General features: G+C 41.8%; 2 protein-coding genes and 1 non-coding gene across 4 annotated transcripts; 2 read left to right on the forward strand and 1 right to left on the reverse strand.

The window, feature by feature from the left end:
• Positions 1-418: 418 nt before the first annotated feature.
• On the reverse strand, positions 419-21095 carry LOC134388442 (zinc finger protein 709-like). 2 transcript variants are annotated; one of them, XM_063111486.1, is made up of 4 exons: positions 21026-21095; positions 2475-2601; positions 2211-2271; positions 419-1821 (listed from the first exon to the last, which is right to left on the reverse strand). In XM_063111486.1, the coding sequence occupies exons 1-4, from the start codon at positions 21026-21028 to the stop codon at positions 486-488; spliced, it is 1527 nt and encodes a 508-aa protein (XP_062967556.1). In that variant the 5' UTR covers positions 21029-21095; the 3' UTR covers positions 419-485. The 2 variants fall into 2 exon arrangements, with proteins under 2 accessions (XP_062967556.1, XP_062967557.1); XM_063111487.1 differs by lacking the exons at positions 2211-2271; positions 21026-21095 and having other exon boundaries at positions 2475-2554.
• A 1678-nt stretch (positions 21096-22773) lies between these two features.
• LOC134388186 (zinc finger protein 709-like) lies at positions 22774-39286 on the forward strand. Its single transcript, XM_063111036.1, has 4 exons — positions 22774-22845; positions 36280-36406; positions 36609-36669; positions 37241-39286. The coding sequence occupies exons 1-4, from the start codon at positions 22843-22845 to the stop codon at positions 38562-38564; spliced, it is 1515 nt and encodes a 504-aa protein (XP_062967106.1). The 5' UTR covers positions 22774-22842; the 3' UTR covers positions 38565-39286.
• A 12370-nt stretch (positions 39287-51656) lies between these two features.
• LOC134389793 (U6 spliceosomal RNA) lies at positions 51657-51762 on the forward strand. Its single transcript, XR_010024767.1, has one exon. It is a non-coding gene; the product is annotated as a U6 spliceosomal RNA (small nuclear RNA).
• The last annotated feature ends 3573 nt before the right edge of the window (positions 51763-55335 follow it).

Genomic DNA, 55335 nt, shown 5'->3' on the forward strand with positions numbered 1-55335 from the left:
TTTTACATTCATAAGATTTTTCTCCCGTCAGAGTCTTTCCATGTTTTCAAATGTCACTGATAAAATTGAATGCTAACCCGCATTCCTTACATTAAAAGGGTTTCACTCCAGTATATATTATTTCATGTTTTCCAAAGGAGCTGGAGCAACTGAAGGCTTTCCCACATTGTTTACATCCATAGGGTTTTTCTCCAGTGTGAGTGCTTTCATGTCTTCAAAAGGACCTACAATCACTGATTTTCCACATTGTTTACATTCATAGAGTTTCCAGTGTGAGTTCTTTCATGTGTTTAAAATGAATGGAGAGAAACAAGGGCTTTCCTACAAACCTCATTTATAAGGTCCATCACCAGTGTACATTATCATGTTTCCTAACATACTGAAGAGAAATAAAAAATTTCCCACATTCCTTACATTCATACGGTTTCTCTCCACTGAACGTTCTTTCACACATTCCAACAGAAATGGATTGACTGAAGGCTTTATCACTGTTTACATTTATAGGGTTTCTCTCTAGTGTGAGTTCTTTCATGTTTTCTAAGGAAACTGGAACGACTAAAGACTTTACCACAGTGTTTACATTCATAGGGTTTCTCTCCAGTGTGAATTCTTTCATGCATTCTCACAGAACTGGATTGACTGAAGACTTTACCACATTGTTTACATTTATAGGGTTTCTCTCCAGTGTGAGTTCTTTCATGTTTTTGACAACTACTGGAATAACTGAAGGCTTTCTCGCATTGTTTACATACAAAGGGTTTCTCTCCAGTGAGACTTCTTTCATGTTTTCGACAAGAACTGGAATAACTGAAGGCTTTTCCACATTCCTTACATTCATATGGTTTCTCTCCAGTGTGACATCTTTCATGCACTCTAACTGAAATGGATTGAGTGAAGAATGTATTACATTGTTTACATTTACAGGGTTTCTCTTTAGTGTGAGTTATTTCATGTATTCTAATGAAACTGGAACAACTAAAGACTTTTCCACAGTGTTTACATTCATAGGGTTTCTCTCCAGTGTGAATTCTTTCATGCATTCTCACAGAACTGGGTTGACTGAAGGCTTTACCACATTGTTTACATTTATAGGGTTTCTCTCCAGTGTGAGCTCTTTCATGTTTTCGACAACTATTGGAATGACTGAAGGCTTTACCACATTGTTTACATACATACGGTTTCTCTCCAGTGTGAATCCTTTCATGTTTTCGACAGTCACTGGAATTATTGAAGGCTTTCCCACATAGCTTACATTGATAGGGTTTCTCTCCAGTATGAATTCTTTCATGTATTTGAATATAATTAGAACTACTGAAGGCTTTCCCACATTGCTTACATTCATTGAGTTTCTCTCTAGTATAAGGTTGATCATGTATACAAAATAAACTAGGATAATCAAACGCTCTCCCATAGACCTTACATTTTTCAGGTCCACCTCCACTGTGTGTTATCATGTGTCTCTGAACACTTGTGAGAGAAATGTAGGTTTTCCCACACTCCTTGCACTCATAGGGTTTCTCTCCAGTTTGAGTCCTTTCATGTATTCGAAAGGAATGGTGACAACTGAAGGCTTTCCCACATTGCTTTCGTTTATTTGTCTTCTCTCCATATTCCTGATACTCACATGGTTTCTGCCCAATATAAGCCCTGATGTGTCTGTTAAGGGATGAATGACAAGTGAGGACTTCTCCATACACACTGCTTTCATGTGGTTTTAATCCAACAGCAGTCTTCTTTAGAATGTAATCTGAAATCTGGCTGAAGGTTTCTCCACATTGACTACCTTCTTCAATTTCACAATCTCTCTCTACCATATGACTTCTGTAAAAAGTAAAAAGCACATTACTAAGGGTTTGTTTATAAATGATTTTCTATTTATTAATAAATATTAGACTTAAATTTTTAACCTTATCAAGGAAATAGGCTTTATGCCCTGTGTGTACTGTTTAAACATGACTGAACTAAATGGTCTGCATGTTGGCTTGACCATAGCTGTTATCAAAATGCTGATATTTACATCAGATTTCTTAATAGTGTTTCCTAGTGAACTATTTTGCAACATGTCACATTTAAGTAGATATTTCTGAAGAAAATTTTCTAGTAATAAATAAATTTGAAGCTGAGCTCATTTGTTTTGTTTGCTTTTAAAATTTCCTGACATTCTAAGATTCTCTTGAGGGACATATCTTTTTCTTCTAAATGCAAATTACCTTAGATTTCTTTTGGCATTTTTATACTGATCTTCAATATTCTGGTCTTCCCATTTTTTTCCTAAAAGGTACACCCAGAAAAATCATCATAAGTTATTATAAAATTATATAAAAATTATTAGATTCTATGTTCATGGTACACTACAGCCATTCCTGATTTATTTGTAAAAGTATTCTCTTTCCAAATTCTAAGTCACTGAACTGCACTGCTGAGCAAGAAATACTTGTTCTCTAAGTAATTAAGTGGAAGAATGTTGTCCTTACCTACACATGCCAGGTTCTGCAGTGTTTCCAACATCATATCTCTGTAGAGATTCTTCTGGGAAGGATCTAGCAAAGTCCACTCCTCCACAGTGAAGTTCACAGCCACATCCTCAAAGGCAACTGAGTCCTGAAACACCCCACATGTGTCAGAAAGAATGGGTGAGACTGACAGCACTGGTGGTTTATACTTACTTCAAAAGGAGAGCACATCATTCTGTGGACTGCAAACATTTATTATGAGATTTGGTAACCAGACCCTTATTCTGTCTAGACTCAATTCCTCACACACAGGAGCTCTGATGCCAGAATAGAACTATTTGGTAAAGCAACAGCAGCAGAGGAACATGCCTCTCTTTGGTAGGTCCAGACAGTAAGATGTGCTGCCTGAATCACCCGAAAGTCTCTTTGTACAGGGGATCTATAGCACCTGTCACAACAAAGTCCTACTAACTAGTGTGCAGACCAGGGGGTGATGAGTCAGGGAAACCTAAGGTTTTAATGCTTGGAGCTCAACATGCCCTCCTGTCCTCTCCTCACAGTATGAAAATGCTCCCTTCTTCAAAATCTTCATTTTCACCAGCAGGAAACTCTCACATGGATCCAGTGCTCTGCATCTTCTCAGTATCCACAGTCCTTCTGTAGTTGTTCTGAGTGGCTGGAGGCCACCTACAGGGCAGGGCACGCTGCCCAGGAAGCAGCAAGGCAAGTTTCATTTCCTCCCTTTGTAGGCTCAAGATTGGATTCATCTTGGGTTCACTGGCCTCATCCTGAATCAGGAATAGTCAATACCAGTACAAACAGAGGAGTTCACTGTACAAATTAGACTGTATGCAAATTCAATATACAGACAAATTCAATCCGGGGGAGTCAGACTATCAAAGAATATTCCTAACCATGACAGTCTGAATTGTTTGCCTGGTATACATATTACGGCTTGCAGGAAAATCCAAACTGCAGATGCATCTGTGATGTGGGGCTTCTGCAGACATACACTTGTGGGAACCTACACCAACTCTGAGAAAGTGGAAGCCAATTCATTGTTGGTGGTTTTGAAACTACTCTTAAATGGCAAACCAAACAATCAGGAAAATGGCATGGAAGCAGATGTCCACACAGCCTGTATGTATCTGGCTGTCTCCCTGAATGGTGCCTCCAAAACACAACTAATGCCTACTTCACTTCTACCTTCCAAATCTCACAGCAGGAATTGTACAACAGTAGCAGAAATCATGAGCACTTCAATATATGAGGCAGGGACAAAGTGATATCATTGAGAAATGCACCATATACCCACTATTCCATGGACAATAATCAATTTACTTACATTTGAATGTGAAAGATAAAACTAGAAAACTTTGAGAAGTCACAGGCACATGTCTTTTTGGTGCCAAAAATAGGGAATTTTCTCATATGAGAAAATGATTAAGCAATAAAGAAATGGATTGGCAAACTTAAATATATTAAAATCAAGGAAGGTAAAAGACAACAAGTAGAAGAAAAATATCTGCAATATATGCAATGTAAAAAGATTAATGTGCAGAGTAAAAATGAATAAACACATGAGTAAAAACTGGAAAATGACCAAAATAGTTAACAGAAGGTAAAGGATGACATATGAAGAAAGGTCCACCTTCATGGTAATCAGAAAATAGTCAAATAAAATGTCAGGCAGATCCCACTTCACACTGATTACAAAGACAAAAATTAGCCAATTAGACAATGCCAAGTACTGATTACCATAGCAGATAAATACAATGCATGAATGGAAGATAGTCAACTGATAAACTCCATTCCTATTTCCCGAAATTTAACTACCATCTACAGCCCAGCAATTTTTCACTAATGTGTGGAGAATTTATTGTGCATTTGCACTTACACACAGATAAAAAATGAGAAGCATTTTTCACAAGACTAAAAAGTAACCTTAAAAAAAGCTTGAACACCATGACCATGGAAATGGGTGAAGGAAATTGGGTGGTGAGAAGCCTCAGACATTAGTATGTGGGGAAACATACTAAGCCAAGGAATCCACCAACAAATGATAAATATTTTTATTTTTTATTTTTTTACTTTTAAAAAGATGACCGGTAAGGGTATCTTAACCCTTGACTTGGTGTTATCAGCACCACACTCTCCCAAGTGAGCCACGGGCTGGCCCATAAATATATATATATTTTTATTTTAACAAATACTTATCAGAAGTTTAAAGGAAGCAAAATGAAAAGATCATGTGTACAGAAAAATAACAGATGGTGAAGATTTAAATAATAACCAAAGAATCAGGACAGTAGTCATCTATGGAGCAAGACAGAGATGACTCAGGTAGGGGACCATCAGGAGACTCTAACAATTGCCCAAATCCCAGTTATGAATCTTGATGAGGATCCCAAGGATATTTATATTACTACTAAATCTTATAACAATCTTTTAATTAATTCCTTTATGAATATATTTCATGATAAAAATTTAAAGAAAGAATGAAGATTGGTCCCTGTACTGGCCAGCCACCAAAAAAAAAAAAAGGATTAAGTATGGAAAAGAACATAATTTGTATATGTTTGTCTGCCCTGTAATGTGGCAATGTGAGATTTAATTCACAAAACTGGCAGAAAAAACTAACAGAGGGTAGCACGGCTTGCAAAAGATAGGAGGGTGACCTGAGGACACATTGCTTTATAATGTTTCTAACACAGAACAGCACAGCTCACAGCACCAGCTCCCCAGCAAGCAGCAGCTCAAAGTGCCTGCACTGGCCATCAGGCAGCAGAGCAGGTCAGTCAGCACGTTGGAGCAGAAGGACAGACACAGGGGGAGGTGGTCAATGTCTAGCCATCCGGTCTATGGCACCAACTGCTATGGTCACCTTCAGAGGTGTGCTTCTGAGGCTGACGCTGATGGCTATGTGGCACACACACGCTGAAAGAGTATGAAAAGGCTTATTACTCACATGATTGAGGTCTCTGGGGACAGCAGGACAGGCCTCTCAACCAGGTGGGAAATGCCTTCAGGGAGCAAGGAAAGGAGCCTGGCCTGGGTATTTATTGGGATTAGGTAGGAAGCTAGGTTGAGAATTCACTCCCCTGGGCAGGGGATTATATGGTTTGAGTCTCCTGCCAGCACCAATGGAGGGAGCCCCCAGGCTTTGTCATCACTTTATCCAGATGTGGGGCAGAAAGGGAAGGAGGAGGGTTGCTGCTTAAACCTGTCAGCAAGCATCAAAAAGTGGAGTCACTTTCTAGTCTGGCATGGAAGGACATAGAAGGCTGCATTCCCTTTCACACATGAAAAAAGTAAAGAAGCTTAAAAGCGACAACTCTTCTTAGATGTTTCAGAGAACTGAGGTTATAGGGCAATTCACTGTCCCCAAATTGGAGAGACAAAGAGGTAGGTCCACAGAATGATAACTTGCTAGAATAGAAATTCATAAGCAGAAATCTCTGTGCAAAGCGGAACAGGAATAGGAAAACTTTAATTGTAACTGATGAATTCCTAAGGCTGAGCCTGGACAAATTTGAGGTAAAAACTTACACCTTAATTAAAGAGTCTCTAGGGATATACCAACAAACTGAATAACATTGATAAGTAGATAATTTTGAGAAACACAGAATCTACCAAGACTCAGTCCTGAAGAAATAGAAAATGAGCTCACATACAAGTAATAAAAAGTTTGAACCTATAATGAAAACCCTCAACAAATAAAAGCTCAGGATCAAATAATATCACTGGTGAAATCTACCAAACATTTCAGTAAATATACCAACTCTCCTCAAACACTTCCAAAAACTTGAAGTGAAGGGAACAACTGAAATTCATTCTATGAGGCCAAATTTATGTTAACACCAAAGACAGACAAAGACACAAAAAGAAAACTAAAGACAAATATCCCATAGGAATACTGATACAAAAATCCTCAAATATCTACTTAAGGATATAGTGATCAAAACAGGGTGGTACTGACAGATACACAGAGATATAGACCAACGGAGCAGAATGGAGAGCCCAGAAACATATCTTTACTTATATGGTAAAATAATTGTTGACTAGAGTGTCAAGATGATTCAGTACAAAAAGGACAGTGTATTAGTCCGTTTGTGTTGCTATAACAGGAATACCTGAGACGGGGTAATTTATAAAGAACAGAGGTTTATTTGGCTTACAATTCTGGGACAGCTACATCTGGCATGGGCCTCAGGCTGCTTCTACTCATGGTGGAAAGCAGCAGGCAGCCAGCAGGTATAAGCAGATCACATGGCAAGAGGAAGCAAGAGAGAAGAGGTGCCAGGGTCTTTTAAGCAACCAGCTCTCATGGGAACTAACAAAGTGAGAACTCACTTGCTACCCCTCGTCCCCTAGGGAGAGCATTAATCCATTCATGAGGGATCTGCCCCCATGACTCAAACAGCTTCCAGCACTGCCACACTGGGGATCAGATTTCCACGTGAGTTTTGGCAGTAACTCTATCCAAACTCTATCATTCTGCCCCTGGCCCCCAAAACTCTTTATGTCCCTCTCACATAAAAAATACAATCAATCCATTCCAACAGTCCCAAAAGTCTTAGCTTCTTTCAACTCAAAAGTCCAAAGTTCAAAGTCCCATCTGTGAAATGAAAAACAAGTTATCTACTCCCCAGACACAACGGTGGGACAAACATAAGGAGAAATAGGCCCCCCTATTTCCAAATAGACCTAAAGAAAGGTGTAACAGGTCCCAAGCAAGTCCGAAACCCAGCAGGGCAGGTATTGAATCTCAAAGCTGGTGAATCTTGTAACTTGACTCCATGTTCCACTTCCTCTGCATGCTGGTGTGGGGGTTGGGTCCCCAAGTCCTCTGGCAGCTCTGGCTTTCCTGGTCTCAGGTGATGCTTTAGCTCTCGCAGGCTAGCGCTGCACGCTGGTAGCTCCACAGATCTGGGGTCTCCATGGTGGTCCCACTCTCACAGCTCCACTAGGCATGGCACTGATGGGGTTTCTCTGCTGCAACTCCTACCCCACATTTCTGCTTGGCATTGCTCTACCGAAGGTTTTCTGCAGTGACTCCAACACCTGCAACAGATCTCTTCCTGGGCCTCTGGACTTTTCCACACATCCTCTGAAATCAGGGTGGAGGCTCTCAAGCCTCCACAGCTCTGGCATTCTGCAAGTCTGCAAACCTAACACCACGTGGATGCCACCAAGGCTTCCAGCTTGTGTTTTCCAAAACTGCACGTCCAGCCACACCTGGGGCCAATTTACCCACAGCTGGAGCAGCCAAAGCAGCTGGGGTGCTGGTGATAGAAGCAGCTTCTCGAAGTGGCGCTGGGCAGCAAACCTGTGGAGGGTGCCTTGGGCCTATTCCCCAAGACCATTCTGTCTCCCTAGGCCTCTGGGCTTGTAATGGAAGGATTGGTCCTGGAGCCTTCTTCAGTCCCTTCAGGGCCTTTTCCCCCTTCTCCTGATAATCCTTTTCCTTTGTACTAATCTTATTATGGTCGCTGAGCTTCACCATTGCATGCTCTCTACTTCTCTACCACATGGCCAGGCTGCAAATTTTCTAAACCTTTATGCTCTGCTTCCATTTTAAATTCTGGCTTTATGTTGTGCCTTTGCTGCTATAACTCAGTGTAGGCTGTCACAAGTAGCCATGCAGCTTCCTTAATGCTTTGCTACTTAGAAATTTCTTCTGCCAAATCATCAAGTCGAAGGTATACCTGTTTCCCAATGTTTATCGCAGCACTCTTTACAATAGCCAAGAGTTGGAACCAGCCCAAATGCCCATCATCAGATGAGTGGATACGGAAAATGTGGTACATCTACACAATGGAATACTACTCAGCTATAAAAACGAATGAAATACTGCCATTTGCAACAACATGGATGGACCTTGAGAGAATTATATTAAGTGAAACAAGTCAGGCACAGAAAGAGAAATACCACATGTTCTCACTTATTGGTGGGAGCTAAAAATTAATATATAAATTCACACACACACACACACACACACACACACACACACACACACAAACCGGGGGGGGGGGAAGAAGATATAACAACCACAATTATTTGAAGTTGATACGACAAGCAAACAGAAAGGACATTGTTGGGGGGGAGGGGGGAGGGGAAGGGAGGGAGGTTTTGGTGATGGGGAGCAATAATCAGCCACAATGTATATCGACAAAATAAAATTTAAAAAAAGAAAAAAAAAAAAAAGAAATTTCTTCTGCCAAACACTCTAGTTCACAACTCCTAAGTTCCAACTTCCACAAAGTCCTAGGGCATGGACACAAAGCAGCCAAATTCCTTGCCAGTTCACAGCAAGGGTGATCTTTGCCCCAGTTTCTGATAAACTCTTTCTTATTTCTATCTGAGACCTCCTTAGGAGGGTCTTTACAGTCCATATTTCTATCAGCATTCTGCTCAACACCACAGAACCAGTCACTAAGACATTCCAAACTTTCCCTGTCTTTTTGTCTCCTTCTGAATCCTCCAAACTCCTCCAACCTTTGCCTAATACCCAATTCTGAAGCTGCTTCCACATTTTCAAATATGGAAGCAACACCCCACTTCTCTGGTACCAATTTTCTGTATTAGTCCATTTTGTGTTGCTATAACAGAGTACATGAGATTGGGTAATTTATAAAGAAAAAAGGTTTTGGCTTACAATTCGAGACAGCTGAATCTGGCATGGACCTCAGGCTGCTTCTACCCATGGTGGAAAGCAGTAGGCAGCCAGTGGGTACAAGCAGATCACATGGCAAGAGGAAGCAAGAGAGAGGAGGTGCCAGCATCTTTTAAGCAACCAGCTCTCATGGGAACTAACAAAGTGAGAACTCAATCGCTACCCCTCTTTCCCCAGAGAGAGCATTAATTCGTTCATGAGGGATCTGCCCCCATGACTCAAACAGCTTCCAGCACTGCCACATTGGGGATCAGATTTCCACATGAGTTTTGGCAGCACATCCAAACTCTATCAGAGAGTCTTTTCACAAAAATAGTGCTGGGAAAATTGGATGTCTACATGTAAAAGGATGAAGTTGAAGCCTTGTCTTACACCATATTACAAAACTGAAATCAAATGAATCAAATATCTGAAGATAAGAGCTAAAAGTAAGCAACTTTTTGAAGAAATTATAGGGCAAAAGTTTCATGACACTGGACTTGGCAATGATTTCTTGTGTTATGACACCACAACCACAATCAACAAAAGAAAAAATAGACAAATTTGACCTCATCAAAATTTAAAAATTTGTGCATCATAGGACACTATCTATAGAGATAAAGGGCAACCCACCGAATTGTAGAAAATATTGATGACATGATCCTATATATTGAACAGCCTAAAGCCTCTACAAAAAAACTCTTGGAGTTGATAAATGATTTCAGCACAGTAGCAGGATACAAAATCAACACACAAAAATCAGTAGCATTTCTATTCTCCAATAGTGAACATGCAGAAAGGGAAATTAAGAAAGCTTGCCCATTTACAATAGCCACCAAAAAAATAAAATACTTAGGAATTGAGTTAACCAAGGATGTGAAAAATCTCTATAATGAGAACTACAAACCACTGCTGAGAGAAATTAGAAAGGATATAAGAAGATGGAAAGATATCCCATGCTCTTGGATTGGAAGAATCAACATAGTGAAAATGTCCATACTACCCAAAGTGATATACAAATTCAATGCAAGCCCCATCAAAATTCCAATGACATTTTTCTCAGAAATGGAAAGAACTATCCAGACATTTATATGGAATAACAAAAGACCATGCATAGCCAAAGCAATGCTGAGCAAAAAAAATAAAGCTGGAGGCATAACACTACCTGACTTTAAACTATACTACAAAGCTATAATAACCAAAACAGTATGGTACTGGCATAAAAACAGACACACTGATCAATGGAATAGAACAGAGAATCCAGAAATGAACCCACACACCTACAGCCATCTGGTCTTTGACAAAGGCACCAAGCCTACACACTGGGGAAGAGACTGCCTCTTTAGCAAATGGTGCTGGGAGAACTGGATATCAATATGCAGGAGAATGAAACTAGACTCATACGTTTCACCATACACTAAAGTCAACTCAAAATGGATTAAAGAATTAAATATGCACCCTGAAACAATAAAACTTCTTAAAGAAAACATAGGAGAAACACTTCAGGAAGTAGGACTGGACACAGACTTCATGAATATGACCCCAAAAGCACGGGCAACCAAAGGAAAAATAAATAAATGGGATTATATCAAACTAAAGAGCTTCTGCACAGCAAAAGAAACAATTAACAGAGTGAAAAGACAACCAACAGAGTGGGAGAAAATATTTGCAAAATATACATCTGACAAAGGATTAATATCCAGAATATACAAGGAACTTAAACAACTTTACAAGAAAAAAACAAGCAACCCAATTAAAAAATGGGCAAAAGAGCTAAGTAGGCATTTCTCTAAGGAAGATATACAAATGGCCAACAGACATATGAAAAAACGCTCAACATCACTCAGCATCCGGGAAATGCAAATCAAAACTACACTGAGATACCATCTAACCCCAGTTAGGATGGCTAAAATCCAAAAGACTCTGAACGATAAATGCTGGCGAGGTTGTGGAGAAAAAGGAACTCTCGTACATTGTTGGTGGGACTGCAAAATGGTGCAGCCTCTATGGAAAATGGTATGGAGGTTCCTCAAACAATTGCAGATAGATCTGCCATATGACCCAGCTATCCCACTGCTGGGAATATACCCAGAGGAATGGAAATCATCAAGTCGAAGGTATACCTGTTCCCCAATGTTCATCGCAGCACTCTTTACAATAGCCAAGAGTTGGAACCAGCCCAAATGTCCATCATCAGATGAGTGAATATGGAAAATGTGGTATATCTACACAATGGAATACTACTCAGCTATAAAAACGAATGAAATACTGCCATTTGCAACAACATGGATGGACCTTGAGAGAATTATATTAAGTGAAACAAGTCAGGCACAGAAAGAGAAATACAACATGTTCTCACTTATTGGTGGGAGATAAAAATAAATAAATAAATTCACACACACACACACACACACACACACACACACACACACAAAAAAAAAACCTAGGGGGGGGAAGAAGACATAACAATTACAGTTCCTTGAAGTTGACATGACAAGCATACAGAAAGGGCATTGTTGGGTGGGAGGGGGGAGAGGGAGGAGGGAGGGAGGTTTTGATAATGGGCCACAATAATCAACCATATTGTATATTGACAAAATAAAATTTAAAAAAATAATAATAATAAATAATAAAAATAAATAAATAAATAAATAAATAAAGTCATTTGGGAAAAAAAAGAAAATATCTGCAAATCATATATGTGGAAAGGTGTTAATATCAAAAGACACAATAATAAACAATAAAAACAGCTCAACAGTAAAAATATTAAACAGCCCATATGAACAGTGATGGTGAGGATGTCAGAAAATTGGAACCTTTGTGCACTGTTGGAGAGAATGTAAAATTGTACAGCCCCTACAGAAAACAGTAGGGCTGTTACTCAAACAAATACAAATAGAATTGCCATATATCCCAGCAATTCCACTTCTGGGTATATGTATTTTCACTTCGAAAGAACTGAAAACAAGATCTTGAAGAGATATTTTCACACCCATCTACATTGTGGAGCAACCCAAATGTCCATCAACAAATGAATGGATAAACACAATGTAGTATACATATACATACAAATGAGATATTATTTATACTTACAAAAGGACATTCCAAGTCCTGGCACATACTACAATGAAGAACCTTCAGAACATTATGCTAAGTGAAATAAGTCAGTCACAAAAAGAAAAACAGTGTATGATTTTTCTCAGGTGAATTATGTAAAGTTATCAAACTCATAGAAACAGAAAGTGAAATGGTAGCTGCCAACAGCAGCAGGGCAGGGGGAATTGGGCATTTGATGTATGACTATAAAGTTTCAGTTTTGCAAGATAAAAGATTCTGGAGATCTGTTGCACAACAAGGTGTTAGAGGGTGAGCAGAACTAATGCCATCTTTTGTCCTACCCACCACGTTGAGTCCTGTTTAACCTTATCCCTTTGTTTCACTGAACAGTTACAAATTAACATAAGGGCAAGCACAACAGGAACCTAGGGTGCAGGAAACAGGTGACCTTTTGCAACTCCTGGTGTCACCTAGTCTGCACACAGGCATCACAAGCTCCCTGCTTTTTGATCACAGGAAACTTACTTTTCTTTTTTTTTTTTTTTTTGACCGGTAAGGGGATCGCAACCCTCAGCTTGGTGTCGTCCCATCTGCACCACACTCAGCCAGTGAGCCAACCGGCCATCCCTATATAGGATCCAAACCCACGGCCTCAGCTCTACCAGCGCCGCACTCTCCCGAGTGAGCCACAGGGCCGGTCCATAAACTTACTTTTCTTAAACTATTTCTTTGAAGTTATGCTATATAACTCCTACCTAAAAGACAGAGAGGGAGAACTCTCACGTACTGTAGGTGTCTGATTATTCGCTGAGTGTGAACTTCCCTGTATGTAAGTTACCCTTTTATAAAAATCCTTGTAAACTGTATGAATTTGTCTGCCTTGTTCTTCAGTCTGAATTTTCTTCCCAGTTCAGAGGTCATTATACTCTAACCTCTTCTCACACACAAGGTTAGTATAGTTAATGCTACTGTACTGTACACTTAGTGGTTAAGATGGTAAATTTCTGGTTATGTGTTTCTTACCACAATTAAAAATAATAATTTTTAAAAATAAAGAAATCGATTTTAAAAATGGCAAAAGACTTGAATAGATATTCCTCAAGATATAAACAAATTTCCATTAAGCATATAAGATGCTCAACATCACTAATCATCAGGCACAAGGATTTTCTATTATGTAGTTTTAGGTGGTTATTCACAGCTTTCCTGTCATGTAAAATATTCACAAACAAAAAAGTCTTTAAAAAAAGAGCCTTTTATTGTCTGTAGAAAAATAATCATTGAAATGCTGTGGCTGTTTCAATTGTAGCATGGGGGACAAGTAGTAAATAATGATGTGAACTGGAGAGGGGAAGATCATATTTGAGAATGTAGATAGACAGGAACCAGAAATTGAGGGGTTTATTCCTAGCCCTAGAAGGAGGTAAGCTGAGGGACACAAGGACTCCCTCCTTAATGAAAACGTTACTTGGCTCCTCAAAGCCCTCTTCTTGACTATGCCTAGGCCTTGGCCTGCAGAACCTGGTGTTAACAAGAATCCTTCTACGTCAGTTTTGAGAGAATCCCTGCCATTCTTCATATCCAGTTAAGTTCCTCTTCCCCCACCTTGGTAATTAACCAAGTTCCATCCTTTCTCTCACCTTGCCTTTGGACTATAAATCCAAAACTTTCCTTATTGTATTCAGAGTTCACTTAAATTTCTCTACCCTACTAATGTAGTGCTGACTCTGTTATAATACTCCAATGCTGTATGTGAATATATTCTTTGAAAGCTGATTCAGGGGCTGGCTGGTTAGGTCAGTTGGTTAGAAAATGGTCCTGATAACAAGGTTCTGGGTTCGATCCCTGTATCAGCCAGGCGCCAAAGAAATAAGCAAATAAAGAAAACAGATTCAATAAGCCTCAGCAGCATACTAGCAAACTGAATCTAGCAATAGATAAAAGATCCCCATAATGAAGTGAGATTAGACCCAGGAAAACGTTTCTTGCAATAATAAAGTGCCTGTCTTTCCACCACTGCAATCCCAGTGTCAGTGTATCGGCTTTACCATGCACAAGTGAGCAAATTCTGGCTTGGTTGGCTCGATAACAACAGCAGATAAGCAACTAAACCCACTAATTAATTTTTTCTCCACGATGCAAAACTCAGTGTCTTTTTTTCAGTCTGACTTTCACAGATGTTCTCATTTTGGAGAAATTACACTATGACTGATCCAACTGCGGATGCAAAACCAAACTGCAGACATTGCTGAATTTTACCCAAGCTCTGTAACCCTGATAAATAACAATGATTAACGAAACACCCACCAGCACATCCTTGGTGTTCTGGAAAAGCAGGCTACTGCAAGAAAAACCCTTCCCATCATGACGCAGACGAAGTCCCCTTTTATGTGTAACAAACCCAGACACTGAATCTCCAAATTATCATTCTTTGCCTCATAAACGATTAGCTCAACAGTTTTGTCTGCACTGATCAGTCGGAACAAAATATTTGTTAACCAAACTTTAAGGTTCTCTCCTTCCTCCGAACCTGTGAACTCAGTCCCACCGTCAGCAGCCTGAGCCAAGAGCATCAACCCCCTCATTTATTGTCCCACTGAGAAGTCCCTGGCCTCCGGGAAAAACTCCCTGATCTAGGATCTGACTTTGCAGCTCTTCACCACGCCATCCCTCCCATGTTCTTTCTAATCGTGTTTACCCCTCCCTAGGAAAGAAAAGCCTTTTCTGCCTGACCTTCTAGATGCCTGCAGATCTTACACTTGGTGCTTTCGCCCTGGTGCTACACTCCTTCAGAAAGAAGTCACTCCTTATCTAAACCCAGTGTTTAAAGAATCCAGCCAGTCGGGGGATGGGACGGCTGCAGAGCGCGGTGTGGGGTCCCGCGAAGGCGCACGCGCAGGTGGTTGACAGGAGCAGATGGAGAGAGCAGGTGGCCCACGGGAAACAGGCTGACCCGTTGCGGACCCCCCCAGTGCTAGCCTCAAGCTGGGTCGGCGCACGGAGCTGCAGGAGCCTGACTACGAGTCCGACTGCGAGATCTACGAGGCAGGGCCAGGGACAGGGTGGTGAGAGCAGCAGGCCTGCTGCCAGAGCCCACCGAGTTGGATTTCGGAGCCTGTGAGGGACACCACCTGTAGCACATCAGCCACCCGAGACGCCAGAAGATTTAGCTTTGGGATCAAACCCTTCTCACCATCCAAGGACAAGCACAACTTTCCTGAGCAAATAAACGGATGTACAAGAAAAGGAAGAGCAATCATTTAAACCAGTGTCACCTTGGCAACATATTACCACATAAAGAGCGGATGCAAATAGATCCCCGGGTATAAATGAAGAGAGACCACATCCACTGTCATGAGAAAAGGTGCCAGAGGTACACTTGAAGCATGACCCTGAATATGAAACTTATTTACAGATGTGTTCCTACTCTTTTTAGTGCCACACAGTACTAAAAAGTTCATTTATAAGTAGTGCTTGCGTAGAATATGAATGACAAGTGTTATCCAGCAGCTTTTTGGTTTAAAATGATTGCTAGTAATGACTGGCAGCTTCAGTGATACAGTAGGAAGAACCCCTCAGTACCTAACAACGCTACTGTCTGCTCATAAGTGGGTTTATGATTTGAGTCCCATGTTTTAAGGGTAATATCTCATGTTTAAGATATATACAGCAATTGGGCGGGGGGATGGCAAGAAAAAAAGTAAAACATTAAAGTTATATGGTTAGTGTTTTTAAAGTCTGAGAATTTAAACTATTAATTAAAAAACCTCACAAAGTTCACAGCCATCAGGCTACGAAGTAAGCAAATATGAGTGTGGGTTGGGGGCTCTGGAGTGGTTTTTGTAATTCTTGTTCACATTAAAAAAGAAGAGTGTGTTGTTTCGTGGACAAGGTCCCATTCTTTCTTACGGAATGTAATCCTCATTGTGCACGAGACTCTTGAATTGCAGGTCTTTCCTTTTGGTGAAAATACTAACATTGCTAAGTTTTGAGCAGGAGAGGTGACATTTCTCCAGTCTTTGTAGATGAGGTGTTCATGACATTATAACTCATTTCTCTCTTTAAGACAGGATGGTATTAGAGCGCTAATACCAATAAAGTTATCAGCTGAAAGACCTTCTCATTGCAGCTCTACACACAATCTGGAAATGGTCTCCAGATTCTGTGTTCTTCCTTTGCTAAGAGGAGCAATAGAAAATTCAGGTGATTGTCATCTGTTAAGGAGTGAAGGACAAGGAAGCATTTGGCATAAGCACTGGCAGAAACATTAATATTAAACTGAAGTAGCTCCAAAATATGACTTTCCATCTTATTCATGTCCTCAACTGTAATGTCCTTGAGGATCTGACAGTCGCCCATCTTCCACACAGCTTGATTGTCCCAAACCTTGAAGGCAAGAAGAATGGGGTCAAAAAACAATTTTTTTCCAGTTAGTGGGACAGATGTTGACTTCAGCGTAAGTTAAATGCCTTTCTAAGTGAATGAAAGTTACTTAGAAAGGCCTTTAACCTTATCATTATTGGCAATCATTTTAAACCAAAAAGCTGCTGGATAACACTTGTCATTCATATTCTGTGCAAGCACTGCTTATCATCATTTTAGCATGTTTGGGGCCATAAACAGAGAAAGTATCAGTTATTGATTATCTACCTCTATTGAGTCCACACTGCATTTCTTATAAACTATAATGGTGCTTCTCATTTTCTCATAATTTTCCTCTTGTTAAATAAATGTATTAAAAGATCTTTTCATAATGCCAACGAACATGGTGGCCCAAGGATAATGAACAGATAGTAAAATGCAGGGTGTCCTGAAAGTTTCTGTACTTGGGCCCTCCACGGCACTGCAGGAGAAATATAAATGGTGCGCTTTTTCAGGGCTTTGTTTCAAAATTTAATTTTATTTCTTCTACTTTCTTGGTTCTGTAAATTTTGAATATTGAGCTTTTGATTTTAATTTTTTGTTTGAATCCTCCTCAAAGATTGCAGACTTCGACTGAAATAAAAAATTGGGATTGGAGTGCCGGCCCGTGGCTCACTTGGGAGCATGTGGTGCTGCTAAGACCAAGGCTGTGGGTTCAGATCCTATATAGGGATGGCCAGTTTGCTCACTGTCTGAGCGTGATGCTGACAACACCAAGCCAAGGGTTAAGATCCCCTTACGGGTCATCTTTAAAAAAAAAAAAAAAAAAATTGGGATTGGAAGCTTAATATTCAAAATTTGCAAACTTTGAAGAAAATGTAACTAAACTTTCAAGTGATGTTTTATAGTTTTGTAGCATTTATACTTCTACAAGTATCAAGGCTGAAAACTGCACTAGGACTTTGGGGATACTTTGCATTTGCATAGAAGTGATCTTCTCCTTTTTAAGTAGCTGTTGCAGGACTGTGCTCTATCTGCTTTGATCACCTAAGTTTCTCTTCTCTAGATTTGATAAAGGAACATTATGAAGAACAGTGTTAATTCATATGTAATCAATTAAAAGGAACTGAACCCTAATACTAGTAGGGGATATGAACCACATTTTTTATCCTATGTGTTAATCTGGCTGTAGGTGTCCCATTTCAAGCCCCATTATTTAAGAGGCAACTTACTCAAACCTTAGGAACCCTTACTTCAAGTGTTAAAGGGCAGGGAGTAAATAATTTCAGGAGACTGATAACAATATCACATAAATTTGGAATGTTTTTTAAAAAGATTACTGTTCTCAAGTATATGAAATCTATTTCTCCTACTTTCTCAAATGTAATTCTAGGAACCTTATAAAAATCAAAGCATTTCTGGGCTAGGAATATCTTGTCGAAATGTAGCAGTGCTTTGCATTATAGAGAGTGCTTTAGGTTCCATCATTTTAAAGGAACAAAGAGATAAATGCTAAATAATGGTATATAAAATATAATCTACCACCTCAAAAAACACTGTTTATGGAGTTCAGAGCTTGGAGATTCAAGTACTGATTGCAATTTTATTTTGAAAAGACTACTACTATTTATGTAGTTTTCCATTCTCATGTGTATATTAAAAGAAAAGCTCATAGATCTCCTTTAAGTAAAAAAAAAAAAAAAAAAAAAAATCCAGCAAAAATCACTCAAGCTAGCAGTTTATGTATTTGGGAGGAAAGCAAATTGTAAGACATTTGTATTTTATAACTCAACTGAAAAAGTACAAATATCTAACCCTTTCACATTGTCATTTCCAAGACAAATTTAGTAAACAATCATACTTCAACACTTTTAGGTGTTGCCAAGTTTTGTCCTATAGGATTTAGCATTAATCTACAAAGTCCAAATAAAAGGAAATAAAGCAGAGTTATCCACTGTCACTAATTCTCCACGCTGCAAAGAAAAGGAATTGATGTTTTGGCAAATCTTTGTAATTCATCAATTTATCTTTCTTTGTGGAAATGTATTCATTTTTAAGCAGCCATAATGAAAGAGAGATTTTCCCTGTTTGTATTCCTCAGTAGTATTCTCAAGGCTAAGCCCTGGAATTCCATTTGAAATCACTCAAAAGAAACACCAGATCTCAGAAACTTACTGCACTCTCTCTGAGAAAGAAAAAAAATGTAAATAAATTTTTTAACAAATAGACTAGATATTTAATTTTTTCCCAAAATCCTCTTCTTTCTGGCCTCTTTGTAAATACCTTATCTTTCAATCTCTATTGATAAAATACATTTTACATTTAATGAAAAACAGAAATAAGCAACCAAACCAAGGTGACTAAAGGGACACACAGTGCTGATTGGAACACACACCTGTCTGACTCATGTTTCAAAGGTGGACACTTATTACGTAGGACATCTGCCACCCTATCCTACTCACTGAAGTGCTTTAAGGCACACCCTCCCATGAGACACTGGCTTGTGCCCTTTATACCCAATTTGCACTTCATTTTGTTTTTCAAATCTTGCATCACCTCAATGGGATGGGTTTTCATTGTCTTTGGGGACAGTTTTTCCCCCTTCACTAGTCTGAGAGAAACCAGAGGGCAAGAATAATTTCAATCTTTTTCCCTCAATACTAGCATGATTGGCTGACCAATGTGTCTCCAAGGAATGAAAATGAGCTGGCAGTAGAAAAATTGAGTGTCCCAAGGGGTCAGCTATTTAGATAAAGGATAAACCAGGAGACCCCCCTGTAGGGTAAATGCTGGACATAGCCCTATTCCCCCCTCCTCGTGCATACCTGAGTATCCCCTCCATGCTGGGAGACTACCCCTGGCCAAGGTAGTTACCCAAGGAAAGGCACATCCCCTTTAAGACAAACAGAAGGCTGGAGGGAGCAGGACACTAAGTAAATGAACTAGCACTCTGGCGCCAGGAGAGTAGTGAATAGATTAATTTATCTGCTCAGCTAGATCTCCCGTGCACTCTTAGTTATGTGAACTGGGTGACGGTCTGAAAAAGATTTACATCCCTTACTCTGATCTGTTCACTATATAACTGTTGTATGTACCCCCTGGTGGTGCGGATTTTCTCCCTGACCAGCCACCCTTAGTGACTCTCATAAGTCTAATAAACCAATGTCTCTACTCATTGGGCCACCAAATAAGTTCTTCATAATAGGCACCCACTAGGCAATACCCTCGGAGATTTGGGGCTCCTGTATTACATCCTCCCAGACCCAGGGCCTCCAGCTGCTCACCTGAGGGGCCCCACCACCACACTTCAGGCTGTCCTCTGGGAGATGACCCAGGGCCTGACACTCACTAGACACTCCAAGAGACTGGGCAGCTGTAGGCTTCTGGGTCAGCGCCAGGCAGTTCTGAAACCCACGACCAGGAAAAAACAGGAGGTAGGTCTGAAGACACATAAGCCTGTACTGTTTACAAACGGGAACCTCACCCCAAAGACATTCTGAGAAGGCGTCTGCACTTAGGGAAGATGAAAGGAGGTGAGACAAAGATTTTATACAGCAAAGTTCAGGTGGTTATTTTCTGCCTTCCTCCCAAGTGAAAAGTCCACAAATAAAAAAAGAAATCTTTTAAAAGAGCCATCCAGGGCCGGCCCGTGGCTCACTTAGGAGAGTGTGGTGCTGATAGTACCAAGGCCACGGGTTTGGATCCCTATATAGCAACTGGCGTTCGCTCACTGGCTGAGCGTGGTGCTGACAACACCAAGTCAAGGGTTAAGATCCCCTTACCGGTCATCTTTAAAAATAAAATAAAATAAAATAAAATAATATATAATAAATAAATAATAAATAAATAAATAAAAGAGCCGTCCATTGCTCGTTAAAGAACGATAAACGATTACTCTATTGGGTCTCTCTGAAATGTACAACGAAGGTCAAACAGTTGATAATGCTGTAGCGAATTGCAGAGGGGAAGGAAGTCCTCGTTCGGGAATGCGGGGAGGGATCTGGAAATCTATGGATTTATGGCCAGCCCAGGAAGAGGTAGGGTATGGGGACAGACAGGGCTGTGGATTTGAGACCCTCCTTCCCAGACACTGGGAAGACTCGGAAGAAAATCGGTGATCCGGGAGCAAAAGAAGGACTGGGGACCCCACAGACCACAGCTCCTTCCCCGCACGAGCTCCACAGCCCGAGTCGGGTGTCCCCAGAGGACCCCGCCGTCACCGCACACTCTGGGGACAAGCGGGGCTGCCCAGAGAGGGCTTCGGGCCGGGCCGAGGTCGCCGCCGCAGGGACGGGACAGGACTCCCGGGGTCTCGGGCCGCCGGCCCCGCCCCATCCTGCGGCCGGAGGGGACCGAGGGCCGCGCTGCGCCGGCGGCGGATTCGGGACGGCAGACTCCGGGGCTGAGAGCGGGGAGGCCCGGGTCCCGCGGCCACGGCCGGCTCCGGCCGGTTCCAACCGGCCCCGCTCCGGTCTCGGGACGCCCGCCCGACTCTCACCATTTCCCGGCTTTCGGGTGCCCCTGCGTCCTCCCTAACGTTCCGCCACCAGAGCAGGAAACACAGCGACAGAGACTGTAACAAAGTTGGCAGAGGGAACTAGGGTAGCGGGACAGGAATCTGAGCACTGCCAGCGAGACAACGTCCGGGTCCAGTTGTGGAACAGGACTGTTCGCAGGGCCCCGCCCCAGCGCCCCCGATTGGACATTGCTCCAGGCTCTGTCTCCTGGGACCTGAGTGACAGGAGATGAGACCCAATCGGTGGCTGAGGGGAGCTAGATTGACAGCTTCTAGCCACAGCCCTTATCAGGCAGCTTCCTCCCGGCGCCCAAGCCGGTCCCGCCGGGAGGATATTTGTGTTTCGGCGGAACTTGCTTCTGACTTTACAGCGCTGGCGCTGGCCTCTTCCTGTACTCACTGGGCCCTTCCTGCTTGTTTCTTCTGGACACGGGGCCACAAGTGTGCAGGGAAATTCCAGGCTCAGTGTCCCATGCAGCGACCTCTTTCCCTCAGAGCAGGTGGGGCGCCCACCGGAACAGGAGGGAGGGCTTGATGTCCTCCAGGGACCAGGGATTTGGGATGAGGCAGTTGGCGGTATTTGGAGACAGGACAAGCACTGACCGATGCGGCGCGCCCTGGGGAGTAGAGTGGAGGTTCCCCCACCCCGCGGGGTCCTCTACTGTCGTGCCTTCGCGCTCCAGGGACCCCAAGTGGTTTTGCTGCAACTGCGGTCGCGCTGTAACACACGCTCGTCGGAAGCCATAGAGAGGACGCCAGGAAACCCTGTATCCCGGGAAAGGGTGAGTGTCGGGGCCGGGCGCCAAGAGCCGGCCATGGCCGCGGGACCCGGGTCTTCCCGCGCTCAGCCCCCGAGTCTGCGACCCCGAGTCCGCCGCCGGCGCAGTGCGGCCCTCGGTCCCCTCTGGCCACGGGGGGGCGGGAGGTCCGAGTTCCGCGGCCACAGCCAGTTCCTGCCGGTTCTAACCAGCCCCTGCTCCTCGACTCGGGACGCCCTCCAGACACTCACTATTTCTCGGCTTCCGGGAGTTCCGCCGTCTTCCCTAGGCTCCCACGGTCACGACGCTGGTCACAGAGTGATAGGGGTTGCCATAGAGCCACTTGGGGCCTCTGGAGCACAAGAGACTGGATCCCGACGGCGATGGGCAGGAGAACAGAGACCCCCTGGGTTGTGGGGCATCGACCCTCTTCCCCACGGGCGCCTCATTGGCCAGTGCTTCAGCCATCCAAAAATGCCCCCAAATGCCTCGTCTCAAAATCCTGGTTGCTGGAGGACATCAGGCCCTTCCTCTTGTTCCAATGCATACTTGTGACCCCGTGTCCAGAAGAAACAAGCAGGAAGGGCCCAGTGAGTACAGGAAGAGGCCAGCGCCAGCGCTGTAAAGTCAGGAGCAAGTTCCTCCGAAACACAAATATCCTCCTGGCGGGACCGGCTTGGGCGCCTGGAGGAAGCTGTCTGATAAAGGCTGTGGCTAGAAGCTGTCAATCTAGCTCTATTCAGCCACCTATTGGATCGCTGTTCCTCTCACTCAGATCTTAGGGGCGGGAACCTGTAGCAGAATCCAATCAGGACGCTGGGGCGGGGCCGTGAGAACTGTCCCGTCTGGCACGCTGCGGAGAGAAGGGGGTGTTGCTTCACAACCTCACTGAGTCTTTCTTTGTCTCCCCGGCGGTGCTTAAGATCTGGTCTCGCTGCTCCTAGGTATCCCAGGTAACTCCGTAGCAGCCTCTGTCGCGCTAAGACCTGCACAGGCCGCAGCAGCCGTAGGGAGGACGCCGGGACTCCCGGAAGCCGGGAAATGGTGAGTGTGCAGGACCCGGGCCTTCCCGCGCTCAGCCCCGGAGTCTGCGGCCCCGCGTCCGCCGCCCGCGCAGCGCGGCCCTCGGTCCCCTCCGGCCGCAGGTTGGGGCGGGGCCGGTGGCCGGGACCCCGGGCATCCTGTCGCATCTCTGCGGCGGCGACCTCGGCCCGGCCCGGAGCCCTCTCTGGGCAGCTCCGCGCCCGCGGCCTGGCTTGTCCCCAGACCGTGCGGTGACAGCGGGATCCTGAAGGGGACACCCTGATTCGGGCTGTGGGGCTCGTGTGAAGGAGGAGCTGTGGTCCGTGGGGTCCCCTGTCCCTTCTTTCTCCCCGGGGACCGGTTTTCGTCTGTGTCTTCCATTTGTATTTGAAGCAAGCAGCCTATGAAGTCCAGGACTCTGTTTCCCCAGCCAGCTCTTCCTAGGGCTGGCAATTAATCCCTAGATTTCCAGTTTCCTCTTCGCGTTCCCAAAGGCCAACTTCCCCTCTCCAATCCACATTATCAACTATTGTCCTTCATTGTACATTTGAAACAAACACAGTTTTAATTATTTATCATTACCTTTTTTTTATAGAGCAAAGAATGGCTCTTTTCAAAAGTTTTGTTTGATGTTTGTTTACTTTTCGCCTGACAGGAAAGCAGAAAATAACTACCTGAAGCTCCGCTGTAAATAATCTTTGCGTCTCTCCTGTCTTCTATAAGCGCAAACTTTTCAGAATGTCTTTGGAATGAGGTTCCCCTTTGGAAACTTTACAGGGTGACGTGTCCTCAGCCCTACTCTTTACCTTTTCTTAGCTCTTGGTTTCAAAACTGCCTGGGTCTGACCCAGATGCCCACAGCTGCCATGTCTCTTGGAGTGTCTAGTGAGTGTCAGCCCCTGGGTCATTTCCCCAGAGAGGAATCTGAGGTTTTGGGGTGGGGCTTCTCAGGTGAGCAGCCAGCTGCCCTTGGGCTGGGAGGTGTCTCCTGGTATAACTTCATCGAAAACGTCAACCCCTTGAGACACTCAGGTTTTCTTTCTCTAAACCTAATTTCCATTGACTGGAAACAAATTGGTGGTCAGCCAGTCCGACCCAGATATTGAGGGGATGACAGAAATGACTCCTGCCCTCTGGATTTTCTCAGACTAGTGAAGAGAGAAAAACTATCCCAAAGGACAGAGAAACCCCACTGGGCTGGTGCAAGAACCTGAAAAGCAAAAGGCAATCCAGGTACAAAGTGGGGCATAATGAATGCATTGTTGCTGAAGACAGTGGTCCTTGAGCATGTCAGTGAGCGAGGACAGTGAATTTCAGTGATTTGGCTAGATTTTTCAAACACTGGGTATTTTGTAAGGCCAGTGAATGGAAGCTAAGGCCAATCCTGGGCCTGCAAATGGAGGTCATTGAAGGCCCAGTTGGTTATTCCTGGGGAGCCTCTGCTGCAGGTGTCCAGCCTGCTCATACTGACCATGCAAGGAGCCTTTATACTGAGAGACTCTACAGAGCCCTGGAGAGCTGGGACTCACAGGCAGATGCGGAAGGGCAGGTGATGCCCTTTCTGAGGTTGTAATTGTTACTGTCCTGGGACTGTGTCTCAAGGGAAATAAATCCAGATTTAGATAAGGAGTGACCTTATTCTAAAGGAGTATTGCAATAGGAAGAAAGCACCTAGTATAAGATCTACAGCATCTCAAAAGTCAGGCAGAAAAGGGTTTTCTTTTACAGGGAGGAGAAAACAAGATTAGAAAGAAGGTAGGAGGGAGGACATGATGGAGGGTGACAAAGTCAGATCCTAGATCAGAGACTGTTTCACCCTGAGGTCAGCCTGTTCTGAACAGGGCAATAAAGGAGGGGGTTTGGCTCAGCCTGCTGAGGATGGGTCTAAGTTCATGGGTTTGGAAGGAGACAAATTTAACCAAAGTTTGGTTGACAAGTATTTTGTTCTGACTGATGAGTGAAGACAGAACTGTTCAGCTGATCATTTATGAGGCAGAGTGGGAATATGGAGAGTCACTGTCTGGCCTTGTTATTGGTAAAGGGACATCATCCAAGTTGTGACGGGAAGGGTGTGTTTTTGCAATAGCCTGTGTCTCCAGAACACCCAGGATGGTGCTGGTGGGGGTTTCTTTAATTATAGTTATTTACCAGAATCACAAAACTTGGGTAAAATTCAACAGTATCAGCACTTTGATTTTGCCATTACAGAGTTGGTTTAATTTGCACAAAATGATAATGTTGGTGAGGGTCAGACATAAAGACACCTTTGGGTTTTGCCATGGAGAAAGTTTATGAATTTGATAGTTTATTTGCTTCTGTGGTGTATTAAAAAATATATTTTGTGTTTGTCTGCAGTTGCTGGCACAGAGGTCCTAAAGCCATTGGCATTTCCTGAGTGATAGGAGTACCTTTTGTAATTCATAGCAAGCCCCTCTCAGACCATGCTTGAGTTTATGCTAATGAGGAGTCTGTGTCTTCAGAATGGGGACTGGAAACCAGAAAGACAAAACCCATGATTATAAGGTTGAAATTTTAAGTTCCACCCTGACCTCAGGAAGGAGAGGGAGGCTGTAGATTGAATTCTATAAAAACTTTTGAGCAGAGACATTCAGAGAGCTCCCGGGTTGGTGAACACATTGATGAGCCGGGAGGGTGGGCCACCCCAAGAAGGGGGGCTTTGCACATCCTCCCTTTTCTTGCCATAAACATCTCTTCCATTTGACTATTCCTGGGTTCTTTTGTAATATACTGGTAAACTTGAATAAAATGTTCTGCTGTTTTCTTTGAGTAGTTCTAGCAAATTATTGAACATGAGGAGGGATGTGGGAGCCCCTGATTTATAGGCAGTTGGTCAGAAGTATGCGTCCCAGTTGTCATCTAAACTGGGGGCAGTGTTGTGAGAATGACCCTGATCTTATGGGGTCTGTGCTAACTCTGAGTGGTTGGAATTAGATTGTTGGACATCCAGCTGGTGCTGGAGAGTTGGTTAGTGTTCAGCAAACACCACACATTGGTGTCAGAAAAAAGACATCACAGATCAGAACCTTACACTGACTGCAGGTGTTTGGCTGCTGGTGAGAATTGAGACCGTGTAGGTGGCAGTGTTTCTACACTGTGAGGAGGGGACAGTAGGGTGTGTGGAGTTCCCAGAATTAATATTTCTAACTGCTCAGGTTTCCTTCACTCACCACCTAGGAGTGAGCCATTGTGGGTTCCTCCCCTCCCCCCATCATTCTTTATAGCTTTATCATCTATTTATCATGAAGTAGAGTTTTGGCTATTTTTAGTTTTCAGTCAGTTATTATTGAATAATACTATTAATATCTTTAATATTATGCTGAAAAAGTTTTTCTCTGGTTTCTTTGTCTCTGTTGCATACATGCTGCATCTGAGGCTGTGGGTCACCCAATTTATCCAGCCAACACCCTTTTTATGAATTTCCTTCTCTGTACCCCTTGCTACCCACTGAGTCCCACGCAAATTCATATTTTGAAGCTGCAAACCCAATGTGATGGTATTTGGAGATGGGGCCTTTGGTTAGTAATTAGGGTTAGATGAGGTCATGTGTTGGGGCCCTCATGGTGGGATTATTCACCCCATGAAATCAGAGAGAGATTACTCTCTATATACTATGTGAGGTCACACTGAGAAGTGACCTAGCCTGTGTCTTTATCTTAGGCTCCCCAGGCTCCAAAACTATGAGAAACAAGTGTTTATTCCACCCATCCCACCTGTATTAGTCTGTTTTGTGTTGCTTATAACAGAATATACAGAACTGGATAATTTATAAAGAAAATAAAATTTATTTGCTTACAGTTTCTGAGGCTGGGAAGTCCAAATTCCATCTAGTGGTGGTGACAATGACCCAGGTGTCTCACACTGCAAGATGGTGGAAGCAGAGAGAGCAGAGAGAGACAGACTCTCCTCTTCTTTTAAAGCCCCCAGAACCACGCCCTTGACCACTATTTTTAATCCATTCACTATGGCATGGTGCCATAATCCAATCACCTTTCAATTAGGCTCCACCTTAAGGCTCCACCTTTCAATTACCATAATAGGATTTCCCACCCTCTTAACAGTCATAGTGGGGGCTAAGTTTCTAATACATAAAACTTGGGGGACACATTTCAAGCTTCAGGGAGTTTTGGGGGGACATAATTAAATCCACTACACCACTGTAGTTTGTTAGAGCAGTCCTAGCTGACTACATCACCCCTTTAGACTTGTTTTCCTACAGTAACCATATACCATATTATAACTGTTGAATATGGACATACCTGAAATGGCCTCCCAATCCCTCACTTTTGCTCCCCACTCTGTGCCTTTACACGTTATTAATTCAGCCTTAAATAGCCTTCTTTTATGGATAGAGTTCAGTCAGGAAACGGGTAGCACACTCAAAATTGATCAGAAAAGAAAGTATTCCCACATAACCCCTCTCTCTCCACACAGTTTGTCTTTTTTACATCTTGCATTACTGTGATAGATCTGCTACAACTGATGTACTAATATTGACACATCAAAGTCCATAGTCACATTAGGGCTGACTCTTTGTGTTATATAATCTATGAGTGTTGGCAAGTGTATAATGACTGGGTCCATCATTCTGCATCATATAGAATACTTTCACTGCCGTAAAAATCCCCTAGGCTCCACCTGTTCATACATTCTTTCCATCACCAAACCCTTGACAAAGGTCTCTTTATTCTGTCATAGTTTTAAGTTTTCTAGAATGTCATATTTGAAATTATACAGTATATGGCCATTTCACGTTGGCTTCTTTCACTTAGAAATATACTTTTAAGTTTCTTCCCTGTTTTTTATGGCTTGATACTTGATTTCATTTTATAATCGAACAATACTTCATCCTATGGATGCACCACAAACTGTTTAGCCATTTGCTATTGAAGGATATTGTCTTAGTCTATTTTGTGTTGCTATAAGAGAACACCTGAGACTGTATAATTTATAAAGGAAAGAGGTTTATTTGGCTCCTGATTCTAGTGTCTGGAGAATCCAAGATTGGGCCATTGCATCTGGTGAAAGCCCCATGCTGCTTCAACTCGTAGCAGAAAATGGAAGAGGAGCGGGTGGAGATCATATGGTGAAAGAGGAAGCGACAGAGAGAAACTCAGGAAGGCAGAGTCTTTCTAAGAACTCACTCTTGTGGGAACTATTCCATTCCACAATAAGGAGAAGTTGTCCCTGCAGGGGGTATGTTAACCTGTTAACACCTCCCACTAGGTCCACCTCCCAACACTGCCTCACTGAGGATCAAATCTCAGCATGAGTTTTGGTGGGACCAAGCCACATTCAAACCATAGCAGATATCGTGGTCCACTCTAAGGTTTGGAAATTACGAATAAGACTATGAAAATTCACGTGCAGATTCTGTGATAAACACTTATTTTCAACTCACTTGGGTAAATACCTAGGAATGTGATTGCTAGATTATACATTGAGTATGATTTGTTTTGTAAAAAACTGCCTGTCTTCCAAAGTAGGTACACCGTTTTCCTTTCCCACCACCAAGGACTGAGGATTCCTGTTATTCCACATCTTCATCATCATTTGGTGTTCTCCATATTTTGAAATTTAGCGGTCTAATAAGTGTGCAATGATATCTTAGTTTTATTTGCTCTTCCCAAATGCCATATGATCTTGAGCATCTTTTCATGTGCTAATTTGCTATCTCTAAATCCTCTTTCATGTGTATGTTCAAATCTTTTGCCCATTTCAGTTGGATTGTTTGTCTTATTACTGGGATTAAAGAGTTCTTTGAAATTTTGGATACCAGTTCTTTATTAGGCAATAAGTGTTTGCAAAGAATTTCTCCAAGTATTGCCTTGTCTCTTCATTCTTCTAACACTGGCTGCTTCAGATCAGGAGTTTTTCATTTTAATGAAGTCAAACTTACATAAAAATTCATCATGAAACCAACATCACCTAGATTTTCTCCTGTGTTATATGTTTTATAGTTCTGCATTTTACAATTACATCTATGATCCATTTTGAGTTCATTTTTCTAAAAGGTGTAAGGTTTGGGTCTAGATTAATTTTGTTTCATATGATTGTCTACTGTTTTCAGCAGTATTTGGTGAAAAGCCTACCTTTTCACCATGGAATGGTTCTTTGTCACATAATAGTTGACTGTGTTTGTGTGGGTGTATAGGAAAGCAATTGACTTTTGTGTATTTTTTTTTTTTTTTGGCAGGTTTGGCAGATAGGGTGATCCAAACACTTAACCTTGATGGTATCAACACCGTGTTCTAACCAACTGAGCTAACTGGCAAGCCTGAATTTTGTATATTAACCTTGTATCCTTTAACTTTGCTATATTCTCTTATTAGTTCCAGGAGTTTTCTTTGTTTTGGACTGAGATTTTTTTCTACATACGCAATCATGTCATATGCAACAAAGACAGTTTTATTTCTTCCTTCCCAATCTACCTAGCTTTTATTTCCTTTTCTTCTCTTACTACATTAGCTAGGACTTGGAGTACAGTGCTGAAAAGAAATGGTGAGAGGGGACTTTCTTGTCTTGTTCTTCATGTTACCAAGAAAGCATCCAGTTTCTTACCCTTAAGTATGATACTAACTACAGGTTTCTTATAGATGATGTTTCTTAAGAAGAGGGAGCTCCCTGCACTTCTTAGTTTTCTTATAAATGGATGATGGGTTTTGTCAAATGTTTTTCATTTTCATTTCTCCCTTTTAATTTGTCGTGTTAATTTTTATCTTCTCTTTTTATTTTTTTCTCAGCTTGAGTAGATATTTGTCAATTTTATTGATCTTTTCACAAGACCAGCTTTTGGTGGTGCTGATTTTACCTATTGATTTCCCACAATTTCATTAATTTCTTCTTTTAACTTTTATTATTTATTTTTTCATTTCTACTTGGGTTTAGTATACTCTTCTGATTTTAGTTTTCCAAACTTCACCCAGAGGTTATTTATCATAGATCTTTCTTCTTTTGTAATATACCTGGTTCAATAGGATAAATTTTTTCTAGGCACTGCTTTTGCAACATTTTGGAAATTTTGATAAGTTCTATTTTTATTTATTCAAAATAATTTTTAATATCTCAAGACTTCTTTGATTCTTTTGTTATTTAGAAATGGTTTGTTTAATCTACAAGTATTTGTCAGTTCTTAAGCTATCTTTTTATTAGTGATTCCTGGATTGATGCCATGGCAGTCTGAGAGCATATTTTGTATTACTTCTATTCTTTACAATTTGTTAAGGTGTATTTTTTGTCCCAGAATTTGGGATATGTTTGTGAATGTTCCATGTAAATTTCAAAAGAATGTATATTCTTTTGTTACTGGATGAAGCATTCTGTTTTTTCAATTAGGTCTGCTTGTTTGATGGTGCTGTTCAATTCAACTGTGTGCTTCCTGGTTGTCTCTTTGCCCAATCACTAAATTTTTGATAGAGGGGTGTTGAAGTCTCCAACTATACTGGTGGATTCATGTATTTCTCCCTGCAGTTCTATGAGTTATTCTGCCTCATGTATTTTGCCACTCTGTTGTTATGCACATGCACACTAAGGACCGCCTTTTATTCTTGGTGAATTGACCCCTTTATCATTATGTAATGCCCCTCTATCACTGAAGTTTCAATGCTGTGAACTCAGCTCTTTTGAAATTAATATAGCTGTGGCAGCTTTCTAATAAAAAGAAATAAAAAGTGTCAGCATGGCAGATCTTTCTCCATCCCTTTATTTTTAATGTATACGTATTTTTATATTTGACATGTTTATTATAGACAACATATATGAAATTACTTCAAAAAGTTCATAGGAAGATTAGTATTAATCTTTTAATTCTATTTTTCACATACTTTTTGAAGTACCCTCATATTATGTGTTATATTTTTATTCACTATGACAGTACCTGTCTTTCAATTTTGTATTGAGACCATTGATGTTTAAAGTTATTACTGATTTAGTTGGGTTAATATCTACCTTTTTTTTTCTTTATAATGTTTTCTATTTGTTGCTATTATTCTTTGTATCTTTTTCATCCTCTTTTTTCATCTTCTCTGCTTTTATGGAGCTTATTACCTAATTCCATTTATGGTCCCTCTTAGCATATCAATTATAGTTTTTTATCTGTCTTTTACTGTTTTCATGCTTGTCTTTGAATTTGTAGTACACATTTACAAGTAACCCAAGTCTTTTTTCAAGTAACATTATGTTATTTAACTGGTTGTGCAAGTACTTCACAAAAAAGTATTCCCAATTTCTACCTCCTTGATCCTTATAACACTGCAGTCAAACATATCATTTATCCATAAGGTATAATTACCAAAGAATTGTTGCTGTTATTATTTTGAATGAACTTTCATCACATTATGAATAAGAAAAACAAATATAATTTTACTTTCATTTATTCCTTCTCTAATACTCTTCTTTTGTTCGTTTTCCTTGTTTGTGAGTAATTTGTTTTATTTCTTTCATGGCAGGTTCATTGGTGACAGATTTCTTCATTTTTTGTTTGTCTCTTTGTTTCAGAAAATCTTTTATGTCTCATTCACATTTGAAGGATTTTTTTGCTAAATACAGAATTCTGTGTGGGTGGGGCTTTTTTCCCCAATGTTTTATATATTTCACTGCAGTATCTTCTTCCTTGCATCCTTTCCAAAAGGAAATCCAATTTAATTCTTAGTATGTTTTTCTACATCTAAGGTGTTGGTTCTTCTCCTACCCCCACCCTCCATAACTTCTTTCAGGATTCTTTTCTGTCTGATTTTTTTCAAGTTTGAATATGATATGCCTAAGTATGAATTTGGGGTATCTATACTGCTTGGTGTTCTCTGAGATTTCTATTTATGTGCTTTGGTGTCTGTCATTAATTTTGGGAATTCTGAGACTTTGTTGCATCAGTTATTTCTTTTTTTTCTCTTTCTACTATGGTTATTCTCATTATGTGTGTACTGCACCTTTTGTAGTTTTTCCCCAGGTTCTTGGATATTCTGTTCTATCTTTTTCATTCTTTTAAAAATTTTTTTATTTTAACTTCCAATATACATTGTAGTTGATTTTCATGACCCTTTACCCGTCCCTCTTTCCCCCCTCCCCTCCCACATCATATCTGTTCACTTGTCTTAACAAGTTCAAGAAATTGTTGTGATTATGTCTTCTTCCCCCCCACACCCTTTGTTTATTTATTTTTAGCTCCCACAAATAAGTGAGAACATGTGGTATTTCTCCTTTGCCTGACTTGTTTCACTTAATATAATTTTCTCTAAGTCCATCCATGTTGTTGCAAATGGTAGTATTTCATTCTTTTTTATAGCAGAGTAGCATTCCATTGTGTAGATATACCACAGTTTCCTTATCCACTCATCTGATGATGGACATTTCATTCTTTTTTTTTCCTTTGTATTTCAGTTTTGAAAGGTTATGCTGACATTTTTTCAAGATGACTGATTCTTTGCACACTTCCTTTGTATTAATGAATGACTAAGGGTGTTCTTCAGTTCTGTTGCAGTGTATTTTATTTCCTGCATTACCTTTTGATCCTGTTAGAATTTTCATGTCTGCTTAAATTACTCATCTATTCTTGCATATTTTTCACCATTTCCCTTAGAACCCTCAGCATATTAATCATGCTTGTTTTAATTTCTGAACTCATGATTCCAATATCTATTCTGTACCTGAATCTGGCTCTGCTGCTTGCCCTCCCTCTTCAAACTGGGTTTTAAGTCTTTTGGCATGTCTTGTATTTTTTTTTCTTGAAAACACAACATGATGTACTGTGGAATAAAAACTAAGGTAAACAGGACTTTAGGGTAAAGTTTTAGATTTCTCCTGCTGGGTTTATTAGGCTGTGTTTAATATTTTCAGAAGCTGTATGTGTCAGAATATAAATTTTTTTCTTTTTTTTTTTTTTTTTTTTAAAAGATGACCGGTAAGGGGATCTTAACCCTTGACTTGGTGTTGTCAGCACCACGCTCAGCCAGTGAGCGAACCGGCCATCCGTATGTGGGATCCGAACCCGGGGCCTTGGCGCTATCAGCACCGCACTCTACCGAGTGAGCCACGGGCCGGCCCACAATATAAATTTTTTTCTGGTGTCCTTGCTTTTACCTCTCCTGTCATCTTTGGGGTTCTGTAGACTTTTAAAATAAATTCTGAAAGTTGCAGAAAGAAACTCAAATATTGTTTCACTGCATTCCACTGTTATTAAGTAGAAACCCTAGTGATATACTGTTATGGTGTGGGTAGTGGGAAAACATGCTGTAGTGGTATTGTTTGGTCTCAGTCTTATAGTGAGCCTGTGCACTGATCTGTGGTATGATAATAAAGTTGATTGGTCTTTGTCTCTGGTTCCTAGACCAGAACTTCTAAATCCACTGCATTTTATGAATGATAGGAGTGATAGCTTCTTCTTTTGTTGTAAGGAAGCAACTCTTAAAGCTTCTAGATAACTTCAGGATGGGTATGGTGACCTGAAAGACCAAGCCTTGAACTTTCAGCCCTAGCCCGCAACATCAAGGGAAGAAAGAAAAGCACGAAATTGAGTTAATCACCAATAGCTGATGATTTAATCAATCATGTCTATATAACAAAGCCTCTTGTAAAGCCCATAAATGTCAGGGTTCAGAGAACTTCCAGATTGGTGAATACATCAAGGTGATATGAATTGGCAGAGCCAGGAAGCGCCTATAAGCTATCCATTCCCCTTCCCATACTTTGACCTACTTGTCCCTTTAATTTGGCTGCTCTTGAATTGTATTTTTTATAATAGCCTGGTAATACTAAGTAAAGCACTCTCCTGAATTCTGAGAGATGTTCTAGTGAATTATTGAAAGGTGTGTTGTGGGAACCTCCAAACTTGTAGTGGCTGAGTAAACCGTGGGTATCCTGTGTACCCCATTTTGTGATTGGCATCTGATGTGGGGCAATCTTGTGGAACTGAGCCCTTATCCCATGGAGTCTTGACACTAATTCTGGGTACTTAGTATTAGAATTGAATTGAATTTTGATACATAGATGCTGTTGTAGAATTGAAGTACTGTTGGAAAACACACCATGTATTTGGTGTTGGAAAGAAAAATAGTTTTTCACCTTCACATGTGCTTCTTAGTCCTTCTTCTCATGTCATTTCAGCTGTGGTAAAATCCTATTTGGTTAGGCCTTAGTGAAATAGATTCTTTTGAGGACTGGCCTTCTTAAAAAAAACCAGAATATTCTGGCATACTTCAGAATGGCTACTTTTTCTGTCTCTCCAATTTTGGAGACAAAGCTTTGGCCTATGACCTTAATTGCTTGATGGATCTAAGAAGACTTACCGCTTTTATGTTTGTTTGCGTCCTACTTACATGGATGGGGATGACAGCTTCTAAACTACTTACTTGTCAGACCAGAATTTTGTAGTCTCTGATTCATTTTTTTTTTTTTTTTTTTTTTTTTTTTTTTTCCGGTGACCGGCGCTCAGCCAGGGAGTGCACCGATCATCCTTATATAGGATCTGAACCCGCGGCGGCGGGAGCGTCGCCGCGCTGCTAGCGCAGCACGCTACCGAGTGCGCCACCGGCTCAGCCCTCTGATTCATTTTTTGATGTTATATTATTGACAGCTTTTAAGCCATATTTTTTTTCTCGTTTCCCACATCTGGATGGGGTAAAAACAAAGCCTGGGTTGCTCTCCTGTGGTGCTGGCAAGAGATCCAATCCACTTAAGCCCCTGCCTGTATGCTCCAACTCTCACACTGGCCCATGTTCTAACCTCAGTAAAAATCTTCACCAGGTTCCTTTCTTTGCTCTCTCAAGCCAATTTACACATGCTTGAGAGGCCTGCCCTGCTCTCCCCAGAGACCTAAATTAGGGAAGTAATTAACCCTTTCCTATTCACTTGGCATGCGCAGTGTCATTAATCTTGCCATGTGAGTCAAACCTTGAATGGGTTTCACCTGCTTCTGCAATTGCAATATACTTTCTATTGATAAATCTTCCATATCTTTTCATATACATGCTGCCTTTTATTTTCAAAAGGTGCATATTATGGTGAGGTTACATAACTAATTCTACGTAAACAGACATTTGGCTTGCTTTTTGGCTGCCAAACTTTTGCTGCCAAAACTGATTTAAAACTAAGATTGCCAAAAGATGATTGATAGATAGATAGATAGATAGATAGATAGATAGATAGATAGATAGATAGATAGATAGATAGGTAGATAGATAAAAATAAAAATAAGATCGCCAAGTTACAAAGTAATATAAAGTGTGCTCTTTTTCAAAGTTAATTCATTAAATTTTCATCATAAAATATATTCAGAAAAGAATAAAATGTTTCCTGGTATGTTTTAATAATAATATAGACACCCATCTAATCATCATCAATATGCATAAATTGACCTTGGGCACCTGTTAGAATCTCCTGATGTTCCCCTTCCTGACTCATCTCCATCCTGCCCCATAGATGACTTTTTGATTCTTTGTTTATTCATCATCTCTTTACCCTCTATTATTTTTCACTAAGCAGTGTTCTGTTTTACTTTCCTTGAAATTTCAAGAAATAAGTATTAATGAAATTACACTGGAAAGGTTTTTTGATGGTTTCATGGCCTCTGTATGTTTCACACATGCTAATGTTTGAGGCTACAGGCCATCCGGTTTACTCCTCCATTCCAGTGGTTATTCTCAGTCTGTGTGCTTCTGTGTGTGCTCAAAACTGGTAGGAAGCAGCCCTAAGGCTCATGAATATAAGGATTTTGTGGAGGTCTAAGTCTCCATGCCTTATTCTTCATCCGGAGCTCTAACTTCCCAATAAACTCCTTGACCCGTAAAATGAGACAGAAAAAAAAAAAAAAGGAAAAACAGCTTGTGACACAAACATGCTGAAATCAATACTTCTGCAAAGGAATATTTTCATTCAACCAGCAGGAGTTAAATATTTCCATTTGCCTGGAGTACGTCAAGACACCACGGCCAGCTGCTGCTTGTTAGAATGCAGATTTTCAGCGGCCTCCTGGCTCTCATGTTTGCTGATGGGAACAGAAGTAAAAGCACACAGTTCTTAAAGTTGTATTTATTCATAAAGACCTCATCCAGACTTGACCCTGTTTTTCACAAAATGCTGAGTGATATGGTGCATAGTAAGACAGGAAATGAAAGAGTTTCTCTCAGAAGGAATTGGTGTTCTTAAATTTTCTTTTATTTGTATAGCATTTCTCTTATTTCCCCAGGGTGGTCTTGTTCCTAGCATTAGAGAACAATAAGGCTTGTAGTGATCACAGTAAAAATGTAGAAGTAATTTCTGTGTATTCATGATACTGTTAAGTTTATGAGGAAAGTGAGGATGGATGGAGAGTCAGAGTTCTCACAATCAAGTCATACGATAAATGTCTGGAGACCACAGTATCGAATGTGGACATATGAATTGAGTATAGATCCCCAGTTTTGTTTGTCTCACTCATTCTCCTGTACACATACATGGGATATTTTAGGACTCAGTGGCATTTGAGGATGTGGCTGTGAACTTCACCTGGGAGGAGTGGGCTCTGCTGGATCCTTCACAGAAGAATCTCTACAGAGATGTGATGCTGGAAACCTTTAAGAACCTGGCCTGCATAGGTAATGATAACAATATTCCTTGACTTAGTAAATTAGACAACAAGTGTCTCTTGTTCAACTGTGTTCCAAGATTTGAACTGTAGAAAGAGAATACCTTGGTGAACAAACTAGCCAAGGTCACAGCTAGTCATGGATTTAGAATCTTATAATTATTCTGTCATTTCTAATAATTTGTAATGATTTTTCTGGGTCTGCATTTTAGGGGGGAAATGGAAAAGCCAAAACATTGAAGATGACTACAAAAACCAGGGGAGAAATCTAAGGTGAGTTACACTCAAAAGAGTAAGTCACTACCACAGGAGAATCTTAGTAATACTGTCATGAAATTTCACAAACAAGGAAGGAAATCAATAAGCCCAGCTTCAAATTCATTTATTCTTAGAAAATTTTCAGCAAAAATGTTTTCATAGTAAATGTTTCCTTAAAAATATCATAGGTGTTCAGTGTGTGAAAAATAGTTGTTTGAAACCCCACATGTAAATATAACCCATTTAGATAATAGCTATGGTCAAGCCCTCTTTCTAAGCATTGAATATATTCACTTGCAAACAATTCACACAGGGCAGAACACTTACACTTTACCTGAAAATTGTTAAAATGTAATTCTAATACCTACAAATAAATGTAAAATTAATTTTAAAAAACCATTAATAGTGTGCTACTTATTTTATACAGAAGTCAAGGTAGAGGGATTCAGTGAAAGTAAAGATAGTCAATATGGATAATTCACCAGCCAGATTCTAAATCTTAATCTGAACAATCTTAATCTGTAATAAAATCATGTGAATGCAGTGTATGTGGAAAAGTTTTCATGCGTCACTCATTTCTTAATAGGTATATCAGATCTCACACTGGACACAAACTATGTAAGTATCAGGAATATGGAGAGAAGCCATATAAATGTCAGGAATGTGGGAAAGCCTTCAGTTCTACCCGTTACATTCGAAAACATGAAAGGACTCATACACAAGAGAAGCCCTATGAATGTAAACAATGTGGTAAAGCCTTCAGTTGTTCCCATTACATTCGAAAACATGAAAGGACTCACACACAAGAGAAACCCTACGTATGTAAACAATGTGGTAAAGCCTTCAGTTGTCCCAGTTCCTTTAGAACGCATGAAAGAATTCACACTGGAGAGAAACCCTATGAATGTAAAGAATGTGGGAAAACCTTTATTTATTTCCCAAGCGTTCGAAGACATATGATAACGCACACTGGAGAAGGACCTTGCAAATGTAAAGTATGTGGGAAAGCCTTTAACTGTCTCAGTTCACTTCAAATGCATGAAAGGAGTCACACTGGAGAAAAACCCTATCAGTGTAAACAATGTGGTAAAGCCTTCAGTCGTTCCAGTTCAGTTAGAATGCATGAAAGAATTCACACTGGAGAAAAACCCTATCAGTGTAAGGAATGTGGGAAAACTTTCATTTCTCTCCCACGTGTTCGAAAACATATGATAACGCATACTGGAGTTGGACCTTATAAATGTAAGGTATGTGGGAAAGCCTTTAACTGTCCCAGTTCATTTCGAGTACATGAAAGGACTCACACTGGAGAGAAACCCTATGAATGTAAACAATGCGGTAAAGCCTTTGGACATTCCAGTTCCTTTAAAATGCATGAAAGAATTCACAGTGGAGAGAAACCCTATGAATGTAAGGAATGTGGGAAAACCTTCATTTCTCTCCCAAGCATTCGAATACATATGATAACACACACTGGAGAAGGACCTTGTAAATGTAAGGTATGTGGGAAAGCCTTTAACTGTCCTAGCTCATTTCGAATGCATGAAAGAACTCACACTGGAGAGAAGCCCTATGAATGTAAACAATGTGGTAAAGCCTTCAGTTGTTCTGGTACCTTTCAAAGGCATGAAAGGACTCACACTGGAGAGAAACCCTATGAATGTAAACAATGTGGTAAAGCCTTCAGTTCTTCCAGTTCATTTCGAATGCATGAAAGGACTCACACTGGAGAAAAGCCCTATGAATGTAAACAATGTGGTAAAGCCTTCAGTTCTTCCAGTTCTTTTCGAGTGCATGAGAGAATGCACACTGGGGAGAAACCCTACGAATGCAAGGAATGTGGGAAAGCCTTCAAATTTCTCACTTCCTTTCGACATCATGAAAGAACTCATTCTGGAGTGAAACCCTAAAGAATGAATGTGAGAAATCTTTCATTTATTACAAAACCTTTTGAGCACACAAGTGAATGCTTAATAGAGCAATACCTATGTCAAAACGTGGGGAAAAAAAGCCTTCTATCTTCCCACTTTAATTCAAGGCCATGAAAGAAAACTCACACTGGTGAGAAAACACTTGAATATAAGCAATGTGTAAAAGAATTCAGTTGGGGCCGAGCCCGTGGCGCACTCAGTAGAGTGCGGTGCTGGGAGCACGGCGACGCTCCCGCCGCGGGTTCAGATCCTATATAGGAATGACCGGTGCACTCACTGGCTGAGTGCCTGTCACGAAAACGACAAAAAAAAAAAAAAAAGAATTCAGTTGGCCTACATCCTGACAAAATCATGTAGAAATACACACTGAAATGAAACCCTACTAGTTTTGAAATACAGGAATGTTTTCAATTTTAACAAGTACTTTAAAAATCATGTGAAAAGTTACTTTGGAGAGCAGTCATATAAATGTAAGTAACATGGAAAGCCTGGTGGAAATTATTTCATGTCTTATGAATTCATAAGAAAATTCATAACATCAAAGAAATGTAAAAGTTATAGGTATACTGTGTTTATCACTGGCTCATTCTTAAAGTGGATCTAGGTCTATTGATTTTTACTTCCTTTGCAAAGAAACATTGAGGTGAGATCATTCTGTAAGTTCTCTTTACACAATAGTACCTGAGTTTAATATGTAGTGGTTTGGGGAGTTTTTAAGTTAATAAAATTTCTCTTTCCATGTTGAAGTGTGTTAGCTGTATAAGTGAATTGCAGCATATTTCTAACATGCTGGTAAGTTAAATGTTCATATAATTAAATTGTTCTGTGATTAGTGGGCTATTGAAAAATGACTTAATTGTTGGGGTTCTCCTACTGACCTGTGTGGCAGGTACTAGATCTCCCTTAACTATTATATATATTCCCTTTCTTATGGGAAAAACTGCTTTTTGAAAAAGTTGGTTGGGAGTAAAAAGAGCTTTATTTCATTTTCCCCACTAATAAATTGTTGGCTTCCATTTATAAGTATATAATGGTTATCATATAGTCTCATGTGAATTGTTATTTCAGTCTTTTCCCCTATAAGGTACTGGACAATGTTTTCCATAAAGTTCCTTTACTTACTCCATAGCAAACTATATATTACTTATAACAAATCTACTTTTTCAGTCAAGTGAGGCCAATGTATTTAGTTAAATTGTCAGACTACAAACCTAGCAAGAAACAGTCAAGAGAGGATCACTTTTTCAGTCTAGGCTTTCTTGCTTACAGTATAGTGTTGATACCAATTTTTCAATATCCCTCTTATATTGGTCCTATAGACTCAAAACATAAAATTAAGCATAAATAATCCAGGCACACTAGGCTCTGGATATCATGGCAAGAAAAAAATTCTTGAAGTTTGGGTGTTTATATTTTTTGTGAGAAAATGATAATAATAAATGGCAAAGCTTTGGTTTATAAGACTGAAGTAAGGGCTTCAAAAGAAGTAAATGATAACATGGGAGATAATAAGGAAGTGGGGGTTGTGGGGTTGGCCAGTTAGCTCGTTTGGTTAGAGCACAGTACTGATAACACCCAGGTCAAGGGTTCAGATCCCCATAAATGCCAGCCACCAAAAATAAATAAATAAGGAAGCAAAGGGTATGTTGCACATGTTTTTTGTGATGGGTAGAAGACTCAGTGAGTGAGATGTCATCATTGATCTTTGTTTCTGTATCTAATACATCTTAAAAATAAGGCACTCCCCAAGTTCTCCCCAAGTGGAATTCTCCTGGGGCACCCTATTTCTTGTGTATCAACAATCATGTGTTTCTAGAGCCAGTCTTATGCCATTTCCATCTCTGTTCCACCTCAAGCCCCCTGCTCTGTGCCTTCTTGCTGAGAAACGTCTTTGAGAATCAACACCTTACCCATTCTTTGGAAAATTTCTCTACAGCAATCTCAGCTGGCTGTCAAGTGAGATGGTGGGGGAAGCAGTGGCAGAACCCATGTCCCATTATTCACACAACTTCAGCCACTGCAATCCTCTCAGCCCCACAGACATCAACTCAACCCCTACAAGCACAAACCATAGTCTTAGATCCAAATTTCCTCTTCAACACTTCTTTTGTTTTGTCTCATATATTTTGGTATGTTGTGTTTTTATTTTATTCATTTCTAAATGTTTTCTAATTTCCCTTGTTATTGTTTATTTGATATATTTGTTGCTTGAATGTTTTTTCATTTTCCCTAATTACTGGATTTTCAAGATTTCCTTCTGTTATTTCTAAGGTCATCATGTTGTGGTCAGAGGACATCCATTGTATGTACACCTATTTGTATCCTTTATTATTTTATTGTCTATTGTTTTTATATTTCACATATCTTATATCATTTTTATAATTAATAGCATAAAATGTATCTTATATATTTATGTTAAGATGTTTATGAAAATTATTACATTTTTGTATTTACTATTTTTAGTTTTCATTATTTCTCTATTTTTAAAAATTGATTGAAATTTAATTAACTCTCACCACTGCTATTCAACATAGTACCAGAATTTCTAGCCATAATAATTTGACCAGAAATAAAAATAAAAGGTATACCAGTTGAACTAGAAGTAGTAAAATTATTTCTGTTAACAGATTATATGATCTTATATGTAAAAATCCAAAAGGAGTCTACAGATAAGTTTTTAGAAATAGCAATGAACTCTCCAAAGTAGGATATAAAATTAACACACAAAAATCAGTTATATTTCTATACTTACTTTAGCATTGAACAATCCAAAACAAAAATCAAGAAAACAATTCCATGTACAATAGCATCAAAAAGAACAAAGCACTTAGAATGTAACTTAATCAAAGAGATAGGAGACTTGTACACTGAAAATTACAAAGTGTTGCTGAAAGAAAGTAAAGAGGACACCAAAAAAATGTAAAGATACCTTCTGTTCACGGAATAGGAGAGAGAGTATTGTTAAGATGTCAGTACTACCCAAAGCAAAATACAGATTTAATGCAATCCCTATCAAAATCCCAATGATGCTTTTTGCAGAAATAGAAATTTCTATCCTAAAATTCATAAGCAATCTCAAGGGACTCCAAATAGCCAAAGTAAAATTGAAAAACAAGAGCAGAGTTAGCAGATACACATTTCCTAATTTCTAAACTTACTGCAAAGCTACCGTAATGAATAGCATTTGATACTGGCCTAAAGAAAGCCATATGGACCGATAGAAAAAAATACAGAACACAGAAATGAACCTTTGATCAAATTAGGAAGGACACAGAAAGAAGACAACTGTCTACGAACCCAGAAGCAGGCCCTCAGCAGATATTGCATCTGCCAGTGCCATGATCTTGACTTCATTTCTTCCAGAGCTTTTTGCTATTTCCAAACAAAATGTTCTGTTCTAGAGAACCTGCCTGCCTGCGTTTCTTTTTTAGTTGGAGCTCTTCCTTTACCCATGTCCTTAGGGCCCTGCTCTCCCCTCTTCTAGCTCCCCTCCCCACCCAATCCCTTCCCTCTCCTTTTGCTCTCCCTATCCCTCTGACCTCTTCACCTGTCCTAAAATATCCCAGACACCACATGGCACCCTCTTCCGTTTTATTCAAGTTCCTTTAACTTATCTAAAATGCATCTTCCTGCCCCCATCGTCTGCCTCTCCTGCTGCTGTAGTTCTCTATGTAGCACTTATCACTGCCTGACAAACTGCACACTTGCCTGTCTTGTTTTCTGTTTGTCTCTTGTGAAAGAAAAAACTATTCAATGACACTTGTTAAAGCAGAGTAAGGACGACTTTATTCAGGACCATTGCGACAGCTACAGGAACCAATGCAATGGGGTCTTACGATGAGGGAGAGAGATTAGGCACAACTCTGAATATACCAAGGACAAGTGGGGGAATTCTAGGCAAGGGAGCAGGTCAGTGCATGGAAAATTACTAAAAGGAAACATCAGGGGTAAGGGGGCTTCTGGTTAAACTGAGCTGATAAAGATTCTTGCTGAAGACAGGCCAGTGTGATCAGACATCACCTGGGGTTGGTGGAGGATGAGGAACCTGATCAGAAGTGAAGGGTTTGAAACTTGCTAAACTGACTTAGCAGGGTTCTTTGGTAAAACTAGATTTCACAAGGAAGTGCAGAGATGGGCCTAGGAGAACGTTCAGGAGCCTGACTAAAGTTTGGCTGAGTAAAGAATCTTTGTCATTCCCCACCAGAATGAGTTCCATGGGGACAAGAACTTTGTCTTTTTCTCAGCTGTTTTTCTGGCATCTAGAATGGAAAGCACACACAAGCAGTTGCTCAGTAATTATTTTGGAAATGATGGAATGAAGGGATGCCCTTTCAGGACATAGTTACCTCCATCTTCTGTCCAGCCCCCCCTCACCCTCATGTCTTCATCCCTTGATTGGATTCACAATTCCTTTACAGCTTTATTCAATTTTAGGTATTGTTTTAGTTGTTGGTTATCTGCCTGGGACACAACTCTTAGAGACATTCCAATGACCCCTGGTTAGACTCTGACTCTCTCACATCTCACAGGGCCTTTGCACTTGCTTTTCCTTCCACCGCGCTGCTCTTTTCCCATCTTCTTGTCATGGAGTACAGTCATGCCTGGCTTCATGACAGGGATACATTTGTTAGGCAATTCTGTCATTCTGCAAACCTCAGAGTGTACTTAAACAAACCTAGATGGTACAGCCAACTATACGCCAAGTCTATACGGTGTAGCTTATTGCTCCTAGGCTACAAACCTGTACAGCATGTTCCTGTACTGAATGCAGTAGGCAGCTGTAACACAGTGGTATTTGTGTATCTAAACAGAAAATGTACAGTAAAAATTTGTTATAAGATAAAAAATGGTGCACCTATATAGGGCACTTACCGTGAATTGAGCTTGCAGGACTGGAAGTTGCTCTGGGTGAGTCAGTGAGTGAGTGGTGAGTGAATGTGAAGGCCTAGGACATTACTGTGCACTACTACTGTGGACGTCATAAACACTATACACTTAGGCTACACTAAATTTATTTTTAAAAATTTTCCTTGTTTAATAATAAATCAACCCTAGTTTAATGTAACATTTTTGCTTTATAAACTTTATTTTTAAAAATTTATTCTTTTGTAATAACACAGCTTAAATCAAACTCGTGATACACCTGCACAAAAATATATTCTTTCTTTATATCTTTATTCTATGAGGTTTGTTTTTTATTTTTACTTTTTAAACTTTTTTGTTAAAACTAAGACACACACACATACATTAACCCAGGCCTACATAGGGGTAGGATCATCAATAGCACTGTCTTCCAACCCCACATCTTGTCCCATTGGAACGTCTTCAGGGGTATTAACATGCATGGAGCTGTCACCTCCTATGATAACAGTGGAATACCTCCTGAAGGACCTGCTTGAGGCTGTTTTACAGTTAACTTTTCTTTTGTAATTAGAAAGACTATGGTGTAGAATAACAATATAGTATGAGGGTACTTCAAAAAGTTGATTAAAAAATAGAATCAAGGGCTGGCCCGTGGCTCACTCGGGAGAGTGCGGTGCTGATAACACCAAGGCCCCGGGTTCGGATCCCATATACGGATGGCTGGTTCGCTCACTGTCTGAGCGTGGTGCTCACAACACCAAGTCAAGGGTTAAGATCCCCTTACCGGTCATCTTTTTAAAAAAAAAAAAAAATAGAATCAAAAGATAATATGAACCTTTCCAAGAACTTTTTGAAGTACCTGTGTATAGTAAATACATAAAACAATAACAGTCATTTACTATCATTATCAGGTATTATGTATAGTACCTAATAGTAATATATCAGGGGCTCCCACCATCCCCTGCTAAGGTCCAAAAATTTGGCAGAACTACTGAAAGAAATCAGCAAAACATTTTACATAAGTTTACAAGTGTATTACAAAAGATACAACAACTAAGCAACAAATTGTAGAGATGTTCGTGACAATGGAAGGGTGGAATGGGCAAAGCTTCCCCTTCTGTCATGTGCCACCTTCCCAGCACATCAATGTGTTCATTAACCTGGAAGCTCTCTGTCTCTGTTCAAGAGTTTTTAGTAAAATCAGTCTACAGCCTACCTCCCCTTCCAGAGATCAGGGGATGGAAATTAAAGTTCTAACCCTGTAATCATGGCTTTGGTCGTTCTGGTCACCAGTCCCCATTCTGAACCTATCCAGGGGTCCCAACCTAAGTCAGCTCATTAGCATAAATTCTAGCATGGTCTAAAAGCGGCTTGTTATGAATAACAAAAGACATCCTAGTCACTCAGGAAATTCCAACTGCCTGGCACTGGGCACAAACACCAAATATATTTTTTATTATGCCAAAAAAGCAAATAAGCTCTCAAACTCATTAACCTCTTCTCCAAGACACAGAAATCAAAGGTGTCTTTCTTTAAGGCTGACCCTCACAGCTGTTCTCATTTTGCATGAATTACGCTCTGACTGAACCGTGTGGATGCAAACCAAACTGCTGCCAATTTGAATTTTTCCCAAGTTCTGTTATCCTGGTAAACAGTTATGATTAAAGAAATCCCACCAGCACCATCCCTGGTGTTCTGCAAACAAACTCCTTTCACATTACAACTTAGATGATGTCCCTTTCTTACCTATGACAGGCCAGACACAGACACTCCAAATTCCCAGTCTTTGCCTCATAAACTATTAGTTAAACAGTTTGTCTTTGCTGATTACTCGGAACAAAATACTCATCAACCAATCTTTGGTTGTTTCTCTCCTCCCAAACCCATTTACTTTGACCCATCTTTAGCAGCCTGAGACAGCACACACCCCTCCTTTACAACCCTCCTGAGAACAGGCTGACCTCACAGTGGAACATTCTCTGATCTATGATCTGACTTTGCCATCCTCCATCATGTCCTCTGTTCTTTTTAATCTTATCTGTTCCAACCAAAAAAGAAAAGGCTTTTTCTGCCTAAACTTTGAGATGCTTGCAGACCTTATACTTGGTGCTTTCCCCCATCACAATACTCCTTTAAAATAAGGTCACTTCTTACCTAAGTTCAGATTTATTTCACTTGAGGATGTCTAGAAATGGCCCCAGGACAATAACACTTACAATCTTAGAAAGGTCATTACCAGCCCAACTGCATCTGCCTGTGAGTTCCCAGCTTTCCAGGGCTCTGTAGATTCTCTCATTATAAAGGCTCCCTCCATGGTCAGTGTGAGCAGGCTGGACACCTGCAGCAGAGGCTCCCCAGGAATAACCAACTGGGCCTTCAATGACCTCCCTTTGCAGGCTCAGGATCGGCCCTAGCTTGAGGTCACTGATCTCATGCCTTTGCTCCCCAGTCAAAGTTATTCACTTACTTTTTTTTTTTTTTTTCTTAGGATCCGAACCCGTGGCCTTGGTGTTATCAGCACCGCACTCTCCCGAGTGAGCCACAGGCCGGCCCTCACTTACTTTTAAATGACAAAATACTCAGGGTTTAAAGAATCCAGCAAAAATCACTCAGACTCACTGTGTATATATTCAGGAGGAAAGGAAATTGTAAGGCATTTGTATTTTATAGCTCAACAAGAAAACCACAAGTATCTATCCTTTTCAGACAATAAAGATGACATTTAATTGTTAGTTCCATGACAAATAGTAAACAATCATACTTCAGCACTTCTAGGTGTTACCAAGTCTTGTCCCTCAGGATTTAGCATTAATCTCCAAAGTCCAGACAACAGGAAACAGAACAGGATTATCCACTGTCACAAATTCTCCACCTTACAAAGGAGAGAAACTAATGTTTTGGTGAATCTTTATAATTCACCTATTTATCTCCCACTTTACTTATAGAAATGTATTCATTTTTCAGCAGCCATAAAAATAGAGATTTTTCCCTATTTCTATTCCCTGGTAGCATTCTCAGAGAGCCCCTGGGGTTCCATTTCAAATCACCCAAAACAAACCAACAAATCTGAGTAACTTACTATACACTCTCTTGGGAAGAAAAAGAGATAAATAAGGATTTTTAACAAAATATAAGACTAGATATTTCATTTTTTTCTGAAATCTTCCTCTCTTATTCCTCATTGTAAATATTTTATCTTTGAACCTCTATTGATAGAATACATTTTAGATTTTATGAAACAGGATCAAATAAGTGAACAAACCTTTTCAAGGGAGCAGTGCTAACTGAAACACAGACTTGTCTTGACTCAAGTGTGAAGTGTCAGGTCATCCTATTCTGTGGGACATCCTCCACTCCTATCCAAACTGAAGTGCTCAATGACTACCCTCCCAAGAGACACTGCATTGTGCCCCCTTGTGTACCCAAAGTGCACTTTGCTTTTCCGGTTCTTGTACCACCTCAATAGCATGGGTTTTCCTTGTCGGTTGGGGAGTTTTTCTCCCTTCACTAGTCTGAGAAAATCCAGAGGGCAGGAATCATTTCTGTCTTTTCCCTTCAATACCATCATTCAATTGGCTGACCACCAATGTGAATCCAAGGAATGGAAACTGGGGTTGGGAGAAAAAAATCTGAGTGTCCCATAGGGTCAGTTATTTAGATGAAGGGGAAACCAGGAGACTCCTCCCAGCCCCTGGGCCTCCAGCTGCTCCCTTGAGAGGCCCCACCCCAAACCTCAAGTTGGCCTATGGGAGGAGACGACTCAGGGTCTGACACTAGACATTCCAAGAGACTTGGCAGCTGAGGGAATCTGGGTCAGGACCAGAAAGTTCTGGAACCCAGAACCAGGAAAAGATAGGAGGGTGGGCTGAAGACACATCAGCCTGTAAAGTTTCCAAAGGGGAACCTCACCCCAAAGACATTCTGAGAAGGTGTTTGTGCCTAGGGAAGATTAAAGAAAGACACAAAGAGTTTCTACAGCAGGTGTCAGGTGGTTATTTCCTGTGGTCCTCTCAGGTGAAAAGTCCACACAGAATACGAACCTTTTTGGGGAGGCGCGGATTGGGGGGCTGGCGGGGGGGACTGGCTGGTACTAGGATCTGAACCCTTGACTTCGGTGTTAGCAGCAGCACACTCCACCAAGTGAGGAAACCAGCCAGCCCCAGAATACGAATCTTTTAAATAAAAGAGCCATCCGTTGCCTGTATTTTTTTTTTAAAGAAGAAAAACAATTAAAATACTCTCTCTGAAATGTAGAATAAAGAACGAATAGCTGATAATGTTGCGGATTAGAGAGGGGAAGTCCGCATTTGGGAATGAGGCGAAGGATCTGGAAATCTAGGGATTTATCACAAGCCCTAGGAAGAGCTGGGCTGAGGGGACGGGGTCTGGACTGGAGACGCTGCTTCCCAGTTAGAAGACTCAGCGGGAAACCGGACTCCTGAGGAGACAGCAGGGACTGGGGACAACACGGATCACAGCTCCTCCCCCGCACGAGCCCCACGGCCTGAGTCGGGGTGTCCCCTGAGGACCCCGCCGTCACCGCACACTCTGGGGACACGCGGGGCTGCCCAGAGAGGGCTCCGGGCCGAGGTCGCCGCCTCAGGGACGCGACAGGACGCCCGGGGTCCCGGCCGCCGGCCCCGCCCCACCCTGCGGCCGGAGGGGACCGAGGGCCGCGCTGCGCCGGCGGCGGACTCGGGGCCGCAGACTCCGGGGCTGAGCGCGGGGAGGCCCGGGTCCCGCGGCCACGGCCGGCTCCGCTCCCCGCCTCGGGACGCCCGCCCGACGCTCACCATTTCCAGCTTCCGCGCGTCCCCGCGTCCCCCCTATGAGCAGCTTCTCCGAGCACAGACGCGGGACTTCGTGTTCGCCGCGCTTGAGGAAGCAACTTCCGTGTGGTTAGCAGCGTCGCCCGCTCCTCTCGGAGACGCGCAGTGATTGGACAGTTCGCTGGGCCCCGCCCCGCCACCCCCGATTGGACACTGCTTCAAGCTCCGTCCCCTAAGGCCTGAGTGACAGGAGAAGCGATCCAATACTTGGCTGAGTGGAGCCAGATTGACAACTTCTAGCCACAGCTCTAATCTTGCTCCTACACCTGCCTAGCCAGGGAGATATTTACATTTCAGGAGAACTTTTTTATTTACGGAGCTGGCAGTGACCTCTTCGTGAGTTCAGTGGGCCTTTTCTGCTTCTTTCTTCTGGACACGTGGTCACAGTGTGAGCGGGCGATTCTAGACTCAGCGTCCAATGCAACGATCCCCTTCACTCTGAGCAGGAGCGGCGCCGAGGCCAAACCAGGCCACACTGAAATAGACGGGAGAGCTCGGTGTTCTCAGAAATCAGGAATTTGGGATGAGGCTGTCGTTGGCATAGCCAAGGCTTTCTCACAACTTATCTCTCAATCTACATCAATGTTACTATAAAGTAATCAAAAGGAAAGAAAAGCAAATATTTGAACTAGTTCAGATAAGCTTCACGCACAGTTCACAAGAAAATCTGCATCCTGAGGTTAAACATATTCCCACGCTTGGGATCCAGACTCTGACTTATGAAATTGATCCCCAGAAGGGATCAGTCCTTGGTGATGAGCTAGGGAAACCTAAGGATTTAACTCTGGGAGCTCAGCACACCCTCATGTCCCCTCCTTACAATGTAGAAACATTCCCTCCAAGACCTTTATTTTCACTCACCTGGAGTCAGTATAAGGTTCTGACCTAAATAGACTGTCAAATGCATGAACCCTTTGTTGAGGAGACAACCCAAATAAGTCCTTTAAGTCTAACCTTCACGGATTTTCTTCATATATACAAATTACAGTCTGACTCCAATGACTGTGCACGCCAAAACCAAAACGCTGTCCAGAAAAGGACCCCAAGGCAACCAGAGTTACAACCTCAGGAAAAATCAGAACCCCCAATCACGTCTGCATGTGGATTTCCTGCTTTCCAGGGCTCTGCAGCTTCTCAGTGTCTACCCTCCTTCTGTAGTTGTTCTGAGCAACTTGAGGCCACCTACTGGGGAGGGCAGGCAACTGTCTTCCAGGACAGACTGATGCTTTGTGTATTACAACCATTTTATTTGCTTGTGCCCTCCCTAACCTGTCACACCACCGGCTCACTGAGAGCACTGATCATCACCTGCTGTAAACACTGGAGGCTTCAGCACAACCCTGAGAAATCCACACCCCAGAGACGGTGTATGGATGTTAATGCCATCCTCACCACGAGAGATTCACTCTATTTTCCTTTCTGGAAAATGGGCTCAAAGCAGTTTTCTAGAGGACTTTTATATAATGGCATACAATTAATATAAGTAAAGATAACACTGTTCAATCTGGTTTCATTTACATGATTTGACTCTTCATAGGTTGTTAAAAAAAATGTTAACCTTGTGCACCTTGATTGGATTTCACTGATTCTAAAAAATGCAGTTGTAGTAAACTCTTATAATTTTATGTTGCCTTGGCATCCATTTTAAATATGTTTAACTTTCTCATATCAGAAGCAGGGCTTAGTCACCCTTGACACAGTTTCCAGTTCAACACTTCCTCCCAGTTCCCCAGTGTGGTCATTCCAGATACTGCCTTATACAACCACCTCCTGGTGACAACCTCCCTCAGAAAGCTAGATACAACCTACTGGTCTGGCCCCACTGACCCCTATATTGGAATGGACTGTGCAGATTTGCCACAGTGCCTACCTGTCAGTCACAGTGTGACCTCCTGGAACTTGTGCCTGCTTGCTTTAAATTCACCAGTAAAAGTCCCCATGGAAAATCAGTTTGGATAATGCCCTGGACCGCAATAAAGGCATTGACCCATGGGTTCATCTCTCTTTCTCTCTACATGCTTTCTGATTCCTGTGTGTGTTTGTGGCCTCCAGGCATGCCATGTACCCTCCTCCTGCCCCCCACAGGACCTGTAAGTAATAAAATCTTTATTTCCATCTTGTATCTGTTCTAATCACTGAAGGCATGCTCTCCATCTCAAAGATCCTAGATTAAAACAGCATGGAAAAAATTAGGAGTAACACTTGCCTGAGAATGGACACTCTCTGAGGAGGCAACATTTGGGGTGAGAACTGAAAAAACGTATTAGTACAAAAAGTTAGGCAGAGGATTCTGGGATAATGGCAGAGTAGGAAGCAACAGGAATCTGGCTCCACACATAGACAACCATTGACTGGCAGAATCTGTCTGGTGTAGCTATTTTGGAATTCTGGAGTCTATTAAAGGCTTGCAATTTCCAGTGAAAAGAATTCACAGTAAATTGTAGTTAATTTTGGGCAACTTCAGCTCTTAGCATAGCAGTAGCTACCCATCCCTTACCATAGCCCTTTGGAAGGCAACTGTACATGCATTTCAAAACCAGCTTGCATACAACTTATGGAAACCAGAGCAGTCAAAAAGGACCCTGTCCTCCAAATATTGGGGATCTGTGCCCTACTTGCTAATTGCTTCTCTGATAACAGAGGTGCTGCCAAAGAGGTGACAGCCATTGTTGCTGCACATTCTCCCTGTTACAAGGCGATCTTCTTCCAACCAAAGTGACTTCCAGGAGATATGAAAGGGTGGAGTCTTTTTTATCCTTTAGTTGTCTCATTTTCTCCTTATGGGAGCCAGACATGGATTACTAGGTTATTCAAAAGCAACCACATATACAGGGGATATTACACAGGCACCATGCATGCCCAGGAAAAGTGACATTCACAAAAGACCTGGGAAGACCTTAACTTCACACCTCCAGCTTCTTGGCACAGAGACATCCTACCACCATGAACTAAAATAAATTTTTAAAAACCCCAGCATAGGGGCCGGCCTGTGGCTCACTCGGGAGAGTGTGGTCAAGGCCACGGGTTAGGATCCCATATAGGGATGGCCGGTTGGCTCACTGGGTGAGTGTGGTGCTGACAACACCAAGTCAAGGATTAGGATCCCCTTACCGGTCATCTTTAAAAAAAAAACAAAAACAAAAAACAAACAAACAACAACAACAACAAAACTCCAGCGTACACTGGTGAAAGAGATAGAACCTGATTTCCAGAGTTATCACATTATAAATGTCAAACTTTCAGTTTTCAAGAGAATATCAAAAGGCAGACAAAAAACAAGAAAGTATGGCCTAAAGAAACAAAATGAGTTGGCAGAAACCATCCCCAAGGAAGACCAGATGTCAGATGTTCTAAACAAAAACCTTAAAATAATTATCTTGTGCTCATTTTGGCAGCACATACACTAAAATTGAATGATACAGAGAAGGTTAGCATGGCCCCTGTGCAAGGATGATGTGCAACTTCATGAAGCATTCCATACATTATTTTCCTCTAAGCACTGCATGAGCCCTGCATCCTATAAATTTTGATATGTTGTGCTTTTGATTTTTATCTCAAAGTACTCTCATTTCCCTGTGATGCTTCTTTTCACCCATTTGTTAATTTTCTAAATTTCCTTCTGTTATTTTCATCAGAGAACATATTTTCTATGATCTTAGTCTTTTTAAATGTATTAGGACTTGTTGTGTGACCAAAAATAAAAATTTAAAAATAAATAAAATAAAATATCTTAAATATGCTCAAAGAGCATGGAAAACCAAAAACAAATACAATTATCACCTCACCACAGTCTATTTAATGAGTAGCAAATAAGAACATGAAATGTCATTCAACATTATTATTTATTGGGTAAATGCAAATTTAAACCATGATTGAAATACCACTACATATATTTGGAAGTCTAAAATTACAAAGACTGGTTATATTAAAAGTTGGTGAGGATACAAACCACGTAGAACTCTCATATACTGCTGGTGTGATGTAAACTGGAGCAAACACTTGGGAAAACAGTTTGAGTTTCTTAAAAAGTGAAACATATACCTACCACAGCACCCAGCCATCACACTCCTATGTGGAAAAAATAATAATTTCTTAGAAAAATCATATCATATGTCCTTACAAAGACTCATGTTAATTTTCATTTATTTTAAATAGCTGCAAATTTTTTTTTTTTTTTTTTTTTTTTTTTTTTTTTTTTTTTTTCCGTGACCGGCGCTCAGCCAGGGAGTGCACCGCTCATCCTTATATAGGATCTGAACCCGCGGCGGCGGGAGCGTCGCCGCGCTGCTAGCGCAGCACGCTACCGAGTGCGCCACGGGCTCAGCCCAATAGCTGCAAATTAAAATTAATGCAATGTCTATCAACAGTTAGATGAATAAACAAATTCTGATATTTCCATACAACGGAATATTATCAGTTTTTAAAAAGAACTATTAAGTGAATCTCAATTGTGCTGAGTGAAAAAAGCCTAACACAGAAGAGTACAAACTATGTGATTCCATTTATGTAAATTTTAGAAGATGAAAAATCTGTAACAACAGAGCAGATCAACAGTTGTTGAAGGACAGAGAACAGAAGAGTGGGACGGAATTACCAAGGAGTAGTGGGTAATTTATGGGTCGGTCTGATGAATATGTTTCTTATCTTTTTTTTTTTTTTTTTTTTAAAGATGACCGGTAAGGGGATCTCAACCCTTGGCTTGGTGTTGTCAGCACCACGCTCAGCCAGTGAGCAAACCGGCCATCCCTATATAGGATCCGAACCCGTGGCCTTGGTGTTATCAGCACCGCACTCTACCGAGTGAGCCACGGGCCGGCCCATATGTTTCTTATCTTGAAAGAACTGTTTCATGGATCTATTTTTTAATGTCATTTAGAAAGGGCTCAATAAAACATGCCTACCTCCTGTGGGACAGGGGAATTGGGACAATTAGGCATAGTGAGCAGAGTGTGGGGTGGAAAGAACTGGGTGCCCCGCGTAGGGGAGTGTACTGGTGTTCTTGACCATGAGCTGGGTCTCTGTGGAGCTCACAACTCAGGTAGAGATTCGCGGGGCTCCTTTCTGCTCTGCCTATGGCTTACCCTGGCCCATCCCCCATCCTCATGTGCCCACAGACAGCCTTGGTACAGGAGGTGACCAGAACTTCTCAGCCTGGTGTTCCCAGGTGTTCTCCTGTATCCTGGACCCTGGCACCAGGAGTCGGAGTGAATGGTGGGGCCAGCAGCATAGAGTTAGTGGGCACGAGCCAGGATGGAAAGAAGGGCAGCGGTGAGGTGGGGCTTGGGTGGGGTTCACCCTCCTGCCATCTAATCTGGCTTAGCTATACCTGGGGAAAGAAAGTCATCAGTGGCGTTGACATCATGCTGGAGATGGGTGGATGTTGCGAATGGATCTTGAAGAGGCCGTGGAGTTGAGGAGGGCAGGCGTGACTAGGTCTGGAGAATAGAAGGGGCAGGTGTTAATCATGAGGATGTAGGAGGAGAGAAGTGTAAGGAGATTTGACACACCAGACGCCACCTCTCCCCACGAGAGAACCCACCTGTAACCTGAGCCAGACTGAGCTGGTGGCGGGAAACCATGCTCTAGTAAACAGCTGCACCATGGTACCCTCCAGACCCCAGCCTGAGCCTCCACTAGGCGCTCCCATTATCCAGATTGGGGATCAGCCCCTCACCATGAGCACTCCCCACCTAGAGTCCATACTTCCACTTCCTCTGTGTCCCACCTGTGCATGGGGACACACAACCTCTTGCTTGTATGCCTCTATCGCACAGTATGGGACCGTGCAGCTGACTGTGCTGACTGACAGCTCCCGAGGGCAGCAGCCTGAAGAACAGCTCCAGGGAGCTCATGGTGAATGAGGCAGAGGTCCGTCCCCGCCAGGGTCCTCCTACCAGGCCTTTCCCTGGTTCCTACTCAGGTCACCCACCTGGCCTTAACCCAGTTTCCACTCAGATCCTCCCACGCGCAGGCACTCACCTTTGTCTCCACTCCGGGGGTCCCACCTGGCCTGTGGTCCCTTCCCAGTGCAGTATCAGGTTCCCCCGATCCCCTTACTGCACCTTGACCCCTCTTTCTATACCGCTTGCCCGCCAGATGCACCCCACAGGATGTGGAGACCCCGTACCCAGGCGGTTCCTCTCCCAAGTCATTATTACTTGCCCACAGCCTGCCCAGGACTCTTGTCCGACGAAGGCCCATGGTTGGCTCCTTGTCAACTCCCGTCCTGACCTTTTTATTGATCTGACTCCTATTACTTCCTGTTTACCTTGTCAGACCTTTACCCTCAGGTGAGAACTTTAACTCATCTCCTGGTCTCCCCAAAGCCCCTCTCCAATTCCCCACCCACCGACCTCCACCAGACCTGCATCTCGCTAGTCACGTCCTCTACCAGGCTCTCATCTCTTATCCAGTCGACCTTTCACCAGGTGCACCAGCAGGCGGTGTCAGGTGAATATCTAGCCTCTGGCAGAATAGCAGGGCCCTGATTGTGAGCTCGAGGACGCCGGCTTGGCCCTGCCTCCCCCGCCAAGGTCCGCCCCTTGCCTCCCCCGCCAAGGTCCGCCCCTTCTCAGCTCAGCCCCGCCTCGAGTCCCCTCCTTCCCCGCTCATGTAGGTCCCTCCAGCTCATGCAACAGCTCAACCCTTGCCCCAGTGACAGCTCTGCCTTTCTCCTCCCCTTACTGCCCCTGGGCTCGGCTCGGCCACGCCCCTCCCGCTCAGCCCCGCCGCCCAACTTCCATTCCCTTTGCGGGTCAGTCGCGGCCTGTCGAGGCACAGCCCCGCCCCTGCCGCCTCCGAGCTCCGCCCCCTCGGCTCGGCCCCGCCCAGCACTGACCTCAGCCCCGCCCTCCAGATCTCAGCCTGGAGGAGTCCGGCTCTGCTCCTGCTTTCCCTGGGTCAGTCCCAGTCCAGTTGTCTGGCCCTGGGATGATTTGAGCAGAACGACAGTGGCCCTAAGTGTGACGGCAGTATAGACAAAGGCTAGGGAGAGGGGAGTTAGGGTATGGGCTTTGGACCTGAAAGGGGCACTCACGGTTGAATGTTTTACTACCTCT

The sequence above is a fragment of the Cynocephalus volans genome, chromosome 10 (genome assembly GCF_027409185.1).
Source record: "Cynocephalus volans isolate mCynVol1 chromosome 10, mCynVol1.pri, whole genome shotgun sequence".
Classification (NCBI taxonomy): Eukaryota; Metazoa; Chordata; class Mammalia; order Dermoptera; family Cynocephalidae; genus Cynocephalus; species Cynocephalus volans.

Bases quoted from the DNA above. Each gene is read 5' to 3' on its own strand.
- LOC134388186 (XM_063111036.1), top strand. The intron at 36,407-36,608 runs GTAATGATAACA...TCTGCATTTTAG, and splicing joins TAAGAACCTGGCCTGCATAG to GGGGGAAATGGAAAAGCCAA. The intron at 36,670-37,240 runs GTGAGTTACACT...ATTTCTTAATAG, and splicing joins AACCAGGGGAGAAATCTAAG to GTATATCAGATCTCACACTG.
- LOC134388442 (XM_063111486.1), bottom strand. The intron at 2,272-2,474 runs GTAAGGACAACA...TGTACCTTTTAG, and splicing joins GCAGAACCTGGCATGTGTAG to GAAAAAAATGGGAAGACCAG. The intron at 1,822-2,210 runs GTAATTTGCATT...TACTTTTTACAG, and splicing joins AATGCCAAAAGAAATCTAAG to AAGTCATATGGTAGAGAGAG.